The sequence below is a fragment of the Syngnathus acus genome, chromosome 24 (genome assembly GCF_901709675.1).
Source record: "Syngnathus acus chromosome 24, fSynAcu1.2, whole genome shotgun sequence".
NCBI lineage: Eukaryota > Metazoa > Chordata > Actinopteri > Syngnathiformes > Syngnathidae > Syngnathus > Syngnathus acus.
The window spans coordinates 4,009,642-4,070,589 of NC_051108.1; the positions used below are offsets into that span (position 1 = coordinate 4,009,642).

The following is a 60,948-nucleotide window of genomic DNA, read 5'->3' on the forward strand; positions in this document are numbered from 1 at the left end:
TTCCCAAGTGTTTTTGTTTTTCCTATTTATTATTATATTATATTATACAATACATATTTTTGTGACAATATTGTCGTATTCAAAACAAAATGACCTTTTCCCAAGTGTTTTTGTTTTTCCTATATATTATATTATATTTATATTATATTATTATACTGTATTATATATTATATTATAATTCCTTGGCTCTGTACTCGTTACTTTGAAGGAGCGTGTCTTTTTTGCATTCACTTTCATTTTCCTAAATCCAATACATGCCATTTAATCAGTATATACTATGCTCATAATGGAATGCTTTGGAGGTACCAATACGAATAGCCAATCAGAAAAGGTTTTTTTATCGCACTTCATTTGAACACAAAGTGAAACACAAAGGGTACAACACTTCCACAATGTCGTTCCCAGTAGGATGGATGTGTCAAAGTGCTAAAATGCCAGTGTAGATCTCTTAATGATCACCCTGATCAGTTGTGTTTCATTCAGAGTGCTCCCTTCAGGTGCAGGAACAAATTGACCCAGCGAGAAGTGCATTTTACGGGTAACATTTGACGCTTAACAACCCTAATTACCAACTGTGAAAGTTCACCTTCTCAAGCCTTTCAATTAAAAGAACCCGGCACTCTTGGGGGTGATGAAAACGGTTGAGCGAATAACATGGTCAGCGACTATACTGTATGTGTGTGTGGTACATCAGAAGAGCTAATGATGAAATGTTCTGTTGCTACGCTCACTGAGAAAAAACAGGCAGCAGGATGCTTGACACCCGAAACCTCTGTACTGGGTCTCGCCATGGGAGGGCAACGCATCGACTGTGACTAATTAAGTGTTTGAGTGCTTTTCTGCCCTGTGGTTTCGAAGAATTTACTACGTAATAATCCTCTTAGACTTAACTGTATTCATATTGTTTTAATCCAAACATCAGATATGATAAAACGATAAGAACGCAGCATTGATATGAACATCGGGATTGATGCCGGCTGCAATATTCATGTTTCCTGTTTCGTTATTGGTCTTGTCCTTTGCAATCTTCTTGTTGTTTATTCGTCTAGTACATTGTTTACTTTTTGTACTCGGCATGCTGTTAATGTTCCAACTAGTGTGCTTATATGGAAATAAAAAACAAATATACATATAAAAAATAAAAACCAAATATACTGGACCGTATCAGAAAATTTGAATATTGTGATAAAGTTCTTTATTTTAAATTTTTAATTTTACATTTATTTATTTATTTTGGGCAGTTTCAGTCCTTCATAATATTCTGTGTTCCTGCCTGCTAGTTTGTTAGTTTTCTCTCTGCCCACAGTTTTGCCTGGTTAATTGGTGGGCGGAGACTATGAGTTGCACCTGTCTTGCAGTTAAGCGTGGGTGGTATTTAAGTGCAGCTCCAGGGAAAGGAAGTTGCAAAGAATGTGAAAATGAGATTAAAAGGAAGGTGGCACAAGCAGTCGGCGGCCGAATGGGGTAAGGTGGTTTTATCGACTGGGTTTAACAACATACTAGTTAGAATGGTGATAACTGTGAACAAGAAGAAACAGTACAGCATTTTATGAAGCAATGTAAGACATGCGAGAGAAAATGTATCAAAGTAAAAGCCACTATTATCCAAAAAGCAACAATTATTGATGTGGTCCTGCACAAAATGTTGACTTTTATTATTAATCTTGATCTGAATGAAACCAATTTTTCTTCTGCTGGTCGACAGCACAGTAAGCGCAGAAGATTACCCCAAAATGAAAATTGTGTCAATTTTATATTTGACAACTTAATATAGATTTTGCAAATCCGGACCGTCATTATCAATTGGATTACAAACAAGCAGCATGAAAGGAAGCAGGATGGATGGTAGTGTGAAGAAAGCAATATCGATCCATATGCATTGTCTCGTTAATTTTGCTGGAGGTGTGGATTCCTTTTGATCGATATCTAGTGAATGCATCTTTATTCTTCTGTGTAACCTATTACTGTAGGTGAAATTCCAGGCCGGCTGTACAATTAGAGTTCTGGAACAGGCAAGGCCGATCGATAGAATAGATGCACGATCTGTGCGGCAGGAAGCAATAAGTAGTCAAAGGCACAGGGGCATATTCTTCCATGGCTAAAGGGTAATCTGGGTGAGTGACTTCCCCTTAGTCAACGGCAAGCATGATTCCCCAAAGCCCGGCTTTAATAAAAGGAACGGGTCTCTGAAGACTGGACTCAATATGGTTACCAGATCCAAGGTCATTTTCATTTAACTGATCCTATTTTAAAGGTAACTGCTGGTGAATTTGACTGTTCAATAGCACTGTAATTTGCAAAAAGGCACTTTACATTCCCGTATTTTCCGCACTATAAAGCGCACCGGATTATAAAGCGCATAGAATAAATAACTCAATGTTGCTCAAACGTTAATGCGATCACAATATAGTAACACTCGACATAGTGAAAACAATATATCAATAACTCAACGTTGCCCAAACGTTAATATCACACAACATAAAATAAACACGTAAAGCTTGCTTTAATAAATTAGTCCTCATCCACGAATCCATATTGGTCCATATACGTATAAGGCGTGCTGGATTATAAGGCGCATTTAAGAAAATTGGAGGTTTTTAGGTGCGCCTTATAGTGCAGAAAATACAGTAAATTTGAGAGGACGCATAAAATAGAAATGAGAAAATAAGATGGAATTAATTTAAAGGTGAGTGAAGTTTAGGGTGCAGTGATAAATATGAATTATTTGTCACAAACCTGTTTCCAGTGAAAAGCACTTGGAAGAGGAACAAGTAAAGAAATTATGGCAGCAAACCTCAAGCTTGCCGGTAGTTATTTCCAGATATGTGGAGCATAAAAAGTTAAAAGGAAGCAAGTTTTGTTTTGACGCCTTCTACAGAAAGATAACCTGCCCCAGATGATCTGTGGAATTTTCATAATCAAAATCAGATCACGAGTGTGTTTTGGGCTGGAACCACAGCAGCGCTAACTAAAAGAATTTGTCAAGATGCAAAATGCTACTGTAGAAAGGGCAAGACATTCTACTTTATTTTTGTATTTTTTAAGGAACCGACATCATCAAGCAGTCTCAGCTCTTTAAATCGGAAAATAAAATTCTTAAAGGCACCAGAAATCCCCGTTTAGTTAGATGACTAGTATTTTGTGTCTAATGCAGCAATTAGATCCGATAATTCTAGGAAGGAACGTGTAAATTGCTGCAGTCTGTATTTATGTGCATGTCATTCAAGTCTTAAACAAATACACTTTCTATGCTGTGTTTTGATTAGTCGTCTTGACTGTGGAACAGCCACACTTGTACACTTCCAACATTGTCATCAGTTGCTGGAAAAGCTGCTGGCTCTATTTTTTGACTTGATGGTTGCTTTAAAAGTTTCCAGCACTTGCCTAGTAGAAGTTATGATTGTTTGCAGGATTTCATCTTTTTCTAAGCCCGTAAAGAAAATGTCAAGGTAACAGTGCTCCATATGTATTATTGATTTTATTTTTACATTTTCATATTTTCATAAACCCGTAAAGGAAACGTCAAGGTAACTGAGATACTCCTTATATATTATTGATTTTATTATTTATATATATATATATATATACGTGTATATATATATATATATATATACGTATATATATATATATATATATATATATACGTATATATATATATATATATATATAGTAAAATTATATATATATATATATATATATATAGTAAAATTATATATATATAGAGAGAGAGAGAGAGAGAGAGAGAGAGAGAGAGAGAGAGAGAGATATATAAAGAAATTATAGAAATTATAAATATATAAATTATATATAAATATAAGAAATAAATTATAGAAATAATATATATATATATAAATAATCAGCATCCAACCAGCCACAATTCTACTACAATGCATGCCATCATCACTCAATATGATTTAAGGTCAATTTACTCAGTTCTGAGAGAAAGCACTATGCCGATGAGCGCGACTTCACTGTCGTCCCTCATGGCCTTGATTATCATAATAATGACGATTGTAATAGAATAGCATAATCATTGGAATTTGGAAAAAAACAATGTCATGAGAGGTGATTAAGGTAATGGCTTCTTCATGGTTTGCTGAGCAGTGATGTAAATGTTTCCATGTCATCAGTATATTTCTGTGCTGAGTAGTGTTGACAAAACTGCAGTTCCCGTTGACATACATATGTGTGCAGCTGAAATCTTCCCGGGTATATATTCATATCAGCTGTTAGCATATTGCGCTGTCCTTTTCTGACAGTTTAGTTTGCAAGTAAATGGGATGACTATAAATCACTAATAAATAACACGGGCAAAACTAAGATTATGTTTTTGAATAATGCCATCGCTATAAATCTCCCATGCTGCTGACTGTACGAGACAAAAACTGTTCATTCCGGGTTTGTAAATAATTTCCAATTCAGATTACGTTGACATTGATGGATTATATCATCATTCTGTGAAAATGCAAAACGTCTGGGGAACAATTTGACATTACATAAATAGTTTGGTGCAATAAGTGTAAAATACGTTGTAGAAGTTTCCCCTCCACTTTGAGAAACGGAAGATAAACGTTGGTACGTCACAGAATAGTTGTGCATCCCGCTGCCTTTAAAAAGACGATTAGTCATTGTGAGGCTTTTTTTTTTTTGTTCTCTGTGAATGTGCTCTTACTGCAGGACAATGATGACTGTTGGTCATTTGTATATGGATTTCACTGCTACGTTTGAGAAGTTGCAGCTCTCAAGTATCCACTGCAGCATGAAAAGCAATAAATGGCAGCGCTCACTGTTAAAGTCCACTTACGACCTGTGGGCTTGGTGCTTTATATGTAAATGAGAGTACCTTGGAACTAGTATATTCACTATGCACACGCACGAATTCTTAGTTCTTCCTCACGCACACATCATAACATGCATGGAATCATACAATGTCGGAGTGTCGTGCAGATCAAAACAAAGAACTCAATTCGAAGCCATTATGATGGCTGCACGTTGCTACATTATTCAAATGTGATCCCTTTTGTTTCTCTTTCTTTATCTCCACTCAACAATGACTCTCAAACAATTGCGTAAACACTCTCACTGCGACTATCCGGCAACGGGTCATTTGAAAGTGCAAAGCTTTTCTTTGTTTGTGCTTGTTTATAGCAGCCTTTTTTGATTCTTACTTCCAATACTCGGATTTAAAGAAAGAACATTGACGTTGTTTCTTTGTAGCGGAGAGTTGAAGGTAGCTTTCTTTTGCCGGAGATAATGAAACTCCAGTAAATAGTAAAGTTACACTCTAGCTTTTTATGTCTCATTTCTTTCCTATTTATATATTTATTTTGTGTGCTTGCACAAAATAAAATAATCTGAAAATATTGTGTTTATATACATTTCTTTTTAATTGTATTTATTTATATTTCATTTATGAATTAATTATCCTAGGTTTGTCATTTGGAGCCAAAAGTAAAACACTCATTTAGTTGAGCACTACGTGGAGGTCATGCAATCCTCCAAAATGTTAAGGTGCAGGATGATGGTTTGGTATTTGAGTCTTTTAAGTATTTGACATGCTAACCATTCCACCTGAGTGGGATAATTGTATAAATATAACAAATCATAACCGCACACTTAAGCCACACATTTTTTCCTGATTGTGGTATGTTAGATAATCAGGACGACTCCTCACAATTGCTTAGGGCGACTAAACACCTTCACCACAAAGATCAAATGGCTTCATTCCTTTTCCACTGATACACTAAGAAGTAAACTTTAATGAAGCATTCTGATGCTAAAATAGTTTTTTAATAGAACCATTGGGTTGTTGTAATGATACACAGCTGCTCAGCATGTGTGGTAGTCTTTTCCAGCTTGCCAGAGACTCATTAAAAAATGTCTCCTTATAACAAAATAATTGGGTCTGGAAAAAAGTATTCAGACACTGCAGGCGTACAATGGAATTCTTTGTAAAACGTTTGTGCCAGCTTGCATCAGGTCTTTAGGAACTTACAGGAAACCTCAATCACAGAAAAAGGAAAGACGACTTTTTAACATCAAGTCAAAAAATTATGACCTGCTGATTGTTTTACACGCATAAAATAAACCCATTTTAATTTAGTAGCATTGTAGCAAACAAGCTTTGATTTTTGTCCGATTAGCGAGGGATCATTTTTTACTCAGCCCAGTCAAAAAAAAGGTAGTGCAAAGAAAATGAAGAGCTTGAGTACACTGAGGAGACCGAAAAAACCAAATGGTAAATTATTTATGAGTCTTTTAGCGTATCCAATTGTAATGTATTCTATTAATTACCATTTGAGCCATTACCTCTCTGCTTATCATATTTTGAACCAATCCTTATTTGCAAAGTAGTATGGATGAATTATTGATCATCTTTCTTTCGGGTAATTATAATGACTGAAATGTTATTTTGGTGAGACACACCATTTACATAAATAAGCACCTGATCCAGGGCTAATCTAAAAGCTGTGTGTGTGTGTGCACGTGTGTGAGCCGTGTGGGACTGTGATTGGAAGAGCTTTAGACGGCAGTCTTTCAATTATTGAAGCTAAACAACACACTTCCATCACACTTACCATTCTGATCATTAAAAACCTTATGGTGAAAAGTGCCCTAAGCAAAACAGAGGGCAGTGATTCACTCATAAATTTTACATTATCTCTCATGGGTTTTCTTTTTTAATTAAAGTTTTAGTGTCATTGTTTATCAAGGGAAGTGTTTTGCTGTTGTCGTAAACGTCCGTACAGGCTGTTTTTGTTTCAAGGGCTAACGATTTGGCAGAGATTTGTTTGCAGGAAAAAAGAAATGTAAGACAACAGCTTTATAAATATAAAACAAATGTCCAACTCAATCATAACTGAAAGTGACTTTGAGAGCAATCAAACAGAACTTAAGTGAATCAGTTTGGCAAAGGGAGGCATGTGGCAGGCTAGCAGGTGATGGATGGCGACGCTTAGGAACCGTGACTTTTGGGTAAGTGACAATGACACGCATAAAGGCCACCATTACCCGTTTTAAAATGCAGTTAAAATCCTTATCGACCTGCCCGTCTCACTTGCCAATACGCCAGAGCATCACCTCAGCTACGGCTGAATGGCAGGCGGGGAATGATTTGCATTGAGATGCAACTTGTCGCCTCCCTTCAACACAAACACTTACACTTCAATAATCATGCAAGAAGCGTTCGGATCGAAAGTGAAATAGTAGCGCAGGTGTAGTAGTCATCTGTGTGCGCCGGGATTGCTAAATTGTTTCGAACATTCAGCACACCTGCAACTTTAAAGTAAGCAGAAAGTGAAATCAGCACCTGACATCAATTTGGAAAAAGAATTTCTCTTTGTAGAATCGAGGCGAAGGTGGGCTCATCTGTAAGTACCGTATTTTCCGGACTATAAGGCGCACCTTCAGTGAATGGCCCATTTTAAAACTTTGTCCTTATATAAGGCGCACCAGACTATAAGGCGCACCATTAATGCATCATGTCAGATTTTAAATCCAAATCAAATCATTCTCCATTTTATCTTTTTTATTTCAACTTCAGATGCAACAAATTACTTTATAATCACAAAATAATGATCCATAGTCTTTTTGATTCATGACTCATAGTCTTCAGCGGGCCACTTATGATTGATTTCATGACACAATTCTTCGGGCCAGTTTAAATTTAGGAATTTGGTCCATATATAAGGCCCACTGGACAATAAGGCGCACTGTCGGCTTTTGAGAAAATCTTAGGTTTTTAGGTGGTTTTTAGAAATCCGAGCCTGTATCTACTAACTTGTGCAAAGTTGAACATTTATAATTGAAAACGCGTTTATGCTAGCAATATACATGAGTATTGTTTTGGCACTATTTTTCTTGGTGCCAAGAAATTTAGTTGAGAAGCTTCATGTATCTCTTTACCACCATCTTGCGTCAAGTGAGGAACGGAATGTTAATTAGTGCTTCGCCGCCATCTTGTGGCATGTATAGGCAATTATGAACGTCAGTGGTGTCAGTTACTTGCCATTAATGGCACAGCTAGGCTGTTTAATATTTACATTGTATATTATGCATTAGCTGGTGTTACTGATGTTCAAGACAACTGAGAGATCTACTTGAAGGTTGATTTAGGGGTAAATATCTGGGGAGCAAAATGGCATCGGAAAGCTTTAACAGGCTTCCTAGGAGTTGGACAAAGCAAGGAGACCTCAGGCGGACGGCTTCGGGGTTGGAGGTGACAGCCTGGTGGAATATCCCAAGCGGATATTTGAGACCTTGAGGGTGGCCATGCGAGCAATCTCAGGTGGACTGCCTGAGGGCAGGACTGACAAGGAGAAAGGAAGTAGTGCCAGCTGTGAATCATGAAGTGCAGTAGAGGGCAACCGGGATGGCTGCATTGCAACGACGGGGAGGATACCGAACCGATAGTCGAGTACTTTCATAAAAGAACCAGGGTGATTTTTCATGGACTATAGAGATTTGATTTGATTGATATCTTTATTTCGAACACATCCAAAATAAAAAGAGATAAAAATAAATAACTAAATAACACTTTAAGATTCCATATATAAGTCCGTACAACAAACAATAAACCAACAAACTGAGAAAAAAAATATATATATATATATATATACGTATATATACGTATATATACGTATACGTATATATATATATAAATAAATAGTATATATTATTTATTTTATTATATATATATATAAATAATAAAATAGTATTTATATATAAATAAATAACTCAAAGAATGCTCGAAAAGGAGTAGGAGGAAACATAGCTAGATAGATATGATATACGATATTTGCATTTCTGTCTCAAAATAAAACACACTTGAATACATCGTATTGTATAAATATACACGGTAAAAGGGAAACATAACCCCGTAGCTGCTTTTTACAAAATAAAAAAGTGCCCTGAGGTAACTGATGTAAAGCCTCCATGCTGCTTGCCTCTCACTGACTGAAAACTGCATTTGCAGGGTTATTCCAAAAGCTTGCATTTAACAGTACAGTAGATGAAATGGATAAAGACTATGAATAGGGATCCCAATCCCCGCGAGCAAGAGCACGACACAAAATGCAAGCGCTCAGAGAAAATCCATAAATGCAAATGTTGTTTTGGATTCGCCGCGGTGGCTGCAGGACACGAGGAACTTCATCGTGTACCTCGGCGAGCTCATCAGTTCATGAAGAGCCGAGTGGGCGCCGCATTGATTCGTGGCAAATGCCTGCATGTTGATTTGCTTATTCTAGGGCTTTTTTTTTTTTGATTGTCACATCTTCTTGCTAATGCAAATCCCACCATTATTCTGCACAACAAGCGAGAATTAACATACCGTAAGAAGGAAGACGGAAATCGATATTCTAATGCTGTTTTACATTTCAGTTTTTATTTTGGCCCAGAATAACACAAAGGAAATGATGCTGGATTTGAAACTTTCTTTTGTGATGTAAAAACAAAAAACACCAAAATTACCTAAATAATATCTTATAATCAGATCTGGGAGCTATAAACCCAAAGTAATCAATTCTAGATTTCCCTAGTGCCTCTTATCACGCCATGCAGTGTTAGTGATGGATGACCATGATTGCACAGATATTTGCTTCTTTATCAAACTGTTGTTTGTTTAAATCTAAACTTTCTCATATAGCTTACCATAATCAGGATCATCATTACACAGAGTGCTTTAATCAAAGAAATCACATGTAAATGTGGAAAATTTTCTTCTGTGGTGTCGTACCAAAAACAGGCATTAATGGATGATTATGTTGGTTAATGCATCACAGATGATCGTAATAATCCCGGATACAATGCAAAGCAGCTTTTGGATGACATCATTATTTTCACCTGTAATGTTCTTTTTAGTTAGCCTAAAAACTTTCAGTTTCGGGGGGTTATCACACACAAACAGGGTGTCAGACCAAGATGCTATCATAATTGTTTGAATTTTTTTTTATTTTGCTAGCAATGAGTAGCTAATCTGCGGTATTGCTGCCAGAGCTGGATGGGCTTCATCAACTCAATTAAAATCTCTGGCTCCATTTCTCCCATCTCTGTCCCGATTGCAGTTGTCAACGTTGCTAGGTGACAACATGTTGCGCTTAACGAGAGTGGAAACAACAATTGAGAATTTTCCTTATCTATGGTTTCAGATAATGAGAACTTTTATATCATTTATGAAACAATACATAACTTTTATTCTGAACGGCAAGTTGTTTGTTCGTGAGCTAAAAGTAGCTCCAAGAATTTTGTACCGAGGATGAATTGAATCTAGTGATGCGCTGATTCATGCAAAAGCCTTTATTTGATGTAATTCCCCTTCTCTGCACATCAATAGATAACATAAACCAATTCTACTCTTCATGAATGCTAATGTCTCGGTGGAGGGCAATGGATGGTTTTTTTTGTGTGTGTGTGTGTGTGTGTGTGTTCATGAATCATTTATACCAGTGGACCAAACTTGGCTCTGTTGTACTTTGAACGTAAGAATCTGGTGTTACATTTAAGATAACATGTTCTGCTACTATATAAAAACACATTTATGAGTGAAAAACATTGGATTTTATTTGACAGGCTTTGAAGTGGAGTTTATTTAAATCAAGGTTGATATCAATATTCCTGCCTGCATATGCCAGATGGCAATGGCAGTACACAGTTTGTCATCTGAATTTTATTGTTTTTTGCATGATGAATAATGGAAATTTAGATATTGTTATATAAGACAACAAAAAGCATTTATCGCTGCCAAGCATCAGATTGATCGTTATTGTTTTCACCAGTGGATTGGTTTGTTTGTTGTTGTTAGTTGGCATGATTACCCAAACGCTACACCGACAATTTCCGTGACATTTTGCGGGTAGGTGGCACATGTGAAGAGCAAACAGCCGTTCTATCCCATTTGGAAAACATTTTCCATCATCGCTATTTGTTCTCAATAGATACGAGCTCTTTCCCCATTTTGTTATATCTATTTGGCAGGAAAGACTGTCATGGAATTAGTTTATAATGCATACTGAAGCAATGAATGCTGAACAGGTGTTGCTGAAATGAAGTCAGACAGATTCGATTTATATTTAGCATCATCCTACCACGGATGTGTTGCATTAAACGTCCGATTATCATCCTGCTTGCAGGAAACCGACAACACTACAACTGTTATCAATATAAAACATTACAGTTCTAATCAAGGCTCTTGTGAAATGATTCACCGCAAATAAATGATTACATCTGACAATGCTCGAAGCGTATCAAACTGCATGTAAAGAGATAAATAACATATGGTTGAAAAATACCTCTTTGGAAATGTGCGCTCACAGATGCCGACAGATAGACTGACTTGTTATTTTGGCAGCTTGTGGTCGGCTGCCATCAGGTACCATTCATGAGGTCATTCTGGAAATATTTGCTCGGGTTCTGGTCCTCATCTGTGGAGTTAGCATGTTTTATTGTGCTGTTTTTTTTTTTTTTTCCAACCTTTTCCATTAATTATAATTTCTCCGGATTTTATTAGCCATGCTCTTGCGTCATTGTTAGCTAATCAGTCTCACTTTTGTTTTATTGTCTAATTAGCTCCGCCCACAATTTCTTCTGTACCAACCAGATTGGAGTCTGCTGCTCTTTCCATTTGGATCACTGTCAGTTTTGTTGCATTTGGCTTCACCTTTCTCTGTTATTTTCAACTCTTACTGTGTTATTCAGGTCTATTTTGCTCCACTGGATACCATCATTTGTCAGACTCTCCAACATCTGTCTCCACAAGGTGACTAGTTTCTAGAAATGTGCCTTCAAGACAGCAGTGAAAAAAATTTGTGGTTGCAGCCATTGAACAGACCGCAGACAAATTCCATATTGTTAAACATAATACAAGATAGACTTCAAGTGAGGTATTTGACCCTTCATTCATCCGTAGTGTAATGTATTCTGGATTATTTTCAGGATTAAATTACCCCAAAAAAATGTTTGGACTAAAATAATTCAAGTCGATTTCGTGCTTTTGCATTAAACTAGCATTTTAAGTGGTTTCAAGAAAAAAGGTCAACACAACCTCAAACCAAAAAAAGCAGATTTCATTGCATTCCTTCACACATCCAATCCCACAACCACAAATTCATATAAGTGCGCTTTTCAAACCATCTGGTGTCACGTTATATAACACAAACACTCTTCCTCATCCGTCCTGCTCAAAGAATGCATTAACCACCAACTCCATTCATTTCCACTCCTTGTGATTTAGTCAAGTTCTGTGCAAGGTTAACAGCTGACAGCAAGTCTTTCATATTAATGACATAAATAGAATCACACAAAATGGCCGCAAGTATACACAGAAGTTGCACGGATCAATCAATATTGATCAGCGATGCCTTGATGTATCGTAACATCTCACACCTGAGACCTTGGCCGGCTTGAGTGATGAGCGCATCCGGAAACAGTGCTGTCACTAAAACAATTTCCCTCTGAAATATATAGGAAGGAATTGGGGCACAAACACACACAACGCCGTTCCCTCATTCTCCCTCTACACAAAGACGCGGCAACGTGGCTCTTTTTCCTCTGTAAATGAATATGAACTGAAAATCCGCATGGTACTTTCAATAACATTGCTGCCAAAACATCGCTTCAACCATTATAAGCGGCTACACCTCAGGCAATACACAAGCTAATGAATAGCCCAAAAACGGAAACATTACTTTACATCACTATAGCCCTTGTCATGAATGAATAAACATGAGAGGGGTGCATAAATGAAATGTTTACTCATAAATTCCTGCTTCACTCTGATTTTCTCTCTGACGTGTCAATTTAACTGGGTGGCTTTTATTTAAATCAAATGAGAAGGGAGGAGAAAGTAAACAGACACACATCTGTTTTTTTGCGCGTGCTCACACGTTTAAGGACAAGGGGTGGGAATTAAGGCAGGCTGCTCTCCCATCATGCTCCGGGCTGTTTCAGAAGGCTATTTCAGGTCTTCCGTCTTCTTCCCGTGTCTCTTCTCACCATCTGAATGCAGCTGTGGGAGGGTACGGGATTATTTATAACGCCGCATCCTACCAAATTCCTTTTTTTTTTCTATATTCCCTTGACTTGTACCTCAGTTTGCAGTTTAGCACTTTAAATGAAGCAAAACTGCCTGTCAGATTTCAGTCTTAAAGTTGCAAAAATAACCTTAACAGGATACAGCTTGTTCTGTTCAATTTATACAGTGTCACACTTGGTGTGTATAACCCTGAGGGGCTTTTGCGCAAAGAATTATTTTTATCTTCCTTGAAGGGAAAAGAACAGCTTTCGAAAAAAAGCCAAGTGATGTATACGAAGAAAATGTCAAATGATTCATTAGTTTGAAAAACTGACGTTATCACTTTTTGACGGCATGCTAATCTCAAATGCAATCGGTGATCTAATAAAATGACGCATCATAAAAGAAAACAATATTCCAAATGTCAAAACAGTATATTTCGAATCAAATTATATTGTACAATAAAACCATCTGCGACAATCAAATTGTGCCAAATGAATATTAAGAGAAACACTCAGTATGCAGCGGGGGGGGAAATAAAAGTATAATGCTGACAATGACAAAGTCACACCATCTGATAAACATCTGAAAATGAAATATCACACCTCTGTGTTGCCCTTACTGTAAAGTAATTACATCAGGTGGCTGGAATTGATTTATATGATGATACATTGCAAAGAGCTGACCAAGAATGTAAAAAAATGTTTTTGCCTTAGTGGTTTGTTTCACAGGTGTTGTGTATGCAGATGGTGTTGGATTATTTTCTCTTCACACCTTGAATTAAAAAGCATCCCAAAGGTCTGATGTAAGATTTGCTTTTATCATATGGAATGCAGTGTTTGCAATATATACAGAAAATTATGCTAGTAGCTTAACTGCTGACTGTGACTGTTTGGAATATTACCGTACGTAAACAAATATAAAGATGCTGAATTTTTGTCGGTACGGAGCCACACTCATCGATTTCAGTCACATCTCCTCATGGGCAATAACATGTCCCAAATCACAGACACAGTTTGGTGGCAGCACCTGGCAGCTGATGGTGAGGCCGCAGCTGCTTTATGGAACACGGCTATTTTTTCACAGCCCCCCTCAGGGGGCATCATGACAAGCTGACCAGAACAGGACATATTGATCAGTAGCTAAGAGTAGAACAGAGCCACCTAAGACTTTCCAACCTGGAGGGGGAGGACAGAACTGGCACTTCTCCCCAGCGAGTGTTGAAGGACTCCGGTGGGGTCTTTTGTCTCTACTCTGACAGAGCCCCTCTGCGACTCATTACGGTCAGCCTTGCCTGTCCGCCAAATGGACGTTTTTAGCCCGAGTCTTTCCGACAGCTCTTCATCCAAAAGTACCTATCAAGGTTTAAGGGAGACTTTTGAAGAAAGCAGTCTGCAATCACCCTTCAGTCTGTTTTTCATCCAACAACTTTTTTTTTCCCTTGGTGAGCGTTGTTGGGTCAGGTGTGAACACTAATCCGACTGTGACTAAATCTACCGGTTCAAACTTAGTCTGAGATAGTTTTGCTGAGAAAGAAGTCAGACTTTGATCTGTTCCAAGGAATCAAGTGATGGTGAAGTAACTAAAGGTCTTAAGAAGCTATGGCTGCAAACATCTTCGGTTTAGTGTGTAGGCTGTCAGCGTGTCATCTTATATCTTCTTTTAACTGCGGGAGGACTATTTTTTGCTCAAGTCGTCCATTTCTCTATTTACATGTTTGACATAGCATTGATCAGCAAGAGCTATTTTTTTTAACCTTTGATCGGCCTGCCAGTATTTAAATCCTCACAAATGTATCAGCAGAGACAATAAGCACATGTTTGAACGATAACATCAGACTTGTCATCATTTGAGTTTGATTACTTACGGAAACTCATTTGAATTAAGTAGCCACGGGAAGGTGGGATGTCCCCCAAGAGTACCACGCTTCGGTAATTGTTACCCTCGGATAGTTGCCAAGAGGTTGAACCATGTGCCAGTTTTAGCCGTGTGGGGTTTGTCTCTCACTTGTACACCACCTCATACCGAGGCATACACTGGCACCGGCTCCGACCATCTGTGAACGATACACCCCCAGTCATTCCGGCACAGGAAAAGGGTAAGGTAACAAGTGTGAAGAGAAGTGACACAGAACAAAGCGTTTTGCATTCCAGGAATACATTAAAATATTTTTTATTTTTTTATTTTATTCATATATATCTATATATTTTTTTATTATTATATATATATATATATCTTTATTTATTTTTTTATTCATTTATATGCAAGAGGATGCAATAGGTCCCTTTTCTTTGAGCCCACCAGATTCATGTGAATTTGGTAAATGCCTCAGGACATTTCAATCCCAGATCCCAGTCGAAGTATCTTTTCAGACTCATTGTCAATTCAGAGAAGCTGAATATCTGTCAATTCTAGTCCGTCTCAAAACGTGACTTTACTAGATACAGCTGGTTGGCTACCAGCACGCTTGAGCCACAGTAGACCGACTGCACCCAAAGCGCTCGAGGGAAAGTCAAAGGTAACCTCGATATTCCCTGATGTGCAAACACATTTCATGTTCTCCCTTCAACCCCATGTCCCCATCTCACACATTACACCAAAAAAAAATCATTTTAAAGAAGCCACACCTGCTTATCAAAGCTGTGGTTTGAAAGCTTCTGATCAGTGGTGCAGATGGATGGCCACAGAGAAACGGCGAGCTTGACTGTGGAGCAGAGGGGTGCACAGAGAGATGGGCAGTGATGAGCGTCTCTCTGATGTACCCTGTCTCCCCCCCCCCATGAAGGAACACCCAGATTCTTGGTGACATGGTGACAGAGCAAGCATTTCTTGTTCTGTAAAGACATCATTTGTCATTTTGACATACTCTTCCAGAGACTGCTGCTCCTAATTATGCATATATACGCAGTAAATGATTGTGTATGGCTCCATAACTCAGAGGCATACCACTGAAATTCACTTCATATTTGCACATTTTTGTATATGTATGGTTGTGTGTGTGTATATACACATCTATGTGTGTATATGTATATATGTGTGTGTATGTATACATACGTGTGTGTGTGTGGGGGGGGGGGTTATATATAGGTGTATTATATTAGATTACCGTATTTTCCGGACTATAAGGCGCACCTAAAAACCAAACATTTTCTCAAAAGCCGACAGTGCGCCTTATAGTCCAGTGCGCCTTATATATGGACTAAATTTAAACTGGCCCGAAGCATTGTGTCATGAAATCAATCATAAGTGGCCCGCTGAAGACTATGAATCATGAATCAAAAAGACTATGGATCATTATTTTGTGATTAAAAAGTAATCTGTTGCGTCTGAAGTTGAAATAAAAAAGATAAAATGGAGAATGATTTGATTTGGATTAAAAATCTGACCTGATGAATTAACGGTGCGCCTTATAGTCCGGTGCGCTTTATATAAGGACAAAGTTTTAAAATGGGCCATTCATTGAAGGTGCGCCTTATAGTCCGGTGCGCCTTATAGTCCGGAAAATACGGTATATTAATGTACTTAAATGTAGAATTCCAAAGTGTACTAACCCGTACCAATGTGATAGCATTTTTTTCTCAGTTGGATAAATCCGTGGATTTGACAGACAGAAGAAGTGTATTCACTCAACCAAACACATTTAATCAAGTTAACTTTGTGTGATTTGCAAAAGAACGAATCTTAGCTGACTGGATCTTTGATTTTTAACAGTGCTGTGTTCAAATCAACTCCATGAGTGAACAGAGAATTGAAGCAACCAGGTGTGCAACTGACATCTGACATTTTACACAAGAATGAAGACACAATGACAAACATCATCAAATGTGCTAATTGCCTTGCTTTGCATTTGGTAACCTTTAGCAACAATAATTGAAAGTTATGGGAAAGTCGAGTGCAAGACCTCAGCGGTTTTGCGTGGCGCTATATAAACCGCAAATGATTTTCTTGCGTTTGGGTGAGACAGTTTTATCTTGTGTGGGGGAAAGCAAAGACATGAATAAGACCTGCAAATACAGCATATACTGAATTATTTGATCGTTTCCACTTTAACAGCAGACTATAAAAAGTTCCCGAATCTCTCACCTGTCTTTTCATCAACAAATTTGACACTTTCATCTTTTAAGTCAATCAGTGTGTCATATTATTATTATCAGCATATTCATCCTCAGCTTTCAAACATCTGTTCAAGAGCTCGAAGGCTTCAAATCTACATGTCATTTTATAAACCCCCTGCAAATCACAAATTTTTTTTTTTTTAATACATCCATGGAAAATCATATCTAATCCAGAATGATGACCAACTCATAACACAGAGAAGCGAGTGAGATATCCCAACATGAATAATAAAACATAGCATAAAGAGAATATTTTTGAGTTTGCATGTCGTATCTGAGAATTGTGCAATTAAAATAGTGCAAAAATCCAACATAAAAATTTATCACGATGCGGTACGCTTTGCATCACATGATTAGCTCATCCTTTATATAGCTTAGACCTTCTGGATGTGAGACTGTGTTGCATTTTAAAGTCTGCGGTGCGCCAATGTTGCCCGCAGTGGCTAATAACTGAAGTTAAATGTGTGTTTTTATTTAGCATGTTTCTTCACTCACTCGCACTTGTGACAATGTTGTCACGTACTGCTTATATTATGATATTGTAGTTGTAAAAAGAAGACTCTCGGGTATTGTTTATTCGAGGTTTGCTGCTGCCAATACTGGAGCAGCTGAGGATAATGTCTGCAAAGTTTTTGTGCAGCATTTATTTTACATTAGAGTGTAGGGAATAAACTTTATTACTATTCCTTCCAAGAAATAGAGGACATTACATGCATCAGGTCTTTTCAAACTGTCTGATAACAAGTTATACTTATATATACAGAATATAGTCAATAAAGTGTTAGCACTTTTCGGATTCCGTCCACTTTCGGAAAAAATCTAGGTGAAAACTTTGTGTCAAGTGACCCTCAAGCCACAATGATAATGTACAGCACAGGTGTCAAACTCAAGGCCCGGGGGCCAGATACGGCCCGCCACATTATTTTATGTGGTCCGCCAAGACAAATTGTGTATCAAATTCATGTGTCATTACTAGAATTGCAAATTGTCTTCACTTTTAATAAAAAAATTTTTTTAAACATTTGACCAGTTTTTACTCGTCTGATTTGAAAACGAGTTATTTGTCAGTTAGTTTTGTAGCTTTTACTGAATATAATATGAGGTGCTCATAAAGAAGCTATGCGGCCCGCGAAAAAAATGAGTTTGACTAGCTGCTAGCCTGATTTGCTAATACAATAATGCTAATATAATACAATCAAATCTTTTTGTATGTTTGAAGGAGATACCCACAAATGACAAGTCCTCTATCCATTTCACTCTCTCACTCTAGAGGCTCCGGAATCTTCCTCGTCTGTCATCCTGCACATCTACAGCAACCCAAAGATGAAACAATAATTACCCACATATTGAAGTCGCATGCCACATATCAAATAATATAGATTTTGCTTTTGGGCTGCCATCAGATATTGGCATCATCATCAAGCCCATTCCCTGAGCATTTCATTGACTGGCTCAACTCAGAAATAGCCCCCCCAAATCCAATTACATTAACATGATGGAGCATAAGGTTAAAGATTTAATCACATTTGATCAAATTATCCCTCCATTGAATGTCCTGGCTTGGTATAAAAGACTACGGGGCCGCATGCCAATTTCTATAACTGTGGCTATTGTTAAAATTTGTCTCATCGTAAGTAAAAAATGTCCACTATTTGAGAAAATCCATTTTATCATAATGCCAGTAATGGAACTAAAAGCAACAGCGGACTCGTCAAGGTTGTTTGGTGCCCATCTTCTTGCAATTTTAGCTACATCAAAGTATGGACAATTTGGACGGGATAAAACATTGGCAGACAAAAAGGCTGTGAATGCTAACACCGAATAATTTTGTGCCACATACACAAGTCTGATTTGACGTCAAAGGCAGGACTCTTTCTTTCTTTTTATTTTTAAATCCAAATGGGGGAGGCAGATTGAAAACTCATTTAAGATCCTCAATCGCGGTTTTGAAATTGTATGCGGTCGAACGTGCTTTTTGTCAACAGATGTAAAAATGGTGGAGATCACGTTTAGAGTCAGACTTGACTGTTTTATTGTTGTGACCTTTTCATTTGCCATGGCCTTGCTTTTCTTATTCGCACCCTTTTCATACTCATACCAAGAAGTCACACATGGTAAAATACCAACATACTGTTTCGGCTATACGTGGGAGTGAATAAGAGAGTATATGAACAGAGTTAGTGTTGATCTCGCTGGCATCATTAAAACTGCGGAGATAGTATAAGAAGTCTTCTGGAAGTGAGTGTAAGAATAGCAGATATTAAGGAATTCAGCAGTCACAGTCAACTCCTGCATATATGCCTTTTAGTACCTGAATATTAATTATTTATTAATATAATTAATTATTAATATAATTTGAATATTTGGGGATTTATTTTTGCATTTTTCTGTTTTTTGTAGAAAATCAATCCTAATTATCTTTTTTTTTTAATCAATATTTTTTAAGAATATTTTTGACTTTATAAGACGAATAAACAAACTGAATGTTAGGTGAGATTCATGTGACGCACCATCTGTGCTGGAGTTCAGAATCCCACAGCTAATCATAGTCTAATTCTTTGTTTTAATTCTTAGTAATTCTGGACTGATCCTTATAATCGAGGACAGTCGAATGTGTTGTCATCTTTATCACACTGTGGGAAAAAAAACAATGGAAAAATTACTAACCAGCTTCCATGTCTGTCTTACCACCTTCAATGTTTTTATAATTCAATATATTGTAAGAAAATAAAAGGTTTGTAGGGTGGTCGCATAGAAATCTATTCCATTCACCAATAATGATTTTTGCATCATGCAGCACTGAAATGTGGAGGGAGCATTACAGAGAACACATTCTTCTGCCAAGTCTCATAACCATGAATATTATAGTGCTCTAAATATACAGTATGCTTATGCATATATTGGCTCATGTTTTAGAATCCTTTGGATCTTGAAGCCATACCGCTAACATTTGGAGATGTCATTTTTATCACCAGCAACTTGAGTCATCCCAATCAATTTCTTTGCACCCCATAGGGACGCCATACTGTGAGGTCCTTCTAATTTGTTTACTCTTGCCAATCACATTTAGCTGAAATCACCATATATACCTCAACACAAAATTCCACTTTAAATAAATGTATTTAACAGCTGTTTGCTTGGCTGATAGCTATTGAAATTTTGTGTGCCTTGGATTCTGGTGCAATGCCAAAAAAGCAGATAGAATTCCACCCAAAGTGTTTTTGTAAGCTTCTTTGACCTTGATTTTACTTTAGGAGAGAAAATGATTTATTCCACAACCTCCTTGGTTTTCCTGCTCAGAAAGTGTGATCTGTTCTAAATAGAAAAAGTCCGTAGTCAAGTGTCTCTCTGAATCTTCCTTCTTCATCAATAAGGTAATTTGGGGCAGTATATTTCCAGTTCAGTGGGGACAGTTTGGGTCGGCAGCGTACAAAGCAAGGTCAGAAAAGACAAGCTTGGATGAGTTAGAAGTGGAATTATTTTTTTTTTTATCAGTAAGAATTTGAGCAGCCTCTTGCGAAATCTAATCAGGCTTCGTCTTGTTTTTTCTTCTCAAAAATCCTTCCCACATGCATAACACCTTTGAAATTTTGCATTGATCTGAGAACATTAGCAATTTAAGAAGTTTCCCAGCATGCTCCACAATAAACGACCGAATCAAATCTTTGTCACCGATTGATTCCTCCACAAGAGAAGAGCCGCCTTCATCACTCCTCGGCCTCAGTTTGCTTTGTTCCACTGAAGTGCACTTTCATGCTTGCCTTGCAAATTGCAGTTTTTACTTAACACAGCACTTAATTGCCAGCACATGCTTGAGTGGTCACGGTGCCCATCAGAAACAAAATGAGCCGCAACAGCGCGGCATATATTATTGTGGAATCAGCTGCCGTGGTGCCAGGCTTCCACTCTAAGCCCTCGCCTGATTGCAAACCAGAGCCGAGTCCATCTCTGGGGTATCGGTACCAGATGGCGGTGCCAGTAACAGCACTAGGAGAAAATGGAAGTAAGGAATGAGAAATGGAGAGCGGAAGGAAGAGTTAAAGATTGGATGGAAAAGTGTTCGGTGTGATTATTAGATTCCTAAACTCAGTTGGCTACGGGTGGATTTGCATAGCCTTGGGTTGGCAGTGGCCCACTTTCCTCTTCTTGTCTGTCTATGAGATTGCCAGTGCATTCTATTTGTCAAGGCAGGCTGTGAGAAAAAAAAAAAAGAGCTGGCACATACTTTGAGTTTACGCTCAACTATCATTCTCCCTCATGCTGTTCAAAACAAAAAAACAAGTGTTTTTTTTTATGAGTTAAGCAATGGAGAGATCAGAGCAGGAGAATTTTCAGATTTCTTTTTTCTTTATTTGTTTGTGTTTGAGTTCAAATGACACATTAGCCTCTCATCCCATTTTGATCGCAATTACAAAATAGGAACGGCACAGAGCTCGAAGCATATGGTGGAGGCTGAAGGAAAATAAATAATTCAGTGCGAGAAGAGCAGTGTATAATTCTGACTCGGATGGACGGGCGGATCTATTTTAATTGTTCATAGTAACGCAAATAAACTGTCCGAATACTTCTGAAGCACCAAATACTTCTGACTGACACCAGAAAGTGTCGGAGCAGCCGTTCATCATTACTACCGTAAATAAACGTCGACGTGTGTTTGATAGCTCGTCATTTAATCCATTTGACAAAAAGTAAAATTCAATACAAAACTGCCTGCACATGCCTAACCACAGCCCCTTATAATAAACCCTACATGAACAGGTTTTGCTGAGAATTTCAAAACAAATGAAAAGATGATTGCTTTTTAGGTTCATAAAAGAACTCATTCCTCTATAAAATTGCCAGTGGCAGTACAAATTGAAGTGGGGGGGGGTGGGATTTTTTTTTTTTTTTTCCTTTCAAAAAGTTCAGTTGACAAGTTGGAGAAGGTGCCTTTAGGAGGGTGATGAAATGCAGCACATGAATGACAATAGTGAGAGGAAAAAATGTGTTGGATTCTTTTAGTTTTTCTTCTTTAATCGCCCATTTTGTGTTCAGAGGCACACCTCAAGCTGTCACTTAAAAATAAAGCTTGCTGGAAATGATTACCGTTCCAGCTTTGTATCTCTAAGAGGTTGGATAATAACCAAACTTTATAAATCTACCTTTATGCTTTTAAATGACGATAAGTGGGTAATGGTCTTTAACCGTTTAAGTGTGGAAGTGTAAAGTACAAAACAAACATATAATAAATGGCGGAAAATTGGTCTTTTCGAAGGTGAAAAATAAAATGGAGCCGCAATTACACAGTCATTACACAAATTGGTCATTACTGAAGTTGCCTTTTAGCATTCAAGTGTGAATCCAAATGATCTTAAGGTCAGCAGAACTATTTAAGTAAAAAAAATATATTTTTGTCTATCAAAAAACTCATAAAGTCAAATGATATGGTTTATAATTTACCGTATTGGCCCAAATATAAGACGGTGTTTTTTGCATTGAAATAAGACTGAAAGAGTGGGAGTCGTCTTACATTTGGGGTCTAGACATTATGCCCATTCACAACACTAGATGGCGCCAGATATCTTTAAAGCGAATGCTGACCTTAACTCCCCAGGGCAAAGCGAACCTCTGTCACGAAGAATAAAAATAAAAATAGCGGTAGCATGAAGAAGAAAAATAAAAAAATATCGATAAGAAAAAAAATAAGAGAAGAGATAACAGAAAATGGAAAAACCAGAAGCCATTTATTTACAAATGTGATTGCACTTTAGTTCACATATTTAAATGTTCAGATATTAAGATGTGATAGACAGTTTTTGAATGAGGCAAAATAACATGCTTTTTCTCTCGAATATATTGTTATAATCATTTGTTTCAGTTATATTATTTTCTGTATAAAAATTAAATTTGGTGTTCGAAAACTCTTTTTTTCAAACTTGAGTCGTGAAAAAGAGGGGGTCGTCTTATAATCAGGGTCGTCTTATATTCGGACCAATACGGTATATGCCACTAATGAGTACATTTTAAATATAAAGATCAGTTTCAAGATCATTTCAATTGGTGTTAAGCTTCCAATGTTTTGGCTCACTTTCACACGGTCATCAATGTCAGTGGCAAGTTGGTAATACCTTGGAGCATTTAGCAAACTTGACACACCAGATGGTTTTTATCACAACATAGATTGTTTCAAAATCTATCCGGGGAATAGCTGACAAAAAATGTTTGGATAAGGGTAAGCATTGGAAGTCAAACTTGCGGTCTGTCACATTTATTACGAGCAGGTCAGCTTGTAAACAGTCGGGGGTGCTATTTACTAAGTTCCCAAATAGCAGGCGCTAAATTGTGTTTACTCACTCTTAACAGGTTGCGTGCGCTGTTAGTAACAGGTGGAAATGTGTCTGTTGTATATTTGTTTTCTCAGCCTGTTCTGGGCTCACTGGATGATTTATAGTCACTGCTCATGCAATCATTGTGCAGGCTAAATGTCAGTAACGCAGCTGCAGTGAAATGTCATGATGTCAACGTCAGTCTTCATCCAAACATTATCAAGTGTGCATGTCTGTCATTGCAAACGTAATGCAAACATTTATCCGTCCACATGACTGTCGTGATTATTACAAATATTAATCAGGCTTCATTCAATATATTAACAATGATTAAATACATTCATATTCAATTTCAATTTGACATTCATACATAAGGCACACCTGTTGATTTTGAGAAAATTAAAGAATATTAAGCGCACCTTATAGTCTGAGAAATAAAATATTTGCGCTCTATTACAGGGGTGTCAAACTCTTTTTTTTCGCGGGCTGCATTGTAGTCAGAGCTTGTTTCGGACGGCCATTATGACTAATTTTCTCATTTTCAAATCAGACGAGTAAAAACTGGTCAAATATTTTAAAAATAAAAGATATTATTACAAGTGAAGACAATTTGCAATTCTAGTAATGACACACGAATTTGATGCACAATTTGTCTTCGCGGGCCACATAAAATGATGTGGCGGACCGTATCTGGCCCCCGGGCCTGGAGTTTGAAACCTGTGCTCTATTAGCATTACTGTCATATATATTATTTTGGTGTTGCTGACTTACTGAAGCCCAATAGGCTATTAAAGCTAGATCTGATTCTTTACCCATCATCTTATATTGAAGTGGGAATAGACGATACTTCTGAATAGGATGTTTCGTAATAAACTGTAGAAATGACCCGATTTCTGATTTAATTTTATTTCAAACATTATAAAGGCCTAGAATTAAATGAAGGTCGTTTTGATGAAAACGCCTTGCCTTCTCTCAACATAGATGAAATCCTGACTTTATCAAACTGCTGTTGTTAATTTCAATACAGTTCCAGACTTTCTTCAGAAACAAATATACAGTAGTCTTGCCCCTTATATGTTTGGCAGTTTAATTTCAAACCCCCTGAGGGCAGCACACACCCATTTAAGGACCATTAAATGATGATTGATGAGGCGTCCTCGCAATAAGCGTGCTCCCTTCCACTACTTTGGAAACAATCTGTTATCCCTAAAACACCAAAAGCTGGGCCACTTTGCAGTATTAGGCCCCGGTAATTTTCTTGCGCCCAGGGAATGGAAGTCATTAGCTGTTTAAGTGACAGCAGAGCGCTTCCAAGGGCAACTTGTCTTGAGATGGAAAGTCCTCATTCTAACTGAAGGTCAGAGGGCTTACAAGTTTGTCACACGCCTTGGGAACTTCACATAAAACACAGTCACTCGTTCGGCAGAGCATATGGTAAGCATATATTGTGGAAAACAAAATAATAAAAAAAAGAATGGGGTCATGTGGTTTACTTTTAGACTTAATTATCACACAGCAGGAGTGTAGCTTTCTTATAATGCTGTCTAAAAATAAATATTTTTCAAAAAGTGGTATTGAAAATGGATGGTAATTATTTCACCGTGAGTTGCTCTAAATAGCCTTTGGTGACTCAGGTGTATAGAATGCTTTATTCTTGTAATTGTCGAGCGACATCAGACTTTCATATGACTCATTCGGTTGCGTAATAAAAGCTAAATCCAAGTTTTCATGCCACTGAATGAGACATTGACACGCGATGGTTCTTTAAGACTTTTCAAATTAACTACAGACTGAGTAAATACGTTTTTTCTTCATGAGAATATTGATATGATGTACCGTATTTTCCGCACTATAAGGCGCACCTAGAAACCTCCAATTTTCTCAAAAGCCGACAGTGCGCCTTATAATCAGGTGCGCCTTATATATGGACCAATATTGAGCCACTACAGCAGGCGTGTCCAAAGTCTGGCCCGTGGGCCAAATTAATATATTTTATATATGGTCAAAGTTTTAAAATGGGCCAGTCATTGAAGGTGCGCCTTATAATCCGGTGCGCCTTATAGTGCGGAAAATACAGTAATTTGTTTTGGTTTTTGCACTTCAAGAGATTTAGAGGATCAGAGAAAATAAATCTAACACTGATACATCATTGACTGAGGAATGTATGGACAAGTATAGGACATAAAGTGTGATGTGAAATGAGTCTCCTAAGGATAAAGGACATTTGATTAGCTTTCCACGTAGTAATAAAAATTCATACAGCACGTTAAGAGGGACATGACAGCATCTTAACTAAATGGTAAAGTCAAAGTCAAAGTCAGCTTTATTGTCAATCCCTTCATATGTCAAGACACACAAAGAAACCGAAATTCCGTTTCCTCTATCCCACGGTGACGAGACATACAAGTAGACGACACAAAATAAAAACAAGAAGGCACAAACAATAAATAATACACAAAAAATAACAATATAAATAAAATGAGCGATGAATAAATAATAAACCAATAACCCAATAAATAAGAGGAGCAAAACTGAGCCAGCATGCATACAGCAGACAGTAAGCACAGCGCAAAGAACAGGACGCTACGCTGAAAGGGGGAGCGAGTTCAGGATCCTAACAGCCTGGAGTATGAAGCTGTTGGAGAGTCTGGTGGTGCGGGAGCGCAGGCTCCTGTACCGCCTCCCAGAGGGCAGAAGATCAAACAAAGAGTGAGCGGGGTGACTCACATCACTCACAATCTTGGTCGCCTTGCGGGTGAGATGGGAGGTGTAAATGTCCTTCAAGGAGGGGAGAGAAGCACCAATAGTCACTAAGATCATAATTGCCTGGCTTTAGTTGGCGGCTTAAGAGCATAACTGACTAGAAGGTCACAGTCATGGTTTCATTAAATAAATAAAAAAATCATAAATGGAAGCTGACAGTTAAACAAGACACACATTCAATGATTTACATGGTAGGAATGGGTCATTAATTAAAATTTAATTGTGATTTCGATTTAGGTTTGTCACGATCATAAAAACATAATGAAAGAAAAATGATTTATGGGTGGAACAACTTTACTACAAGATTTTGATATTATCTGCTTCTTCATTTTTTAAGGTTGCTACGATTCCTCACAAATGAATTGAGGTGATATGTGAGTGAACATTAGCATAACACCCGATTGTCTAATATCAAAAAATATGAGTGGACATCGGATTAAATTGCTCCACACCATCATTTTGAAATTAATTGGGGCGATTCATGATTTCCTGTCACTGAGCTGAAACAATTTGTGAATTAGCCCCCTATTAAGTTCAACGAGTCAAGTAATGAGAAGAGTCAAGGAAAGATTTTTGGCTTGGGAGTGTGCTAATCAAGCTTTCAATGAACTTAAATGCACCCTGTAGATCTTCTACCACCTCTACCTTTTATTTTCCACCACCCCCATGCCAAATTTTGTCGTATCATGAACTGAAGAATTGAGTCACCTGAAATGAAATTATATATCCAGGTTGACTAATCCAAACTGTTCTGCGGTGACGTGAACAAAACTATACAACATGGTGGAATCTAAAATTTCAGTTCACTTGCAAGTATTGTTCTGTACAGCCCCCCCCCCTTTTTTTTTTCTTATTCTCCTTGTTCATTTGTCAACATCTCAACTTCTCAGTAATTTCTTAAGAAAGAAAACAAAACTGACAGGGAGTCAAAAGGACAAGGAAGAGAATGAGTCTATTGTGAGGAGCTGACATGATGGCCATTACAATCACGTTTTGGCCAATTATAACGTCTTTTCCACTGTGAATGTGTATTGACAAGAAATGACAGGATTTCAAAGTATAAATGAAGCTTAGCCTCTTTAATAACAGTTTACAGTGAGTGCTTATCGTGATCATAAAAGCTTCCATCACACAAAGCCCAAAAAGTCAATTTTGGGGTCTTATGACAAAAGCATGTCACATTATTGTTACGAAAAGACAAAGTAAATTTTTTTTCAAAGGTGTGTGTGTCTTTTAAGAGCAAAGTGCCTTGTTCCTCATTTCTGAGTTAACTATCACTCTCAGCAAAAAAATATCTCAGAACATATAAAAATATCCGCACAAAATGTAATCAAGGGACACAGTCTGTCCAGGTTTTTACAGGTGACCTACTTTTACTGAAACATTATCCCGCACCTCTTGAGTCTCTGAGGTAGTAGGTGACAGAAAGGGGAGCACTAAAGGCTGACAAGTTCGAATAGTAGAGTTATAATTCAGGGGTGTCAAACTCATTTTTATCGTGGGCCACTTCGTCGTTACAATAGAGGGCCGTAATTTATATTAAATATTTTCTTCAGTTATTGTTCAAATTACTGTAAAAAGGATAAGAAATTCATACAAAATCTCAACCTTGAAATTAAACATTATGGTATGGTGATCTCGCGGGCCATATAGAATGACATAGGCGGGCCGGATTTGGCCCCCGGGCCTTGAGTTTGACACCTATGAGTTATATACTGACTTTAAGGGACTGCGGAATTATTGGGGCGTATACAGACGTAAAAGAGGAATAAGAGCAATAAGGTCAATAGATGAACACAAAAATGCTACAACTGGTTATGTATTCTTCAAAGTCTAGACCAGGGGTGTCAAACTCATTTTTTTTGCGGGCCGCATTATAGTCATAGTTTCCCTTGGAGGGCCATTATGATTATTATTATTTACAGTATAGGCTACACAGCAAACTGATGAATAACCAATTTTGAAATCAAAGACCAGCCAAAACTGCTCAAATTGTTTAAAAAGATGAATGGTAATAAAAATTGCTAGCTATATTTCTATTTTCAAAAAGTGAAGACAATTTGTAATTTTAGTAATGACACAAAGTCGATGCAAAATTTGGCTTCACGGGCCTCATAAAATGATGTGCCGGGCTGTATCTGGCCCCCGGGCCTTGAGTTTGACACCTGTGGTCTAGACTTTGTTGCTTCAAAGTAACGTCAGAGCTTCTTCCCGCTACTTCTGAGATGTTATTGTCTCACCGTTGAAAACAGAGCGTGTCAAAGCAAAGCAAATCCATCCAAATTAAGCAGGTAGTCTACAAATATGATAAATTAGCCAACTCCATAATTAAAAGTCTTAGCAAAGGCACCTATGATGCTTGAAAACTCTCATCTAAATCCCCTTGAACATCAAAAAGTCACAACATCAAAACATTAGGTGTTGTACTTGTTGTGATTCTTGATTGCACAATTAACATAACAGAGTAGTATCGCAATCACCTTACGTATTAAATGCCCTCCAGATGTGCGCTGCTTATAGCCCGGCTCTCATTTCAAGGACAGCCACCTGGCATCTGCAGAGAGCTGCCTGCTCATCACTGTTTGATTCTGCCAGTGCCAGCAAACTGCTGTTTTATCAGGACGGCTAATTATAGGCAGACAAGGATGTGAAAACAGCATCCTGTCTCCTGAGTAACACAACGTGCCCACACATTCGTTTTGGAACACGTATGCAGTGAGACAACCACAAGGCGTTAATGTAAAAGGGGGAGTGCAAAAATATAAATATTCACAATCCATCAATCACATTGGCAGGATATAAAAAAAAAAAGAAAAAACGATGATGGCTAACTCCACAGCTGTGGTTTGCCAGTGACCGAATGTGTTCTTTGATTCCTATTTGGCATCATTGAACTTTAATTTTATATATATTTTATATATATATATCAATTTTATATATACTATTAATTTATATATATACATATATAAATATATATATATATATAATATATTATATTTTTTATTTTTATATATATATATATATATATATATATATATATATATATATATTTTAAAAAAATCTACTGCTTATCCCAATGAGCTTTTAACTTTTTTGTTAAGTGGCATGATGAACCCTGGAACTGCAATTCAATTGCAGGACGATAATAAGAATAAAATTAATTTCCTTCAGTTAATTTCACTTTCTTGTTCACAATTTAAGTCCCCATTATTGTTGTGTGAAAGCTTTCATTGTTATGGAGGAGCTAAATAATAAAGTGTTTTCATTAGCAGTAGGCCTACCTAAATAAAATAAACCGTAAAATAATACAGGAATTGAGGCAGACTTTAACAGTAAGTGTGACCTCTAAAATGGAAAAATTTAAATATTCGTTTCCCAAATAGCTGATCTCAATTACTTTGACCAAAGTTCAACTCATTGAGCTTGGCACATACACAACCACAACAAAAAGGCATCAGCAGAGCCTCAATATGTCAAATCACCATGGCAACTGAGAAAAATGGCAAGTTACTTTTCCCTCCTTTGAATTGTATATGTATAGTGACTATGAAAATACAGGTATATTCAATTTAATAAAAAAAAAAAAGCACTCCTGAAGCAGCGAAGGACAACAAATCGGTCTGGTTGGAAATTGATGTTTGACTGAATGCAGAAGTCGGAATGTGTTACTCCTTTGACATACCTACTTAACATTTAACCGCGCAGATGCTGCCTTGAATAGCATCTGGATTTCTTTAAGTGTTGGAAAAATGTACTTGGAAGCCGTTAAGAATGAAATACAAAACATCACTCTGTTGTGAATTGAATCCAAATAAATAGGCAAAATTTATAACGCTTTATTAAGTAAGCTATTTTGTCATTACGGTGGTACAACAACAATTTTTTATTTATTTGTTTTTTTATGGTACTTGATAATGGTAAGTTTGAGAACAATCTAATCGCATGTGCTGTATTCCTATGCGGCAACATTACAGGATGAATTTTATGACTGGCAGAAATAGAACCAAAAAACAAAAATGGAAAAAAAAATGAAACTCATCTTGATTTAGCCGCAGATGGTTGTTGCCTTGATCATGTCGTTGACATTTATTTGGTAAATGCCAAGCTTATTTTGAGCTCTGAAAGGTTTGTCCGACTATCATCATGAAATCCCACCATGAAAAATCATTACGAAAAGCTTTAACGCTGAAACTTCTGTTGATAGCACTACATTTGTCAGATAAATCGCCAATCATGTCCAATATAAAATGGCCTTGCTGAAATGATATTTTGTTTGTCAAGCTCTGCATCCCACAGATTGGCTCTCAGGTCAATTTGATTACAATTGTTTAACTAGAGAATAAAATTTGCTTCTGTGCTGCTACATTAATGTTCTTATCCAGCAACTTTATTCTATTATGTTGGCCAAGATATTTTCCTCTGGGGATACAACATGTCATTTACATAAATGACGAAAGTGTTTGTGGATAGATGCTTATGTCATTATCTGTGTTTTTAGTGACTTTTATTTAGATTTATTTTGTTTTGTTTTCTGGTATTCTATGTTTTTGCCTTGTCTGCTCATTTGCCACTACCTGTTTCTGACCAGCCCTGTTTTCTGTCAACCAATCAGATCCTTCAGCCAATTAGCGTCTTGTGTGCCTCGTTGTCTTGTCTATTTGTATTGGTTTGTTCCGTCTGAGCCAGTTTATTGTTTTTGTTCCTGCCAGCTTATGTTGCAACTTTCCCTATAGTTTGTAGTGATGTTAAAATTGTTTGTATTTTTAAATGGATTTATTAGTTTGGATTTTTATACCCAAAAAATTAAAACTGACGCACACACCATTGTGTCATCATTATCTTGTGAATGAAGCTTGGCCCAACTAGGTTGGATGCATACTTGCAAAGACAATATTTGTTTTACTTGGTTAATGTGATTTTTGCTGACACATTGTATTTATGATGCATGACTTGAGCAGCAAGACATTCTTATTGCTACAAGAGCACCATCATTTTTGAATTTATAATTACTAAATTTTTTAAAATAAATGAATGCATTTACATTGAAATTAAACACTCATTGTTTCATTTCCAAAGTCACAGAGAGCCAAAGCTGAAGAATCCTGTTCCTCACTTCTCACCTGCGTCAGCCATGAATCTCAGTTCTATTTTAATTCTGCCACATGGCAGACGGAAACCAGTTTTGACACATACTATGATGCCGGACTGAAATACATGAATTACTTACCCTTAAATAAAGCGTAATACGACCATGGTTTGACAGTAATTTGACGGCGTGAGGTGGATGATGTGTGACAGGTGTGAAACTTGACAGCTATGGGACTGCTAAAATATGTAATGATCATTTGTGCAGGTCATGTGGTATTAGAGCTCATGTATGGCAAGTGCTACTGTGCCTGTTTGCAATCGTGGGGAATTAAAGCCAACCGTGGGTCAGGTGAGGTGAGCCGTCAAGCTTTATGTTTGGAATTTACTATACATTGGGGCAACTGTTAAAGTGGTTGAGGTGAAATTAGGCTACCGTATTTTCCGCACTATAAGGCGCACCTAAAAACCTCCAATTTTCTCAAAAGCCGACAGTGCGCCTTATAATCAGGTGCGCCTTATATATGGACCAATATTGAGCCACTACAGCAGGCGTGTCCAAAGTCCGGCCCGCGGGCCAAATGTATATATCTTATATATGGACAAAGTTTTCAAATGGGCCATTCATTGAAGGTGCGCCTTATAATCCAGTGCACTTTATATATGGACAAAGTTTTAAAATGGGCCATTCATTGAAGGTGCGCTTTATAATCCGGTGCACTTTATAGTGCGGAAAATACGGTAGTCTGAATTATATTATGCTCAATTGTTGAGGAACATAACTTTGTCGGCTAAAATATTGATCCGGTTAGTACTTGCGTGTTCATACTACACACTTTTGATCGGAATAATTGATTTTGACATGTGCAGATTGACCAAATAGAGAGTAGAAGAAGAAGACATTGCGACTTCTATATCGACAGAACATCACTCCGTCCATTCCTACTTTAAACGTTAGCATTATTTTGCGTATTTTTCCCGTTTGCGCTGTTACGTTGAGTTATTCCGATCCGGCTTTTAATCCGAATAATTGTGTCCATGTAAACGTAGCCAATGTGTGTGAAACATAATCACATTTTCTAGCTTATTCTACCCTTAGTGGTGTTTATGAAGACCCCATCCAAGCCACATTCGCGATCACCCACTCACTGTTGCCACAATTTTAATTATCATCCTAAATTGTTTTTAAATGGATGTATTCCGATATTTTTCTTGTTGGCATGTTGGAAGTAAATCTGTCAGGCAGAAAACTTTCCTGAAGTGCACGGCAGCCGCTGTTAATGAGCATTACTGCCCGAGTTGAGTTATCTAGCTCCAAAATAGCATGTTATACATCTATGATTTGACAGCTGGATGACAGGGTGAGAAATAGGACATGTGGCATGAGAGTGTGAAGAAGGTCGTTTGCATCTCGTTGTGCGAGATGTGTCTCCGCTATGCTATTAGTGTGTGAGAAGAACACTGAGGTGACCACCTGCAAGAATGACAGCAGTGACTTAGAGCCAATTTTGGCTGTCAGCCATCTTAATTAATGATAGACCTTGACACTGATGCATTCTATTGGTTTTTTTTTTATGAAATAGCAAATATTGGTAATAAATGGTTATAAAAAAAAATCTAACAGAATTCAACATAATAATAACATCATTCTTAACCTGTCGTATGGAAAATTCCATATTATGACATCCCGGATTTGAATTCCTTCCTGATGCCAGGCCGCGTGTTTCTGCAACTACGGTATGGATTTGAGACGTAATTAGCATTTTTGCATGGTCGCCAATGACTTTCCGGGTCGTTCCGAACATTTTTTGTGGAGATATGTTTTCAAACGGAGCTACGTTCCATGATAACACAATAGCTTGTAGCGGTTTGGTATTCTTTTCATGCGCCGTGCCGTAAAGACTACATCTACAATTATTCGATGGCGTGTTCTAATTTTAGAGTTTAACATCATGCAGCTTTTGATTACTTAGCACTTTTCTAATTAATTAGCTGGAACCTGTAGAAGTGACCCTGGGGAAGAATTTGTGACCAGCTCATTGAGCTAACTTCAAAATAATTAGAAAACTAGATAACCTTTAACTTGTGCATTCTGCAAATTAAGGCTACTTATGTAGAGTAGAAATAGAAATAGAAATGAGACCATATTTAGTGTCAGAAAAGATTGAAAAATAAGTATCTCAAGTGCTAGCTTTGCCACAGATTTTTACATTTTCTGGCCACAGTCACTGGAACATTAATTTTCAATGTCTGAAGGCAACTCTCATTGCAGTCACTGTAAGTTTGAGTTGTCATGAATAATGTTGCAGCGGCGAAGAGGAGTTAAAGCCCTTACAAGTAAAATCAGCACTCACAAACTCGTCGTCACATGCCTTGAGCGGAAGAATGAAACATAATTTCGATGTGTATTTGATTATATGAGGAGTGATTTTTAATGCTGTTATCTTTTTATTATTCACGCAGCCTCGTAGAGCATCACCCCAATTTTGCTGTGTTTTAATACAATGACAATAAAGACATTCAGTTTATATCTTGTCGTTTTGGATCTTTTACTGCTGAACATTCTCGAATGTTTGTCGGCAGCCTCCAGGCTCGAACGGAAACAACTCCAATATTTGTACAAATAACGGCCTCTGTGTTAATAAATGTCTTTGCCCTAATATAAACCTTGGTACACTCTGAACTTGAGTAAATAAATGCCAATGGCCTCAGTATTTAGGATGTTTTTGTTGTCTCACCTCATCAAGAACCCTCCCTTTTTTTGTTCTTGTGCAGAGTAGTGAGTAAGTCTCCTATAGCCTCAGTGGAAGGTATGAGCGGAGACCTAGAACAATCTGGAAGCAATGGGCCAGTAAAAGGAATGATTCACATTGACTGCAGGGAGAAAAAAAGGAGACTTATCCTGGAAGGAGGACATATAGGAAAGAGTGTCTGCATTATTGAAATCTGGGGACGAGTTCTCAAAGGCATGAAGCAAGGATAATGGAAATACGTGTAATCTCCCATGTACACATCATTTCTGCAATTTGCTGCTCTTGTACTTGAATACTCCCATCCTTTGATATTCCTTGTGAAGGAATTCATTTCACACGTATTTACTAACTAGTCTTATTATTGACACAATATTATCCAAATTCTTTTTAACAGTCCATTTACCGTATTTTCTATATAAGGCGCACTGGATTATAAGGCGCACCTTCAATGAATGGCCCATTTTAAAACGTCCATATATAAGGCGCACCGGATTAAAAGGCGCACCTTCAATGAATGGCCCATTTTAAAACTTTGTCCATATATAAGTCCATATATTTGGACACGCCTGCTGTAGTGGCTCAATATTGGTCCATATATAAGGCGCACCGGATTATAAGGCGCACTGTGGGCTTTTGATAAAATTGGAGGTTCTTAGGTGCGCCTTATAGTGCGGAAAATACGGTATACATACCTTTGATTGAAGCAATTAAGAGTTCACTTTTTTTAACAAACTACAGCCATTCATTCAATAAGCCGGAATAGCCCAATCAATGATCTGCACGATCCAATAGCTCCCCCAAGTCGACCTGATGGAAGTAATTCAAGCGAAAACCTAGTGAGCAAGTTTTTTTCAATGTTAGAATCCTATCAAACAATACGATCACCTACAAAGCTTGTAATATACTTGACTTATTTATTCTTTTGGCAGCTGTTATTCTCCTAAACTTCTTCGTATACCTCAGGGACGGTGATTTTATAGAGGAAGTAAGTGATCAATAACTGCCAAATTCTAACAACTTTTATTTCCTTGCTCTTCCAAAGTGCTCTTGAGAGACAAATGCTTTGTGTTTACAAATAGTGTCTGAGGAAAGGCTACAAAACGAATATATGCAAAATATCTATTACTACCAACCTATTATGACAACATGAGAGACTTAGATTTTAAAAGGACCGCTGTTATTTTTGGCTGTTAAATGATCAATAAAGTTTTGCCAAATGAGCAGCTGACAAAAGCAATTATGACTGCTTTACTTAATGGCCTCTTTAAATGCTGTTGTCAGTTGGTAATGGAAAACAACGCTGGGACAATTGACAAACAAGAACCTATTTTCTGATTCCACTATATTTAAGTAAACTAGGGGGATAAATGAGGCTATAAATCCTGCAAGAGTACAATTAACAATGGAGAGCAGGTGGAAAGCTTGCACAAAATACTTTCCCACAAAAATATGCTGTTAAAAACATCACAAGTACACCTCAGGCAAAGCTTTGGGCTGATATACTTATTTGCATAAATGTAAGTCTGAAAGTATTTTCTCTCTAGGGTGAAATGGATGATTGATTTTTAAAAAGTGCAACCATACGGTTTCCACATGTTTTTGTAGTTTACATCACAAGGATGATCTTTTATACTCTCAACACATGCAGACACATTGAGAAGGGGCGCGTCAAGTCATTAGATGAAACTGTAGTGACATCTTGTGGTAGAAAAATATACAACAGATTGTTTAAAAAGAGGTTCAGTAAGTAATCACACACTCTTTTTTTTTTTTTGTAGAACTTTTAAGTTATATGGTTTGGTGACATTGTGAATATTTTACATTGTAAAACAATTATTGATTGACACCCATGTAAATGTTACAGCAAAATGTGTAATTTCAATTTAAGATTCACTATTATTATTTGTTAACTGATATTGTAATGGCAAATACGGTATTTTAAGAGGGTGTTTAGTTTTTTTAGCGTTCTGTACTCATTTTTGTAAGCTTTTACTATACAATTTTGATGCAACAAATACAAAAGTAGCTATTATTATTATTATTATTATATTGTTCTACTATTAATACTTAAATGTAAATTTGTGTCATACTTAGATTTGTTATTTCTATTTGGTTTATTTTACTATTTGTACATTAAAGTTGTGTTGTGTGCGCAGTAAACTCTTAAATTGAATTTTTTTTTTTTAAAAACATTCTCAGGCTAGAGTTTGTTGTGACGTCACACATCAATTGCGAAACCTCATAACGTGCATATGAATGGCTTTCAATCAGTATTAATATTGAGGCTGTTGTGTTGTAGTACAGATGCGCGTCATCTGTGTTAAATAGCCAATTGTAAATTGTGTAACCGGATGCTGATTACTTGTCAACTACCTCAAGAGGCAAAGTCTTAAGAAATTTGAAAGTTGAATTTTGCATATTCCGAGACGAGAGCAAGTGTATGTTACGTACGTCGTGTGCGGCACTTCCGGTCCAGCGGGTGGAGGAGAGACGTCGTTTAGCATCCTCACAATGGGCGATGTACCTTTGTACGTGACGAACATCAACGTGTCCATGGGGCAGAATGTGGACGTGGAACTGGTTTGTGAGCATATTCTTCATTTCCGTATTTGTTATTATTCTCGTGTTGCGCTTGCAGTCACGTGGTTGTCACTTATTGTGCGTGATGTATAGTGATGTATTCAATTCATGTTCATCGAGTCTTCTCAGATTCCGAACCCAAAACCAATCAAGGATTCTGAAAACGTGAAGCTGGGCGATGTGCAGAGGGAGAAGACCCCACGAAGGATCATCCATTTCTCCAATGGGGAGACGATGGAGGAGTATAGTACCGATGAGGAGGAGGAAGTGAAGGTGCAAGAGAGAAAGGATCTGCTTAACTCGGTTGATGCGGAAAGGGTGAGCAATCTCGTGAAGAACAGATTTACTGTTTATACTGTACTATTTGGAAAGTGTATTTGTTATTACTGCGTGGGGGGGGGGGGGCAGCATCTAATTATCACGGCAAGGGATTGACAAGCATTGACACAGATGTATAAATATCCTTGGCTATCTGATGACTCCTCCAAGGAAAAAAAAAAAAATCCTAGTTCCACTCGTGTCTATGTGAGCCAACAATGCAACACTGTTTCAACAATGCAACATTGTTTCCATGGAAACAATATTCCTAACAGGCCCTTAAAAGTGATGTCATGTAAACAAACAAAATGACACGGAAAATATTGTTATCTTCTTCTTAAACGTAATATATATTTACCGTATTTTCCGGACTATAAGGCCGGTGCGCCTTATATATGGACCAAATTCCTAAATTTAAACTGGCCCGAAGCATTGTGTCATGAAATCAATCATAAGTGGCCCGCTGAAGACTATGAATCATGAATCAAAAAGACTATGGATCATTATTTTGTGATTATAAAGTAATTTGTTGCGTCTGAAGTTGAAATAAAAAAGATAAAATGGAGAATGATTTGATTTGGATTAAAAATCTGACATGATGCATTAATGGTGCGCCTTATATAAGGACAAAGTTTTCAAATGGGCCATTCATTGAAGGTGCGCCTTATAGTCCGGAAAATACGGTACACATATATACTGTATATATGATTGCATTGCAGTCAAAGATGACTTGGGGTCCATATTTCTGGTTTCACATGTGGAAAGCTGCAACATCAACCATATCAGGTTTGTTTCTCAGTCAGGCCCAAAAATATTTTGACTGAATTTAAGTGCATTTTGAATAATAATTTTCACACTGCTGTCTTCCAGCATGCGATTACCTAGGGGAGAGGATGGCCTCCTTCTTCGGGATAACATCAGCTAAATATCAATACGCCATTGATGAATACTACAAAATAAAGAAAGAGGTCTGTTTTTCAAGGGCAGTTGTCCAAGCACTTCATCGTGATTTAATGTTCTCTTGTGTCCCCGTTGGGCAGAGGGAGGAGGAGGAGGAAAGCCGACTATCAGAAGAGGCAGAACATTCCATCACCAGGACAGAGCTTCCTGCCACACCACCTAATGTGACCTACAAGATCCAAAATGAAAATCAGGAAGCATGGTAGTCTAATCACGGCAACCTAACCATCACTACATTTTTTTAAACGATTGCATTTTTGTCTCATTACAGAACTTTATTTATTTGCCCACACATGCATTCATAGAAACTTTTAGTGAAATGCTGCATTCAAAAAGGACTAACATTGTTCATTTTTCTCAACTTGCCATTCTTGTTATTGTGCCTTTTCTGGAGACGTCGGTCTTCAGGCTATGATTGTGTGAAATGGTTTTTACATTTTGTGGTAACCGATGTTTGCTTGAATTGTCTTTTTAATTGGGACCCTTTTTTTAGGGCATGACAAGATTTTAACGACGTGATCTTAAATAACGATACATTGAGAAGTGATCACACATACTGATAATTGTGCCAAATTTATGCATTTGTGGCTTGAATATTTGAATTTATTTGTAAAATTTGGAGTCACGCTCTGAAAACAAAACCGATGACTTCAAAATAATGTTTATTTCAATTTGCTATTTATACCTATGATCAAAATACCATAAAAAGTTCAATATTTTATTGGTCTGGTTTTGTTTTCCAGACCTGTGTTTTACTGATCCAACACTTTATTTAGCCGTTTTATATTATTTTCGGAACATTGAAATAAAGTTAATAATAAAAGCCAGCTCGTGTTTGGAGTTTGACTTTCAGAAGTCGATGTAGGTTGTACATGGACTTATGAAAGTCGCTTATTATAGAAGGTTGTTTTCTTGATGAATGACACAAACTGCTGACACATTTCGGGTAAAAAAGTGAGTGTGTCTGGAAACAAAAGAGCCTCTGTCATGTTTTTCAAAGCCCCCCACTGTTCTCCATATAGCGTCATCATTCTGAGGTCACTTCATGGAGGATTTCGTAATTATCCAGTGACCTCGCCAATGGGATTGCTAAATATGTCCGCTAGAGGGCACAGTTGTGCAAAATACATGGATGTTTGTACAGTTCCAAAGTACCTTATTGTTTCTATTAGCAATACCGCCAAGTCTGTATTTGCATATGGTGGCCACCAGTTGTCATATTGAACATACTTGGCATTTTTGTGGGATTCCAGCAGCAAATGGGAGGACTGACATACACAACATGCTGACACCCAACTTATCAGAATTTGCATATCCTACTACCTTTTCTATCTGCACAACATTCCTTCAGTCTGACAATCTGCCACAGTGCTCTTGATCCGTATAGAACCTTGCGGGGATTTTTTCTGGGTTTTTTTTTTTCTTCTCAAAACTGCATGCCAGCATCTTTTGTACATGTTCTGAATTTTGGAACTTCCACAGAAGATCAGGCTACATTATTGATCTCCCAGACAATATTTAAGAAAAATTCCAAGATAGATACAGACAGAACTACCTCAAAAAGACTTTTTGCTTTCCAAATGATCTTAACACAAAAAGAATACCAGTTGTTCCATGAGCTAAATTCCCCCCAACAATTAACTTGAGCAGTCACGTACGTATCAGAAGCTGCCAACGTTAATTTATGCTCCGAAAGTAAAACAAAAAAAAAGATTCCACCACATTGTACCCGATCAGCCTCCCTCCCTCCCTCCTTTGTGGTATATGTGGCACATACCTGAATGAAAATAGCAACACGGGTTGGGGGAGTGGTAGACAAAAGGAAAATGAGCCATAAAGAATGTCTAAAAGAAGAGAATACATACGGACAGCAGAAGTTCTTTTGATGTGGGCCTCTGTGGGGCCCAACATGAGGCAGACCTGCTGAGCGAAGGGGATTTCCAACACTGCCTGATCTCCTGTATCACCCCCTCAGTCTTTGCATCCTCTGTGGGCGCTAAAAACACAAGAGTGCCTATTCACTAAAACATTCACACTTCACACATGAATAATTAATAATCCTAACATGCACGTTTTGGAGAATTTGATTGGAAGTTGCAGTACCAGCAAGCACTTAAGTAAACATGCAAGATGGCTTCCCACACACAATGAGCTGCCCACAACAACAAAAATAGCTGCCCATGTTGTGATTTGTAGGGTGAAGGGAGGCCTGCTTCCTTTTTTTTTTTCTGTCAGATTAATTTATGTAACAGCCGGTCAAAACATCCCTTTCACAATCATGTATGATAATTCATATTGAGGTCCGGATACTTTGGGTACTTTCCTCCATAAATAGCTGCCCGCCTCTGAAATGAAAAGCAAGAGGTGTGAACAAGGAAAAAGGAAATGTGTCATATCCCACCCAAGGGTCAAAGCAGCTTATTGTTGGCTGTTGGTTACAAAAAAAAATAATTCCCACTCCTGACTGATTCATCATTGAGATAAATGATTTAAAAGGGGGGATTTTATTGAGAATTTACCTTTTATGCCACCAATCTGGTCTCTCTAGTGTATTTTCAGCCATTGAATGTCAAATTTAGAACATTTTATATATCTGAAAATATATCGACCGTATTTTTCGGACTACGAGGCGCACAATGAAAAGGGAAATTTCCATATAGATGACATATTTCCAACATTTTATAATCTGAAAAATACATGACAGTTTATGCAAACCGATTTTAGCCAGGCTGTGACATCACCACAAAGATTTCATATTTATTTTTTGAGTACCCTGAAATGTTTTGATGTTTTTTTTATGTTGTCTAGCACGTCAAAGCAACCAATATTCTTAATCCAAATGAGAATTATGTCTTTATAATTATCATAATAATTACAGTTATTGAATATCCCAATTTTATTATTTTCTCCTAACAATTCGCAGAGGCCTACAATTAACACTTTAGAAGAACAAATTGAAGCACTATTTTTCAAACCATATGTTGTAAAAGTGGCCCATTCTCCCAAATCTTGGAATTTTACAATGAGGAAATCTCCCAACTTCCTGCAGGAGAGGAAACCCCCTGCTTTTGTTCTTCCTTGCCCTCCCCACAGAGAAGCAAAACAATCGATATTTTTCGCTGTTTCACTCAATTTAACTCACTAAGTGTCTTTTAAAATGCATTGCTGTTTTCTTTAAATCTTTTTGGCCACCACCACTCAAAAATATTTTGCATGGGACATTTGCATGAAAAAATAAATCATCATTAAATCCTCTGATTGACTGTGACCGACCGGTTCAGAGTAGTGATTAAGAACAGGGCCATGGTTTTATCTTCTCTTTGATTTTCTTCAAAACAAAATCAGACGCTGCTCAAGCTTGCTAACTCGACCAGTCTGTTTGTCCGTGTGGGGAAACAGCTCGTGACACAAAGGGGGAAATTTGAAAGGACGAGTAGAGGGAGGCAGCCGAGGAGCTCATTGTCCCGCTACGCTGAGGATCTAGTCTAACAAAGAGAAACAGTGAGAGAGGAATTCCCCTATGTTCAAACGTTTGCAGATGTTCGCCTGGCCAACCGCTACTGTGCACATCTGGCGAAAGCATCCCGAGGAACCCCCCACCACCACCACCTTTCCATGGCCGTCTCTCCACCGTGCCTTCTCTATGTCACACTGCCCTCTGCTCTACCCTGGAAAAGCAATTTCAGAACACACATGGCCGCCACTGCGCATAAGCCAGTCAGGCGGTCCAACCCGTCAGTCAGCTGCAGTAGATCCGCAGCAGAATAATAGGAAGCCTGAAAAGACCATTATCTTGGCAGCAGTAGGGAGAGATTTGTGCTGAGGGAAAGTTTGGGGGATTTTTACTCACAGCTTCCAAGTAGCTGTGCTACTGGAGGTCAGCGGTAGTCCACCACTCTTGCAGAATGGAGCCTACAAATCCTGCCATTTTGCAGGCTACATTCTTTAAGTTGGTTTGCAACTTTACTTCCAACAAGTGCAAAGCACAAAGAATGAAGATGTGATTGAATTGAGTGATTAGGGTATGCCGAAAAATTGTCGCTTGGTTTCAAGGCTGTACGGCTGGATCACGCTATAAAACACTTTTGTTATTGCTGTCGAGACACCTTTTGACCATACAATTTATTTTTTTTTCTTTCACTGATGTTCCCGTGATGCTATTTCAAAGAAGTAAACAAATTTGATGCATCACCAAATGCATATTGTTAGAAATGACGTCCATTGGGCAATATAATCAGTAGCAGTATCTATTCTAATCTATACATTATGCATAGTCGTCTTTAATTGGAGCTGATTTATCTTAGTTGATTTGATTTAAAGTTTTTATTTCTAATGCAGTATTCTTTGGCGATATTTTGAATTTGCATATTCTATTTTATAACTTTTTTCCTTATGTCATGTCAAATCCATGCATAAGTAAATAAATAAATAAATAAATATATGAGGTTAGTTTTCAGTGAATATATTTCGGCCAAGGTCTGGACTCTGTTCTTTTTCTAAAGGCCTCTTCAAAATAAGCTATATTTTAATTTATCTATAGTGTATTATAATGCACAAATGCACTTTTTTGTTCAAATGTACTTTTCATTGCAATGCATCAAGTCATAATTTCCCGGTCTGGACTCTGTTCTTTTTCTAAAGGCCTCTTCAAAATAAGCTATATTTTAATTTATCCATAGAGTATGATAATGCACAAATGCACTTTTTTGTTCAAATGTACTTTTCATTGCAATGCATCAAGTCATAATTTCCCTTTTTTTGTGTTTCTTATTATTATTATACACCATAAATCGGACTTGCAAAATACACCGAGTCAAATATTGTAATCAAGGACAAAAACAAGGTTAGCATGGGTGTTGCTGGGTGTCACCTGGATTGCTTGTTGTTCACCTTTCCAAAATAAGTCACCCATGCAAATCGGTCAGACTTGTTTGTAGTCGTTCAGGCGCTGCACACAAGCGAGAAGTGCACAAACGTGCACACACACACAATAGCGGGAAATTCCCAACAAAAATTCCGCCCGAGCAGCATGAGGACATTCCTGTGTTTTTCAGAACGTCTCGTTGCTGAAATAAAAGTCACATATACTGCCATGAAGCCTTTTTCAAAGTCTTAAGTACCCTCAAGCTAGCAATAAATCTCCCCTGCCTTGCGGATATTGGAAGTAAGATTAAATTTCCTGACAGCACTTTGGAAACACGGTAAGCGTGAAGGAACAAGTAGAAATAACGAGGGAATTTAGGTGTTAACACAAAGTAAAATCCCACCCATTAACTGCTTTTAAATCCTTAAATCAAATTGTAGTCCTTCCAGAAAACAAAAACGTTATCAGCTGTTGAATTCTTGAGACGTTTTGTCACTCCAAATTCCCCCAACATTCTCTGCAATGACATCACCACTCAAAGTCATTCTTTATTTTTTTTTTTACATTGACATAACAAACACAATCCATGGGAACATTTTTTCCATCCGGGGACAGTGCGAACATGCGATTAATGAATGCAAAAAGTGTTTGACGAAGAAGGGGGGGGATTTTTATAGGCGTACAGTAGTGTGTCAAACATGAGTCATTCTGTTTCGGTCGCCATTATGTACCACAAGCATGTCTCATTGCAGTCACCATTCATGCTTGCCTTGTATTTAGTCATACAGTGGAATCATTGTGCTTTTTGGGATACACTATATCATGTTGGTTTGATGCATCACTTTGATTATTTATTACAAGTACAGTTGATTTGTCACAGTTGGCATGGCGACAATATTTCTTCTCTTTTAAAGCCATTGGATTACAGACTTTGCGATTTGGTTACACCAGGAAATACTGACTCCTATAATTATGATCTGGGATAAAGTTTTTGAAGCCTCGAAGTTCCCTTTCGGGGAACTGTAGTGGTCTGCTGGTTAGACCTTGGATAGGAGAAGCGAGGATAGATGATTAAATCAAGGCAAGTTTATTTCACGCCTTTTAATTAAAAGGGCTTTTTCGTTTAAAATCCCCATCAATGAAGGGGGAAAATTCCCAGATCGCATTTTTTTGGGGGGATTAAGAAACTTTTTGGTGAAAATAATTGAATTGCACGATGTCAATGATTTGAAGACTGCTATTAAAAGATTCGCATTAGTCTACCACATGTTTTGGTCATCTCATGTACCACAATGAGAAAAGGGAATGAGGTCATGCTTACTAAGCTCACCAGTTTAATTTATGTTAAATCGACTTGAAGTTTGAAAAGACAATGATAGTGTTGCCCTTTGTTGACAATCATTTTTTCCTTTATTTTCAAATGAAATGAAAATGAAATAAAGTTGACATTTCAGTCTTTGACGGATTCTAATTCTGGCAAATCAAAACAACCGGACGACTCAAACACTTTTAAATGCACGTGTGGCATTTTGTGAAACTTCAGTCATCATGACTGCTGTTTGTGTCTAAAGTGTTTGACTCTCCAGTTTATGTCACACTGCCAAAGTTTAAATGCTCCATTTTATGAAGGAAATTCCTTTGAATGAAATGTTGTGGTTTATATCTTTTGCAAAGGCAAAAGGCACAGTTACGTGGATTCTGACTCAAGTATTGCCAAATGAAGCATTTCGGTTGGAAACAAAACAAAAGGATTTGGTCACATACATTTGAAGAGTCTTGATGAAGGTTTTAATTTGAAGCTTTAACATCACATAAAGGGTGCATATTATTCACACACCCCTCCACACACACACACGCAACGTGTCACAGTAGTGAAGTCATAATTTTATGGCCGCAAATGGAAAAAACAGTAAGTACTGCATAATTGTCATATTTCTACTACAGCGTGTAAAATATTTGATTTTATCTTATCTATTATCGATTTTATATAGTATCTTCACTAGCCTGTTTATGTCAGGAGGAGAACAACAACTCATTGCAACACACCATGAAGTGACATTGCAGCCATATGTGTGCTTGCAACATGACAGACCACGAGCTCAGTTAAAAAAAAAAAGAAGCTTGCTGTTCCTTGTATTTGTGTCAAGGGTAAAGGAAGCAAGTATAGCATTGTTTCCAGCATGTCTGCAATTTTTTTTTGCAGTCTTTCTTACTGGGTAGTTTGCGTGGCTCTGAAAAACTTTACTTTCTGGTATTCATTTGGATCAGAATTATTTCAAGCTTTTAACAGTTAAATGAAAGCACATAGTATGGAAATACAGTAAATGGAACAAAATATGCTGTAACATTTGAGGTTCTGTGCCTGGATTGCGAAACTGAGTGCCACACAAGATGACTCGGGGGTGGGGGTTCTTTCACACACAAAGTGGAAACACTTCATAAACATGAATGAGAGATGCTTTCGGAGAGTAAGGTCAGAAGTAAAGGAGGCCAAAGAGATACCATGAGTGGAAAATAAAGAGTCAACATAGTGGCAGAATGCATGGGTGGAGGGGGTTCACTGTTTAGGTCATGAAATTCCATTCATGAGTAGAAATATAATACATTCTTGAAAATATGTCTTTATATGCATGGTTGAATGATGGAATAGGAAAAAAAAACTCTTTTCACTGTAATCATGGATAAACTGTTAATAGTTCTGTGTTTATGCCATACATTCCCGATCAAAAGTTATGTAAAAGATAATAAATAATAGTCAATCAAGCTGCATAGCTGCAATGGTCAAGAAACCTTTTGCATACTTGTGGGGGGGAAAAAAAGGCTCTGTAACCAATAAAAAGGAAGTAAAACACGCCGCTGGAATATGTCGATGGTCATATATTATCTATTTTATTTTGTTATCTGTAAATGAAGTTTCTTAAGAAACCCACAATTTAGGTCAATTAAACGTCATTACAAACAAACTTGGGTTATGTTTAAATGTCAGAATTATTTTTTTTAATTGAATAATGTAATTTTTCCTCTGTTATACCTAGTTATCATAATAATACTTTTTATTTTAATACATCAGTATACTTTTAGTTTTATCTATACACGCAAAGAGCTCTTGGTTTCCATGGAAACGGCAGTAACCTTTCACACCGGATGTACTTTTAGCCTCAGCAGCACAACTTCCGGGTTGAAACGCCGTATTCGCCGCTTGCATATTTTGTTTAGGACGAACACCTCGGCCAAGTTTACCTTGGAAAATGTCCCGAGGCTCAAGTGCAGGGTTTGATCGCCACATTACCATCTTCTCTCCTGAAGGAAGGCTTTATCAAGTCGGTCAGTATGTGTATCATTTTAAACGATAGCCGGCGTGTTAGCCAGTCAGCTAAATGCGCTGTCATGGTTTGGTTAGCTCCTCTTAATAGCTCGCAAATAAGGCATTACTGCAGCGAAAAAAATCGAAATGTATTATATTAGTCCATATGTAGTTCGTTTATGTTGCCGGGGATATGTTTTGACAACTTAAATATTCTTAAATTGATCTGCGTGAACCAGCAGTTTAGCAATGAGCTAACATTAGCGTGTCACTGACTAATTCATTGTTGTTGTACTTTTGCTGTAACAGAGGGCTACTATGAAACATTTTTGCTATCATTATTAAATTAACTAAATTTGTATTGATTGGTGTAGTTTTGGGGTGAATTGCAAAGCTTTTCTAAACTGAAGAAATTCGAAAGTGAAAGTATAGCAATTTTGCATGCATGTAATGTATTATTTGTCTTAAGAAGTTATGTTCTATACTAAAGCCCTACCCAAAGTTTATTCATCGATGCTGATGCATATTACAAAGATAATCCTTAAAGGAAGAAGGAATACAGTACTCCCTTTGTGTAATTAAAATTTTGTCACAGTCGACTTTTGCCCTGCTATTTACACAAACCCTTACAAAACAACTGTCTCTCAAACATAACATTACCATCATCCTGTTTCCCACTTGCAGAATATGCATTCAAGGCTATCAATCAAGGTGGACTCACGTCTGTCGCCGTCCGTGGGAAGGACTGTGCCGTTGTTGTCACACAGAAAAAAGTACCGGTGAGTGTGTATCAGTTCATTTGCCTAGCTTGGATGTTAACAAAGTTCTGTAGATCATCAATAACATTTTTTTTATTTCCCATAAACAGGACAAGCTTCTGGATTCGGCCACAGTGACCCACCTTTTCAGAATAACAGATAACATTGGATGTGTAATGTCCGGAATGACAGGTAAACAATGAGAAGACACCAAAACGATCAACAACACATTTCACCTTGTTTACCCCCACCCCTCCCTCCTGAATAGCTGACAGCAAGTCCCAAGTCCAGCGCGCCCGCTACGAGGCAGCCAACTGGCAGTACAAGTACGGCTATGAGATCCCAGTGGACATGCTTTGTAAAAGACTTGCAGACATCTCTCAAGTCTACACGCAGAATGCTGAGATGCGACCACTGGGCTGCTGTAAGTACATATTAAAATCAGTCAGAAATTCAAATAGTTTAACGCTGTGCCTTTAAACACCACTGGGTGTGTCCTCCACTTAACCAGCTCGCCAGTGATAACTTGCCAATAAATTACACAAAGGAGAAACTTGACATTATCCGTGAACAACAAACCGATGAGGTAAATCATCAAAGGTTGCACTTCTATGGTGCAACTTCCTCAATAACTAGGAAATAACAGAAGTTAATTATGTGATTAAATAATCACAATTATTATAATTACGTAATGGCTTTAGTTACTTTTGATGCAATGTTTACAGTGGTTTTTTTTAAAGGCTGTTTAAGATCACTTTTCAAGAAAGAGGTTCAGCTTTACACAGCAGAAGGCTTAAGTGCACAAAGCCCGACCCAGCACAACAAAGAGTGGGCTTGTAATTGATCCAGTTTATTGTAGAAGACCCCCTTGGGCTCTCTTCCTGGAGCTCGTCGCTAAATACTTCAAAGTCAAGAGCGTCGTTGTACCCGCAGGTATGATTGTGATCGGTGTAGACGCGGAATGCGGTCCCCAGGTCTACAAATGTGACCCAGCTGGCTACTATTGTGGCTTCAAAGCCACTGCGGCTGGGGTGAAGCAAACAGAAGCCACCAGCTTCCTGGAGAAGAAGGTGAAAAAGAAATTGGATTGGACCTTTGAGCAAACTATCGAGGTAAAGAATGCAAAATCTTTCCACCACTTATCCTATAAATGATTGGAAATTAATAAAGAAATCTCCTTCATGCTTTTTTTTTTTTTTTTTTTTCCTTCTCCTCACTGTTCTAGACGGCTATTTCCTGTCTGTCGACTGTGCTCTCCATTGACTTCAAGCCCTCTGAGCTTGAGGTGGGCGTGGTCACAACGCAAGATCACAAATTCAGGTAAAGGTGGCTCAATATGGTTCTAAAATAATAACCAAAAAAGGAAAGACATTTTTTAAAGGGCATCATTCCTTGTTAATGAGATTTTTTTCGATGGTGAGGGTGGATCTTGAAACAGGTAGTGAGATTACGTAATAAAGAAAGGTCATTGTTTGTGATTTAATCCCATCGGCATGTGTGGAATTTAGATGGGTGAATTTATAAGGGGGTGACATCATAGAATAAAACTATTTCCTCAAGGTGAAACTCAAATGCTATGACATAATGAATTGAAGGCCATTTGATCAAAAACTCAAAAGTAATTTCTGCAAAAATGACAGGAACAAAAAAATAGCTCAGTCTATTTTGTTCTTTCCAGGATTTTGACAGAGGGCGAAGTGGATGTTCACCTGATGGCCCTGGCCGAGCGAGACTGAGCGAGAAAACAAATTGACCCCTGTTTGAATTTAATTTGAGCATGATGCAGTTCTTACATAAAGACTGGCGTTCTATTGGTTTGCTGTACATTTCCCCCCTTCTGATACATTCAACAATAAAAAAGGTTTTCTAAAGAGACGCTCATGTGACTGCATCCGGTTTCATCAGAACTGCTTTCATGTGTCAAATTTAGAAGCGGTAGACGGCTGTATATGTGAAAAATAAGCGGCGCACAACTTCACATCCTGTTGTAGAACTTGAAAAGCACCAGATCACATGACTCACCAAAGTACTCTAGAATCGTTTTTGGGTGGGTTTTTTTTGTTACATGAGCAGATTTGACCTTATTTTGTCAATGCGCTATAATGTGCACAAGGCTGAGAGATTTTTACAGTGGTTCATTAGTGATCACTAATAATTTTTCCTAGAAAAAGAATGCTCAGAACTACCACAAAAATGATTATTAAAAAAAAAAAAAAAGCTATTTCAGCAGATTTTTTTTTTTTTTTGCTTTGCTTGTTGGAATTTGCTACATTGTGTGCAATCATGTATTTTGGGAAAAACAACCATGTGAGCTGTCATCATTCACTCTTAAAAATGACATCACATTCAGTCAGTCCAGTTTCTATCAGTCATCAAACAATTTATCATCTGCCCCTCCTATCTGTGAATCACAAATCAAAACTATAAATCCCCTCTCAGATGTCATGTTTTCCGAAATCAAGGAATCATTTTTCGGAGCTCCCCTGTCATGTGGAATGAAATGTGCTTTTAAAAGGAAGCAGATGAGTCCCTGGAAAAACCCGTCAAGTCCCCGGGCGTCCGTTTATGGCGTCCTAATGTTTACAGCCCAGGGGACAACTACATGCTAATCGTTCGGGGATCTTGGGTAACGGCAGGTTTCATAGTTGTACCGGTTGATCAAGGTCATTCTAAAAAAAAAAAAAATCTGATGACTAGGATTGGGATGGACTGTACTTTCCAGAAAAGCTTCCTGCTCACTGTGACTAAGCAACACTTAAAAAAAAAAAAAAAAAAGTACCTTCAGTTCCTTGTGTTGCGCTATCGATTCAGTGGAATATTCAGAACATTATGTTCTAAGTGTGCCGCCATGGGATTTTTTTTTTTTTTTTGTGACTCACGCACTGTGACCTCGCCCCATTCAAGGAAATCCCAAACTTGTTTCACCGGGCTGGTTGGGATCATTTTTGGTCTGTGTGTGTCTGAATTTTAAAGTGTGGCTCATAATTCTCAACCCTGTCAGTTTATGTGTCGTGACTAAGTGTGGTCGTGTTCCAGTAAAAAAAAAAAAAAAAGCCTCACACAGAAGGGATCTGTAATTCATTTCTTCATAAGGTTCTTTTTATTTTCCTTATTATTTCAATGAGTGTTTCATTTCAGAACATATTTACAGGTACAAAAATAATATCTCTGTATTTACAATTTACTACAAATGACCAGTCTGGTATATTCACATCATTGTGTCCTCATACAGTATTGCAGGGGGGGGGGGGGACACATGGACATCTATCTCGCTGTGTGTTCTTGGCGTCAAGTTCTGTTTTCTGGATCGAACTGGACCAGAGCGGATACTGTCTTTTCCTTCTTGTGATCCCGGGGCCAGCACTGACGTCCTTTCTTCGGGCTGTGGTTCGATGACCCGGCAGCAGCTCTTTTGACACCACCAGTGGCGGGAATTCATTAGACTTTAGTTCCCAAATGTGATGTCATCATAAAGCTGCAAAAAAAGTCAAAATTTACAACCTTGACTCCAATGCTTGCTGTGCGAGCAGATTTGATGAAAACTGACCTCCTCCTCAGTCATGTCCATTTCTTCCATATCGCTTTCGTCTGATTCGCTGTCGGGCAAGGCCCTCAGCTCCTGTGCCGTCTTCTCATACAGTTGACGGCGTATGTCGTCATTTTGCCTCCCGTAGGTGAGGTGGTACGGAGTGAAACCGCCGTAATTCAGGCAATTAACATCGGCGCCGAGGTCAAGGAGGCGACGGACCAGTGCTGGGTTCTGGACATCCACAGCGAGATGGAGTGCTGTCCTCCCACTGCATTGTTCCTATCAAATCAAATCAAAGTTGACTAAGTTGCTCCAAACCAAATTGGTGGCTGTAAATTGAATTGAAATGACACCAACCTGTGCATTTATATCTGCGCCCAACCCAACGAGATTCTCCACTAATGAAATATAGCCGTGAATCGACGCGATGTGAAGACAGTTTTGTCCTAGGAGGCAAAAACAAAATCAGTTCACAACCCAGCCGGACACAAAAATCGATATTTCCCTTGATTCTGAACTTACCATTATAGTTCGGGAAGGAGATGATGGAACCGGTGTGGCGTTGGCTCGTCTGGGTGATGACACCGAAGCAGGCGAGGGAGCCTCTCTTGCAGGCTATGTGCAACGCCGTGTTGCCGCAATCATCAGCCAATCTCGGGTCACATCCCGCTTTTAGGAGCTTCTCCACCAACTGGGGTTGTTCTGTGATCACCGCTAGATGCAACGCCGTCTGCCGAGAACATTTCTTGTGTTATTACACTGACTTCAGCCACAAAAGTGTGATTTTAAAGATTTATTGACTGGTACCTGTCTTTGGTGGTTTTGTGCATTCAGGAAGGGGTGATTGTGGGACAATTTGATCATCTGTTGGGCTCGATCGGAGGCTTCGTGAATGATGGCCAAGTGGAGAAGTCTGTCAGAAAAAAAAAACTTGAGTTAACGGGATGCTCAGAGGAAGCTTCGGTGAAATTATAAGGAAGAACGTCTGTGCAATAGGAACGTTTCGCAAGAGTGGACTTTTGTCGGGTTGTTTCCACCACTTGTGGCTTGACACATCTGATGCTTTATCAGTTACTGGCACCGGGCCAGGGACTTTCCTGAGCCCGCAGAGCTCAATTTAAGCACCGCCCAGACTGCGCACTCAGCCAAAAGTAAACGCGGACACATTTTACTCTTATAATTCGTGCAAGTTTTCATGCATATTGTTCTATTAACTGGGAATGCAAAAAAAATAAAATAAATGCATGAGTGTATCGCTTTGTTTATGCAAGACTCGCGTTTGCAAACGAAATTATGAATAAAAAAATTAAAAAAAACACTTACGTGTCTCCGTCCTCGGTCACAATTCCTCTCCAAGGCTCATAGTCGTGAACGAGCTCTTCGCTCACGCCTAAGTTCTCCAAGTCGTTCACCAGCTCGTCCTCCTTTAACGATTCCAGGCCGCTGTCCAAGCGATCGTCTTGGCAGGGCAAGGCTTTCTCATGTTTATGATCGAGGTCGTTATAATCCGTACGATCGTTGTGAGATACTCCGTGGACGTCCATGATGGCTGTCACGAGACAAGTAACACGCGTACAGTCCAAAAGTCCGAAAGAAGTGTGGCTTGAAGAGAGCGAGCGCACTGGGTTTTTGTCAGCCTGGCTGGGTGGAGCCTCTGTGGGGATTTCCAATTGACTTATCTAAGGCAGGGAAATCACACAGGCAAGGCTGTGCTTTTGTGAGAAAAAAATTCCCCCCCTCCTCAAGGCTAAAGTCAAAATGAGAACTTGTAGTTTCCTATTAGACACCGACAGAATGTTCAATCGATTTAAGGGGATGTTTGATTGTGAATGGTGGTCATGAATGAGATGGAGACAATCTCTTTTTAGGCTCTTCAAGAATTCCCTTTAGCTTAGGTAAATTGGGGCTTTTTTCCACTCTGTATAATTTGCATTGAGTGACTTTGGGGTTGTTATTTGCCAATATTTTAAATGTTATAGTGTATTTTTTTTAAACTTTTTTTTCACAATTAAATGCACTCATGTGTTTGCCAGTTTGTGTGCTTTGGCATCAAGTTATATTTTACTTCCACTGATTTTTATGAAATATGAAAAGTACGTTTTTATTTTCCTCTATGGACATGAAGATCTGCATGAAATGTTTTCATTTTCTAGGTGTTTTGTTTCTGTCTTTCATCTTCAGCATTTTTTTTTTTAATAATGATCACAGTAGTATTATGGTTGCAGGATCTATTTGTGTAAAACGTGCAATAAAATAATATTAAATTAAAAAGTTATGTTTAATAGTTTGGTAGTGTACGAGGTGTGCAGAAAAAGCTTCTGTACTAGATAGATACAATGTGCTAATGTACTTAATAAATGAATTACTCCAAGCATGGATTGTTAAATTTGCTTTTTATTTAACCTTTTAATTTCAAATATACAATTCTAATTCATTAACAAAATAGCTTTTCAAAACTCCCCCCTGCGTCTGCATAAGGTCTGCAGAGGTGGGTGGAAAATTCTCGAGTTTGTACAGTGCAAGTCTTGTGAAACCAACACTGCCACAAGAGGATATCTGGGACTTGCCTTTATTTGTAAATGTTAACATGCACTGCAGCTTTTGAATTTTGTGTAGGCTAACTCACGCATTTTACACAATTTGCCCTGGGATTTTTCTTTGTATTGTTGCTTTGTTACAGAAACTTTCGAAAATGGAAATTTGATGGATCCCAGTACAGTTGCTCTACCTGTCTCTAGCCAACTGCTTTGTTCTTCTCGGGGATTTACCTATGCTAACATAGCAGCAGTATCCAAGCAGAGGGAGTTCTACCCAACAAACACACACCGTCCAAACACACCCAGTATATTTGAGTGTGAGTCACATCAGGGAAATGCCACTCAGAATCATGCTCCTCCTTTGGCATTCCAAGCAATCTTCAATCTTTGCCAAATGTTGTAACAAAGGAACTGAGAACATTCTGTCCCCTGTCACTGGAGCTCATTTAACCCCAATAAAACATTACAACCAGAACTGCTATTGACACAAAACGGGACTTCCACTCAGCCAATGCAAGCAAGTACTTTTGCTGTGTGTTTACACGTGGTTGCCATGGACACTGAGGCCGAGTTTCAACTGTAATACATTGTGCGTCAGCAAAAACCCACATGTCTGGGCATCACAACCGTCTTTACGCCTGATATCACCTCATGTACACATCATGAAACCTTTAACAACTAACCTTTGGCATATTTTCTCTCTCATGCATGAATGAGGGTTCATATTTCCTATTTGGTGGTGACACTACTCATTTTTGAGTGAGAAAACATTATTATTATTAAATTACTTTTATTATACTATTATCAATTTTCGCTCATATGTTAGCTTTTACAGGCTGGCCTCGCTCTCTCCCTCCATTCTCCAATTTCATTGTCATTGTTAGAATTTACGAGTGCTAGCCATTTTTTCCTGTGTTACTGTTATGTTTGTGCTACTGTCCTGGATGCTATCATCAGATGAGATTATCCTCATGGTTGTCCGCACAACTTTACTTGTTTGAGACACATTTAGGATTGTGAAAGATCAGACTTTCTGCTTGCACATTGGAGTCCTACACATATTAGACAGCAAAGTTTCCCTGACCTTCATGCAATGAAAATAGATCACAATAACAGACACAACACGGAAAGTGACGGTAGTGTGACAAACCACAATCAAATGACTAAATTCTTTTGCTCTATCAAAAGTGGTTGTTTATTATTTGTTTTGTCTGTTAGCATACGCACATCGACGTAAATGCTTGCATAAACGTGGTTTCCAATTGATGATGATTCCTTCACCTGTATTGCCGCAGTTAAATATTTTTTTGTTACAGTATAATTTTTTCTGTATGCAATATTTTCTTTTTTTTCCCTTCAAATTTTTGTTCAAATTACGTTAAATGCATAATCAAGATATGTTGTGCACACATTAGAATATTAATCAACTTAATCAATAAATCGAGGAGTGTTCTCGCAAACTTGACAGTATGTGAAACTACAAATCCCAGATCACACCTCGTTCCTGCTATTTCCGCATTACCAACATTTGATTGGACAGTCTGAGTAAAAACTCCTCTCATTGGTCAACGGGAGCCATGTTTGCGTTCCCAGCTGTCTTGGTGCGGTGTCGCTAACCGGTTAGCGAACTGAATTACAACATCGCTTCTCACTGGTGTTGGAACTAACAAGAAGATTTGCAATCCATTGTAAGTCGTAATGCCGGTTCACTCCCGGGAAAAGAAAGAAAGTAACCACGAGGAAATGGAGGTGGATTTTCCGGAGCAAGACGGTAGCAGCACTGACGAGGAGGACACCGTTAGCACGTCGGTGTCTGAAGATGGAGACAGCTCGGGTAGGAGAACAGGCCTAAAATGATCCTACTGTTAAATTCACTCAATACCATCCTCACTTAGTCATTAATGTAGCATTTAGCCCTTGAGTTCGAAATCTGTTTAAATCCTTATTATTAAAATATCCAAAATCATGTCCTTCGCATGTGACCAGAGATGGATGATGAAGACTGTGAGAGGAGAAGGATGGAGTGCCTGGACGAGATGACCACTCTGGAGAAACAGTTCACAGACTTGAAGGAGCAGTAAGTCTCCTCTCTCTCTCAATGTCAGGAATGACTTGAGGACACAATCAAAACCATATTATTACACATTTCTTTGCACTGTGCACACAACATTATTAACTCTACTTCAGTTTCAACTATATTTGTTACATGTCACGTCCAACAACCTTTATACATAACATACTTTTCTTTCAAATGTTCTCTAGATTGTATAAGGAACGTCTAAGCCAGGTGGATGTCAAGTTGCAGGAAGTGATGGCAGGATGCGCTCAGGAATATCTGGAACCTTTAGCCAACCTGCAAGAGAACATGCAGATCAGAACCAAAGTGGCAGGTATGACTTTGTTGACATGCACGGAAGCCTTGAGCAATCAATTTTTCCAAGGCAAAATGAGAAATAAGTATTTAAAAAAAAAACAATGTTGATGACACGTTACCTTTTGCTCATGCTCATTTATACCAATTACTCTATTGGGACAACAAATACTGCCAGTCGGAACTGAACATGAAAATTTTTGTAAATGCAGATGTAGTCTGGGTTGAACATTAGTATTTGATCGTATTAGATCAAATTGCCCATTTGAGCTTTAGTTAATGTGGTGCTTTTGTTTTTAAATCAGTACAGTTTGTGCACAAACGAACGGTACCATTTTGGGTTCATTTTGAGCAGATGGGGGGGCGTGGGTGAACTCTGGATGACTTATAAAATAATATTTTATAACTAAAAAAAACGTTGCAGCACAAACGAAACAGACTATTTTCCTTAAATTTTGCGTGGGGTGGGGGGGCCAGCTTCACGCAGGTTATTAACTACCATGAAAAGGAATTCTGAAACCATTTTATTTCTACTAACAGCATGTGTTCTACTTCTTTCTCAGAAGTACTGTATTTCTTTGCACGTTAATATATCTATCTGATTCATAACTTTTGATTTGGTGCAGGCATCTATAAAGAACTGTGCTTGGAATCGGTGAAGAACAAGTACGACTGTGAGATCCAGGCAGCCTGCCAGCATTGGGAGGTAAGAAAAAAAAGTTGACAGAAATGAGGCAATTTATGTCATTTTGTAATCCAGGACGAATGCCTTTTCCCTCGCAGTGTCTGTGGAAACAGATGAATACTTTGTATGTGTTAACACATGTTTCCCCAGAGTGAAAAGCTGCTGCTGTTTGACACAGTGCAGAGCGAGCTGGAGGAGAAGATAAGACGACTGGAGGAAGATAGACACAGTATTGACATCACCTCAGGTACAAAGGCGGCCATAAAAATGTGCATTGTATGAAAGTAACTAAGTATTAGGATTTGTAGTAGCCATGTCACCAGGATGAATGAAAGTGAAAGAGAAAAAGCAGCGGCCCTGTGATCGAACCCTGTGGTGCCCCAAAATACAGTGAAGCAGAATGGGAATCCGAATTACCATTATTTACATATATACGGTAGTTCTGTCTGCCACATATGATCGAAACCAATCCAGAGCACAATGATTTATGACCACAGGGTGCAAGTAAAACTTGAATTATTTTTTTTTGTAAGGAAATATTGTTCCTTCCCGCATAAGAATAATTTGTGACGTTTTTGTGGTTGGTCATGAGGGGGTCTGGTTCACAATCTCTGTTCTCAAAGATGTTGTGGAGGTTGAGGTCCCTTGACATTGCTCCACACCAAACTCCAACCTTTGCGGACTTTTGTTTTGTGAACGTGAAATGGCCTTCCCCTAAACTTTCCCCACAAAGTTGGAAGCCTTGGGACATTTCCAAAGCTCTGATTTTAAGTGGAACTGAAGAGTCCAACCACTGATAGTTTATTTCACTGGTTAAAGAGATATTTGTCTTCATAGTGCATCGTGGCCAAAAAGTCTCCGCTCTAATCCGTCCTCTTGGATTTTCCAGAGTTGTGGAATGATGGCCTGCATTCCCGGAAAAACAAGAAGAAAGACCCACTCTGCCCCATCAAGAAGAAGAAGCCTGTCGTTGTCTCTGATATCCTTTTCCATCATCTCACCACTCGACCTCCTTTTCTGCTCCGTAGCCTCGCATTTCTTTAACAGCTTTTTCCACGGCCTTATATCGTTTACATGCTGCAAGATCTGGATATTCTGGAGGACTGGACTGCAATCAGAAAAGTAATCATTTGAAAAGTGACTCGGGAGTGACTATCGAGATATGTGATGTGTCGTTTCTTCTCAGGCCATGGCGTCTCTCGGGCCGCATAGGGGGAAGGCCGAAGGTTCGTGCTGCACAAGACCATTCGCTACGCTGTGTTTTGCGAAGTCCTCACTTTATTCATGTTTCCCCCTCATCTCTCTCCTCATCCAAATTTGACTAGGCAAGACAGAACGACACCAGCATGTTGCACGATCCGAAGATGGCCGGCTTTTCTATGACAGCCAGTGGTACTGCAGGGGCCAGGCCATCTGTATCAACAGGAAAGATGAAGTTCCCACCAGGTATGTGTGCGCAAGGTTTGCCTCTTTGTGAATTTCGCAACACTTTGGCTTACGCAGTGTATGAATAGGGAGGGGCTGCTCGATGTTCTGACTGAGCCCATTTGAGACTTGCGAAGAATTACCACACGCCTTTTTAATTGGTCATCGATGTCGTTTTCTTTTCTCACACAGCGCTATCATCACCACCATCAACAATGACGAGGTGTGGTTCAAACGACTGGACGGCACCAAGTCCAAGCTGTACATCTCGCAGTTGCAGAAAGGCAAATACACCATCAAACACTCGTGAAAACAACAGAGAGCCTGTTCAGAGATTTCCACGTGGCGTCCGCTTATGCTGTTGCATACGTCCTTCAAATGCGTTCACAACTCACCTCGCCTCCCCTCTGTTTATGTTCCCTGAAAGAGGCCAATCCAATGATCTCTCTAAACGCGTTGCCAATGTCCAAAAAAGGGGAACGAGGCAAAGCACTGCTACAAACAAAGGCAGGTAAAGCGCCAGCAGTCTTGAACTGTGACGCATGGAGCTTTGTGAGATGAGACAAAGCCCTTGGCATTCACAACTACACAGCGAGCCTTGCTGTGGGCTGTCGCAACAACTCATAAAGGACCGGAAGAGGGTCCAAACGGGTCCGTTTGCGGTCCTGCTGCAGGCATGGGATGGCGATTCGAGCTTTTTGAAGATAAAATGCACGCTTTGAGCGCATGTTTGGCGTGTGGACAGGGATTGCGCAAGTGGGAAGCAGTTGTGAGGAACTTAGTCACGCAAGAGAATGTTTTGTTTCCGAGGAGCCGCTGTTGCAAATATCTCTTTTTGTTCTCTTTGCAGCACTGAATTACGGCACTGAGCATAGCAAGTGGTTAAAAAAAAAAAGGTTCAGGCAGTTTGTTGTACATAGAAGACTGTGTTTTGAGGTTACATCACTGTGATGCTCTGTTCGTAAGCCCAATGATTACCAGGGTTAAAAACTGGGCAGGCTACGTTTAATAAGCTGTGCCGTTTAATTTTAAATGCCTGTTTAAGAAAGACTGAATTTTCCTCCCAAATCCACCACGATGATTTTTTTAATCTTGTTTTGTACTGTTTCTTTATGCATACATGGTTCAAAAATATTTCTTTTCACGTAATGTTAATAGGTGTGTGTATAGAAGTCTCAATATTACAATCATTTATTTTTGAATTTTAACATTGTTTGAATTATGGATTATTTTGTACATCATTTTGTCTATGTTTTACATTGAAAGAAAATGTCTTGTAGTTCAATGCATGTACAGCTGATTAAATATTTTGTTGCTTTCATCGGATGAAGATTGAGTCTTTGGAAGCAACCTTCAGGGCTTACCTACACTAGCCCATCTACATATTAATGCAAATAATAATGACATGTTGCCAAAATACCAGAAAAAGTTTTATTTAGGATCATTCATTATGCTGATGAATGTCTCTGCATATCTCAGAAATCATTGTCAAATGTTTCATAACCAATAAGACTAGCTCACGTGTCTTAAAAGACCACTTGCATTATGTTGCAAAAGAATATTGAATACTGTAATTACTCATCGATGGCAATGTCCAGAGTACCTGTACCTGTGAGCAGTTGAACGTCAAATAAAGTACTAATAAAAGCGTGTTGGGTAATTATTTGAAATTTAAACATGATTTCCATTGATGCTTCTCTCAAGGTTTATAAAGTTCAAAGAAAAACGATGTATGTGGAGAACAATGTGGTGGTTATATTTATATTGCTGTGATTTCAGTGTATTCCAGTTGAATTCTAGATAGGTTTACAGGATATAGTAGCTAAATAGCGCCATCTGGTGGTTGGAAAATGCACCATAATAGCAAAAGGTATACGTTGTCTTGAGTTTGTTTAATGTCTCACAGAAATATAAACAAAATTGCCATGAATAAGGGTTCTACGTTTTGGTCATTGACGATTATGTTTAGAACCAGAACCATATTAGTATATGGCAAAATGACTGCATTTATATTGCCTCTTTTCTTTTTTTTAATAATAAAAACTGTCCATAGATAGTATGGCTTAAAAAAAACCAATTATGACATTTACCTTAAATACAGACATTTGATCTGTGACGTCACTTGGACACTCCATTAGGTACACCGCCATTTTCAAGTGTACCTAATAACAGGCCACTTTATTAGGGAAATATCATGGTCAAAGGTCACAGGTGTCAAGCTCTAGTCCTCGGGGCCGCGTTCCAATATGTTTTCTAAGTTACCCTCGTTAAACACACCTGCGTGAAAAGATTTTGGTCCTTTTCACGTTCTGCAGGAGCTAAAACTTTTCACGCAGGTGCATTTAACGAGGGAATCTTGGAAAACATGTTGGAATGCGGCCACGAGGACTAGAGCTTGACACCTGTGACCTTTGACCATGATATTTCCCTAATAAAGTGGCCTGTTATTAGGTACACTTGAAAATGGCGGTGTACCTAATGGAGTGTCTGTGTGATTCCCTCGTTAAGTGCACCTGCGTGAAAAGTTTTAGCTCCTGCAGAACGTGAAAGGAGCTAAAACTTTTCACGCAGGTGCATTTAACGAGGGAATCTTGGAAAACATGTTGGAATGCGGCCCCGAGGACTAGAGCTTGACACCTGTGACCTTTGACCATGATATTTCCCTAATAAAGTGGCCTGTTATTAGGTACACTTGAAAATGGCGGTGTACCTAATGGAGTGTCTGTGTGATTCCCTCGTTAAGTGCACCTGCGTGAAAAGTTTTAGCTCCTGCAGAACGTGAAAGGAGCTAAAACTTTTCACGCAGGTGCGCTTAACGAGGGTAACTTGGAAAACATATTGGAACGCGGCCCCTCGAGGACTGGAGGTCGACACCCCTGGTTTAAGTGAAAAGTGCCACACCCGCCCTCACCCCCACTTTCTGATTGGCTGATTGATCAGTGACGTCATGCGGTCACTCCATTAGGTACACCGCCATTTTCAGGTGTACCTAATCACAGGCCACTTCATTAGGGAAAAATCATGGTCAAAGCTTAACTGAAAGTGAAAAGTGCCACACCCGCCCTCACCCCCACTTTCTGATTGGCAGGTTGATCTGTGACGTCACTCGGACATTCCATTAGGTACACCGCCATTTTCGAGTGTACCTAATAACAGGCCAGTTTATTAGGGAAAAATCATGGCCAAAGCTTAACTGAAAGTGAAAAGTGCCACACCCGCCCTCACCCCCACCTCCTGATTGGCTGGTTGATCTGTGACGTCACAATCCATTAGGTACACCATCATTTTCAAGTGTACCTAATAACTTTATGGATTTTTTGTACGTGTTAAGAATGTGAATTTGACTACTTGCTCTTTATTTTGAGGGACACCAACACATATTACACAACGTAAAACATATATACATAATGTCATATAAAGCAGTTAACCAAATGTCAGATTTTTGTTTTCATGCCCATAAAAATAAAAACAAGGAATAAAACACCAGACAAGTTTTAACATAAATGTTTATTAAAACAATAATAATGGAAAATTTCAAACCAGCAATCTAATGTGAAATTGCAGTAGATCTATTGGATAACAATAAT

The 60,948-nt window shown here is 38.3% G+C and overlaps 4 protein-coding genes and 2 long non-coding RNA genes across 9 annotated transcripts; 4 read left to right on the top strand and 2 right to left on the bottom strand.

Moving 5' to 3' along the window:
- Positions 1-35,290: 35,290 nt before the first annotated feature.
- Positions 35,291-49,881, top strand: LOC119117990. Its single transcript, XR_005096634.1, has 3 exons — positions 35,291-35,303; positions 38,430-38,431; positions 48,676-49,881. It is a non-coding gene; the product is annotated as an uncharacterized LOC119117990 (long non-coding RNA).
- Positions 36,474-38,711, top strand: LOC119117987 (protein FAM177A1-like). 4 transcript variants are annotated; one of them, XM_037244661.1, is made up of 5 exons: positions 36,474-36,610; positions 36,731-36,928; positions 37,648-37,714; positions 37,799-37,896; positions 37,969-38,711. In XM_037244661.1, the coding sequence occupies exons 1-5, from the start codon at positions 36,542-36,544 to the stop codon at positions 38,092-38,094; spliced, it is 558 nt and encodes a 185-aa protein (XP_037100556.1). In that variant the 5' UTR covers positions 36,474-36,541; the 3' UTR covers positions 38,095-38,711. The 4 variants fall into 4 exon arrangements, with proteins under 4 accessions (XP_037100556.1, XP_037100557.1, XP_037100559.1 ...); XM_037244662.1 differs by having other exon boundaries at positions 36,475-36,610; positions 36,740-36,928; XM_037244664.1 differs by having other exon boundaries at positions 36,478-36,614; positions 36,740-36,928.
- On the top strand, positions 45,902-48,674 carry LOC119117986 (proteasome subunit alpha type-6). The gene is made up of 7 exons (XM_037244660.1): positions 45,902-46,076; positions 46,741-46,835; positions 46,925-47,006; positions 47,083-47,238; positions 47,748-47,926; positions 48,040-48,134; positions 48,493-48,674. Exons 1-7 carry the CDS (start codon positions 46,001-46,003, stop codon positions 48,548-48,550), a joined length of 741 nt encoding a protein of 246 aa, XP_037100555.1. The 5' UTR covers positions 45,902-46,000; the 3' UTR covers positions 48,551-48,674.
- Positions 49,882-49,886: 5 nt separating the features above from the next.
- LOC119117985 (NF-kappa-B inhibitor alpha-like) lies at positions 49,887-51,967 on the bottom strand. Its single transcript, XM_037244659.1, has 6 exons — positions 51,667-51,967; positions 51,151-51,256; positions 50,866-51,073; positions 50,701-50,789; positions 50,362-50,622; positions 49,887-50,289 (listed from the first exon to the last, which is right to left on the bottom strand). Exons 1-6 carry the CDS (start codon positions 51,885-51,887, stop codon positions 50,260-50,262), a joined length of 915 nt encoding a protein of 304 aa, XP_037100554.1. The 5' UTR covers positions 51,888-51,967; the 3' UTR covers positions 49,887-50,259.
- Positions 51,968-54,232: 2,265 nt separating this feature from the next.
- On the bottom strand, positions 54,233-55,185 carry LOC119117991. The gene is made up of 2 exons (XR_005096635.1): positions 55,117-55,185; positions 54,233-55,073 (listed from the first exon to the last, which is right to left on the bottom strand). It is a non-coding gene; the product is annotated as an uncharacterized LOC119117991 (long non-coding RNA).
- On the top strand, positions 54,442-59,010 carry LOC119117984 (breast cancer metastasis-suppressor 1-like protein-A). Its single transcript, XM_037244658.1, has 10 exons — positions 54,442-54,714; positions 54,867-54,957; positions 55,143-55,270; positions 55,878-55,957; positions 56,087-56,183; positions 56,826-56,915; positions 56,994-57,058; positions 57,123-57,162; positions 57,262-57,382; positions 57,554-59,010. Exons 1-10 carry the CDS (start codon positions 54,579-54,581, stop codon positions 57,669-57,671), a joined length of 966 nt encoding a protein of 321 aa, XP_037100553.1. The 5' UTR covers positions 54,442-54,578; the 3' UTR covers positions 57,672-59,010.
- Positions 59,011-60,948: the final 1,938 nt, after the last annotated feature.

What these genes read in the sequence shown, in the direction of transcription:
- LOC119117987 (XM_037244661.1), top strand. Translation starts at nt 36,542, where the DNA reads ATGGGCGATGTACCTTTGTACGTGACGAACATCAACGTGTCCATGGGG. An exon ending in TGCAACATCAACCATATCAG is followed by an intron (nt 37,715 to 37,798) that starts GTTTGTTTCTCA and finishes GCTGTCTTCCAG; the next exon opens with CATGCGATTACCTAGGGGAG. An exon ending in ACTACAAAATAAAGAAAGAG is followed by an intron (nt 37,897 to 37,968) that starts GTCTGTTTTTCA and finishes CCCGTTGGGCAG; the next exon opens with AGGGAGGAGGAGGAGGAAAG.
- LOC119117984 (XM_037244658.1), top strand. Translation starts at nt 54,579, where the DNA reads ATGCCGGTTCACTCCCGGGAAAAGAAAGAAAGTAACCACGAGGAAATG. An exon ending in GATCAGAACCAAAGTGGCAG is followed by an intron (nt 55,271 to 55,877) that starts GTATGACTTTGT and finishes GATTTGGTGCAG; the next exon opens with GCATCTATAAAGAACTGTGC. An exon ending in GCATAGGGGGAAGGCCGAAG is followed by an intron (nt 57,163 to 57,261) that starts GTTCGTGCTGCA and finishes AAATTTGACTAG; the next exon opens with GCAAGACAGAACGACACCAG.
- LOC119117986 (XM_037244660.1), top strand. Translation starts at nt 46,001, where the DNA reads ATGTCCCGAGGCTCAAGTGCAGGGTTTGATCGCCACATTACCATCTTC. An exon ending in TGTAATGTCCGGAATGACAG is followed by an intron (nt 47,007 to 47,082) that starts GTAAACAATGAG and finishes CCTCCTGAATAG; the next exon opens with CTGACAGCAAGTCCCAAGTC. An exon ending in GATGCGACCACTGGGCTGCT is followed by an intron (nt 47,239 to 47,747) that starts GTAAGTACATAT and finishes TTGTACCCGCAG; the next exon opens with GTATGATTGTGATCGGTGTA.
- LOC119117985 (XM_037244659.1), bottom strand. Translation starts at nt 51,887, where the DNA reads ATGGACGTCCACGGAGTATCTCACAACGATCGTACGGATTATAACGAC. An exon ending in GTGACCGAGGACGGAGACAC is followed by an intron (nt 51,257 to 51,666) that starts GTAAGTGTTTTT and finishes TTTTTCTGACAG; the next exon opens with ACTTCTCCACTTGGCCATCA. An exon ending in TGGACATGACTGAGGAGGAG is followed by an intron (nt 50,290 to 50,361) that starts GTCAGTTTTCAT and finishes CTTTTTTTGCAG; the next exon opens with CTTTATGATGACATCACATT.